At 34.7% G+C, this 71,183-nt stretch overlaps 6 protein-coding genes across 12 annotated transcripts; 5 read left to right on the forward strand and 1 right to left on the reverse strand.

Moving 5' to 3' along the window:
- The first annotated feature begins 2,007 nt into the window (after positions 1-2,007).
- On the forward strand, positions 2,008-4,019 carry LOC112295034 (uncharacterized). Its single transcript, XM_024546140.2, has 3 exons — positions 2,008-2,096; positions 2,420-2,625; positions 3,254-4,019. The coding sequence occupies exons 2-3, from the start codon at positions 2,433-2,435 to the stop codon at positions 3,946-3,948; spliced, it is 888 nt and encodes a 295-aa protein (XP_024401908.1). The 5' UTR covers positions 2,008-2,096; positions 2,420-2,432; the 3' UTR covers positions 3,949-4,019.
- Positions 4,020-5,150: 1,131 nt separating this feature from the next.
- LOC112295026 (DExH-box ATP-dependent RNA helicase DExH3) lies at positions 5,151-11,905 on the forward strand. Its single transcript, XM_024546129.3, has 7 exons — positions 5,151-5,290; positions 5,953-6,027; positions 6,147-7,072; positions 7,493-7,828; positions 8,074-9,935; positions 10,091-10,274; positions 10,484-11,905. The coding sequence occupies exons 3-7, from the start codon at positions 6,245-6,247 to the stop codon at positions 10,988-10,990; spliced, it is 3,717 nt and encodes a 1,238-aa protein (XP_024401897.1). The 5' UTR covers positions 5,151-5,290; positions 5,953-6,027; positions 6,147-6,244; the 3' UTR covers positions 10,991-11,905.
- Positions 11,906-12,899: 994 nt separating this feature from the next.
- LOC112277657 (glutamine--fructose-6-phosphate aminotransferase [isomerizing] 1) lies at positions 12,900-19,289 on the forward strand. Of its 4 annotated transcripts, none has more exons than XM_024510272.3 (14): positions 12,900-13,039; positions 13,540-13,660; positions 13,835-13,922; positions 14,079-14,251; positions 14,595-14,764; positions 14,944-15,089; positions 15,221-15,388; positions 15,620-15,772; positions 16,035-16,245; positions 16,606-16,856; positions 17,161-17,275; positions 17,532-17,787; positions 17,973-18,141; positions 18,386-19,289. In XM_024510272.3, exons 4-14 carry the CDS (start codon positions 14,229-14,231, stop codon positions 18,467-18,469), a joined length of 1,746 nt encoding a protein of 581 aa, XP_024366040.1. In that variant the 5' UTR covers positions 12,900-13,039; positions 13,540-13,660; positions 13,835-13,922; positions 14,079-14,228; the 3' UTR covers positions 18,470-19,289. The 4 variants fall into 4 exon arrangements, with proteins under 4 accessions (XP_024366040.1, XP_024366049.1, XP_090104462.1 ...); XM_024510281.3 differs by having other exon boundaries at positions 14,638-14,764; XM_090248336.1 differs by lacking the exon at positions 12,900-13,039 and adding an exon at positions 13,203-13,404 and having other exon boundaries at positions 14,638-14,764.
- A 76-nt stretch (positions 19,290-19,365) lies between these two features.
- On the reverse strand, positions 19,366-21,775 carry LOC112277680 (glycerol-3-phosphate dehydrogenase [NAD(+)] 2, chloroplastic). The gene is made up of 2 exons (XM_024510294.3): positions 21,547-21,775; positions 19,366-21,388 (listed from the first exon to the last, which is right to left on the reverse strand). The coding sequence occupies exon 2, from the start codon at positions 21,131-21,133 to the stop codon at positions 19,562-19,564; it is 1,572 nt and encodes a 523-aa protein (XP_024366062.3). The 5' UTR covers positions 21,134-21,388; positions 21,547-21,775; the 3' UTR covers positions 19,366-19,561.
- A 17,471-nt stretch (positions 21,776-39,246) lies between these two features.
- On the forward strand, positions 39,247-40,845 carry LOC112278744 (F-box only protein 6). 2 transcript variants are annotated; one of them, XM_024512455.3, is made up of 2 exons: positions 39,247-39,655; positions 39,747-40,845. In XM_024512455.3, exons 1-2 carry the CDS (start codon positions 39,581-39,583, stop codon positions 40,656-40,658), a joined length of 987 nt encoding a protein of 328 aa, XP_024368223.1. In that variant the 5' UTR covers positions 39,247-39,580; the 3' UTR covers positions 40,659-40,845. The 2 variants fall into 2 exon arrangements, with proteins under 2 accessions (XP_024368223.1, XP_024368224.1); XM_024512456.3 differs by having other exon boundaries at positions 39,806-40,845.
- Positions 40,846-66,822: 25,977 nt separating this feature from the next.
- LOC112294801 (putative glucan 1,3-beta-glucosidase A) lies at positions 66,823-71,108 on the forward strand. Of its 3 annotated transcripts, none has more exons than XM_024545651.3 (10): positions 66,823-66,957; positions 67,077-67,268; positions 67,384-67,590; positions 67,948-68,067; positions 68,251-68,445; positions 68,671-68,826; positions 69,031-69,200; positions 69,395-69,556; positions 69,827-70,176; positions 70,374-71,108. In XM_024545651.3, exons 1-10 carry the CDS (start codon positions 66,898-66,900, stop codon positions 70,568-70,570), a joined length of 1,809 nt encoding a protein of 602 aa, XP_024401419.1. In that variant the 5' UTR covers positions 66,823-66,897; the 3' UTR covers positions 70,571-71,108. The 3 variants fall into 3 exon arrangements, with proteins under 3 accessions (XP_024401419.1, XP_024401431.1, XP_024401447.1); XM_024545663.3 differs by having other exon boundaries at positions 66,835-66,918; XM_024545679.3 differs by having other exon boundaries at positions 66,839-66,941.
- The last annotated feature ends 75 nt before the right edge of the window (positions 71,109-71,183 follow it).

Raw genomic sequence — 71,183 nt, forward strand, 5'->3', positions numbered from 1 at the left:
GATGGCGTCTAGTTTGGATTCCAAACTTTCAGCCATTTTAACGTCTTAACCTTCGGCTAACCTTCAGAAAGAAGAAAAAAGAGTTTTGACAAGAGGACAATATTGGTTCAGAGGAGAGTACTCCGCAACCTCTAAAACGCCTTAAGACTCCAAGATGAGGGGTAATCCACTCTCTCCAAGAAGAATAAGGCTCCAATATTGAGAAAGAAGAGATATCAGTTTAGAGGAGGGTAATCCGCAACCTCTAAAACACTAGCACACCTTCAAGAAGAGGGGTAATCCACTCTCTAACAAGAAGGAACTAGCTCTGATACCAATGAAAATGCAGTCTCGACAAACTGTCACGGACTTAAAATACAGACTTGAAATCTAACAAGAAGTTCAAGAAGAAGTGGCAGAACTAGATTAAACAGATGAGTACAAGAACAACACCAGAAAGGTGAGCTAGAACTCCAAGAGATGTATTGTCGAGACTGAAGAACCCTTCAGCCTCGACTCCTATATATACTACTGAATAGGAAGCTTCTCGAGCTACTTCCGCTAACTAGGACGCTTCTCCAACAACTTCTACTAATTAGGAAACTTCTCGAGCAACTTCCTAGAATCTATCAGAATATTCTAGAACCTTCTAAGAGAATCTTTAAGGAATATTCTAAGAATCTTCTAGACCCTTCTAAAGGAATCTTTAGAGAATCTTTAGAGAATATTCTAAAAGAATATTCGAAGAATCTTCCAATGTATGTCCATGACAGTAATCCACTCTTAATCAAAAAAAGACAAGGCTCTAATATTATAAGTATATTCTTGTTAATTTGTCAATGACAAGAGCTTGATGAAAGTAAATGAACAAGTATAACAAAAATGGAAGTATGTATATTAAAAGGAAACTGGAATAGCTATTACTAAAAGACAACAAAATTATAGACTCTTGAATCTAGACTAGAAGCAAGAAAGGAATTGATAAGAGTGAAGAAGGCTTCACACTTGCATCTGTATATACTATCTAACTAAGAGTTAGGTGGTGATATTCTATAGGACCTCTAATATGTGTTGACTTTGGAGGACACATATCTTAGCTTACAAGACAAGTTTTCTATGTATATGCCACATAATTAGCTTGTTCTTCAAGCTACTAACATGTGTGGTACATGTCTAACTTGTTGACCATGTTTCTAATCTAAAAAGTCAATTATAAAGACCTACAAAGTCAAAATAGCATTTATGAAGCTTTTAAGAAGCTTTTATAGAAGATATTATGGAATTAATCTACTTTTACCTACTTTTATCTAATTATTGGTTTACATGTGTATGTCCATGGCACTATGATAATACAATATGTTATACATTTTTATTGGTGTTTAACATAGTGGTTTTAATGAAAAAAAATTAATGGTAAAAGATCAAAATATAAGTGTGTTTTTTAATGATTATAGCAAAAGATAAGATGCATGATATCTCATAAATACCATTATTTTTTAAAATTAAAATAAATATATGTCAATAATATGATAAAATCTAATAATACAAAACACACAACTTTTAAATGTAAAGAAGTAAAATATTCATAATTGCGTTTTTGATATTTTAATAAAAACAATATCTCAATGCATTCATGCAAATATTAATACTTGTGGGTTGTTTATATTTTGTTTTAAGACATTAGATTTCAATCTAAAATCATGCTTTTCCAATACAGTAAATAAAACAATCAAATAAACATTAACCTGGATGTAAAATGAAGGAAAATTAACATAAAATATGATCAATGAAGGGGTGATAATTAAGATCATATTCAACCCCTCCAAAAAATAAAAAAATAAAGAATAAAAAATATAAAAATGTATTAATAAAAAGAAAAACAAACATGAAAAATATTAATTAAGAAGCCCTTTGCGCACCGATTATTTCATCTCAGAAAGGCCAAAGGGACACGGCGATAGGCAAGAAACGCGGAAGTACGTATAACCGTGTCCAGTTCCATCGACTTCTCCAAGTTTTTTAACCTCCGCATGATTGTGAAGCATTGTTGCGAATTCACGCCGCAGAATTTCTCCGTGTGATTCATTTACAAGCTACGTTGCTGCATTTTTCTTCAAGTATGGACAGGAGAAGGAGTAAACTCTGTTGATGTAGAAGTTTTAGTTCTTACCTTTAGATGCTGCTGCAGTAATGTTTGTGGGTTTTCCGATAAGCTTTGGCAGATGCTCACACTCAGTCTCACTTCCAGCGAAGCTTTCGACCCCGGTCCAATCCCTTGGGTTCTATTCTCCATCGTGGTCACAACGATGTGCAAAGCCTGGGTTTAGAGATCCGAGTCGCTGTTTTTCTGTGCGATGGACATTTTTTCTTTGCAGTGAAGCTTTCCAATAGTTAGCAGTGGACTGAAGTTGGGTTTTGTTGATTGGGGTTTGAGTTGAAGCGAGAAAGCCACGATGAGCAGCGTCAAGGATCTGCGCGAGGCGCGTCGTCGGAAGATTCTGGAGCGGGGGAATGATCGCCTTGCATTCATCACTGGACAGGTCAAGGCTCTGTCGCCTGCCGAACCCAGTTCTGTTGTTGGTGTGCGGGGGGAATCCGGCCTCAAGTCGCTCTCCATTGCTGGCGAGCTTCCGTCTTCCAGCGAAGGTGTGTGTTGTGTGTACTTGCGTTCGATGTTTGGTTTTTTGTGTATGGTAATTGGTTGAAGTTTATGAGGTTGTGTTTAGAGTTCCATGGTGTCCCCCTTTGTGTGAAGTAGGTCTTGGTGTTGAGATGTTTGATTGGAGGTGCTTGGGTTAGCTGCTACTCGCTCAGTGGCATGGGACAGTCACTTTATTCATCGCTCCGAGATGTTATGAGTGGATCTGAAAGAGAAGGTAGTGTTACTCTGTGAAGTAAATTTAGGGTTTTGGGAAATTTGGTATAAGTTGTTACCTAGTTTTATGCTGTCTGTGGTAGAGGGGCGGTGATACGTCTATCTTGCTTCGCATTGGTCATCTGCATAGTGAGTTAGAGCTAACTATGATTTGCTCGTATTTATGCCGAGTTTGTGTATCGTCTTCTTTCTCAGATAATGCGTCCCATGACAATGCTCTCCTTTTAACTTTAATGGATTGGCGCTCTGTGTTGAATATAGCAGCCAGCCAATCTGTCGTCGCCGTGCTATCAGTTGACTGACATTATTGAGCTCCGTAGAAACTGCAATCATCTTGTACTCTATGGATTTCAGTAGCTATGGTGTGTCTAATGATGAGTTTCTTTTCTTTTGCTGCAGATCCTCTGCCTACGAGTAGCCCCTTGAATGTCCCGAACGCTATCCCTGAAGAGAGCACAAGTGTTGAAACTGAACTGCACTCACCTGATCCTGCTCCAGCAGAGGAGACTCCGTTACTGTCACCTTTGATTTCTGCACCTGCATCTTCTACCCTCCAGCAGAAAGACATTGCCCCTGCCACTAAGAGTAGGGTTGTCTCCTCTCCGAAGAGCAGGTCGAATTTTGATTACGCCACCTTAGGCAAATCAATTGACCACAGTATAGCGATTCGAGCAATTCTTTCATTTTTCATCGGGATTTCTCTAGTGTTTCAATGGGCATATTCAAAATGTCAGCGTACAGGAGCGTTTGGAAGCCAGCGTTACATCTTAAGCTGGCCAGTATTCTTGGTAATTATCTCTGATCTCACTATAGTGGTTGCTGCTCCTCTCCTGGGTTTTATTAAAGTGCCCCCTGCTTCTGTCAAAGGGAATCCTGCCGACAGGGGAGGTTTGGAAGCTCTTCGAGATCCAAAGATTGAACAGATGCTGGCGTTTACCTCGAACCTAGAAGGTGCGCTAGACCTGGGTTTATTGGTGACCAAAGCCGCTAGAGGGGTTATGTCTGACATTTCTCTCTATCTCGTCACAATGATTTGTGCAGTATCCATTGCACAGCACTATCAACCAGCTCTTTGTACATACATAAGTAGATGACTACATGTATCATGAACAACTGTTAATTGTAACACTATATAACCTTACATTCGAAGTATTTTTCATTTTTAGTGTTTTCGCCCGTCCGGCCATGACGATTAGTGTATATTCATGATTCTAAATAGGACTCTCTGGTTCAACTGTCTTTCTGGATATATATATATATATATATATATATATATTCCTTCTTCTTGGTGACTCTTGTAGTTGTTGTTCATCATTTTTTTTTTTACATTTTTGAATGGCTGTACAGCTCGTCAGGACAATCTAAGCGGTTACAGCCTTTCATTTCGAGCATGTCTGTGGTTGGGGTTTACTCCACCGCTCTTCGTGCACTGAACAAGTACCTTGTACTTAAGTCACTATCTTTCATAACGATGGTTGTTGCACCATCGGTGCACACCACTGCAAATCTCCAAAATGAACTGTAGCTTCATTGCTATAACTCAACTTGTAGTCGCAAATGTGGTCTGTCAAATCAGCCAAAGAAGACATATTTCTTCATCTCCGATGACATCGAACAGAGACGAACTCTTATGACTCACTCTAATGGCAGAAGCTGCACCCCCATTTTGCAATTCTCGCAGCAGCTCTCAGTAAAGCTCATAAAAGTCGTATGTCAATGTACTAGTTAATCTCATGAGCGTATTCTGTCAGAGGTGCGTGACCGCAACGAGGGGAGTAGAGTGTATGTCTCTACAGTTCGTGAGGCAGACAAATCCTTCTGGTGGAGCTGCTGAGTTCGTCGCACGCTTCTATCATGCCAAATCTTCACAGTACCATTCTCACAGTATTTAATGCTCGTTGTCGTGAAACCGAAAGTCCAAACTTCCGAGGAATACAAATACATCTGCACCCACACCTAGCAATGTCATCAGGGCTGGTTTAAGCGGTTGGCTCTACCAGAACCCAACTTTAGTAAATGACTGAGGGGGTTCTTCATTCGAAGACGTTGGAATCATTTGTTGATGGTCCCTTAGAGGCTCAAAAGTTTTGTCACGAGCAAGGATCAACTACCAATCGGCCGGATGGATGAATATCAGCTTCGTTTTGCCGGATTCTAGTAAAATCATCTCGATCACTCATTCGTCGTCCTACTTGAGGTGCAAGTGCGTTATTCTAAAAGGAAATGAGAAAGGCAGTTTGAGCGGCGCGCTGGCTGCCTCAAGAGCATTCCTTTGAGGGGATGCTTTAGGGTTTAGGGAGCTCGCTAGCTCCACCCCCCTTCTTCCCTACTGCAGGTCGTCATTCAATCCGTCAGCGTCACCGTGTAGTTGCCAATTGCCTTGGTGCTAGAAGTTCAACCACCCTCGAATGGCCACCCCTGAAAATTTGAATTCCTGTGAGTGGAACATTTTCTCAATTCCTACTTGTGTTGCACGGGGTTTTAGCTGTGGTAACCGATTTCTTTTAGGTAGCTCCTTTTTTGTGAGGTTTGTGAGTTTGTAAGCTGTGTTTCTGAGGCGGTGAAAGCTGGTTGAGAGTGTTAGTTTGCCTCTTGTTATTTGGGCTCTCGTCGAGAGAGGCGAATTCCGTTGGTAATGGTCGGTGTTTGGTTGTATCTTTGTTGAGTTGTGTGTGAGGTTTCAAATTCTTTTTGAAATTGGTCATCTGGTCATGCGATTCCATTTTCGATCTCAGTGAGTGTGAATTTTAAAAATTGTGGTAGCATGAGGTTCTGTAATATAGGCTTTAACCGTTTCCTTCCACTTTCATTAAGAATTCGCGCCGTTGTTTCGATCTGTGACAAGTAAGGGTAGAAGGGAGTAGCCTCGTTGTATTTTATTTTATTTTTCTCTCCCTCTCTTCTTTGCGAGCAGAAGTCTGTTAATGTGTATGGGTTTCTTGATAATATAAGTATGTCTGGCTTGACTGTACCTGAAGTCATCTGCACATCATGGTCCAGGTTTGTTCTGTGGAATTTTACCCTAATTGTCTCATGTTTGATTTTGACTGCGGTATTCCATCAATTTTCCTTGGATGCCGCAACTTCATTCAAAGCAGGAACTTTTTAGCCAATATTGGTTTTGGAGGGCTACAGGAAGAGGAATTTCGAAGGAGGTTTGGCTGGTGCACAGGGTAATTAGCCAATTTGAGTATTTCGTTTGAAGTCTTGACAGATGTTTCATGACCCATAAATGATTATTATTGTTTGAGGACAATCGATCCTTATTACCTTTTCTACTTCTTGGAAGCAGTCCACTTGGGATCCAGAGAATAGAGATACAACTTGCAAAGCTTTATTCATTTGAACGGTTGCGATCAGAAGTTGGAAACTCGGATAATTTCCCAGGACATGTTATACGCTGCCAGATCATACTCCAAAGGATCTGTAGAATCGATGTTGGGAAGCTGCATATCAACAGTAGCTACACCCTCTACTGCGCATGTTGCAGTATTATCATCTTCTTCTTATTCGGCAGTGCTGTCATCAAGTGTCAAGTTTGATAAAATGCTTCGAGTTATCCGATTTCAGGCGCATCGGCGGCTTATACGCCGGTCGGATATTCGCCATGACTTGCGTTACTGTAGGCAGCTAGAACCTTCTACCCAGCCTCATGATTATTCACCACAAGCCTTTGATTCATGCGGTTCATACGTGATAGAGGCTGGGCTCGAGACGAAGGAAAGTAAAGGACATGGATTGTATTCGTTTCGCAGTTACTTTCCTACAACGAGAGCCTCTTTAGCTGACTCACCTTTTCGAAGATTCAAAAAAGACAAGGAGATTATGGGGAGAAGAGACCTCTTAAGTCTACCGCATGTATACAACAGGAGAAACATTTTCGGCGATGTTGGTCCCATCACGCAAGTCCGAGAACTTGGATATTATTCTTACCAGGAATATTCAGATGACGAATCAGGATTTTATGAGAATGATGTCATTCCTCAATATGTTGATATAGAGAGATGGAGGTGGAGGCTGAACCAGTTTCTTCGGGATGGGAAGCAGCAAGAGATGGTTTGCACTGACAAGAAAGACAGGCGGGATCATGACCATATTGGGGATCTGATGAAGCAAATGGGTCTTCATATGAAGTTGTACTCCAAAGTGCTAGTTATTAGCAAAGCGCCGCTGCCCAATTACAGGCCTGATCTGGATGAGCGCAGGCCGCAACGATTGGTATTGTGTCTGCGTCTTTTTCTTTCTGTTTTTTCCAATCTCTGAGCCCTATTGTAGTAGATCTGTAAATGCTATTGTTGGTGTTATTGTTGAGTTGTGGATGTCTTTTGAAGTTGTATCCATGATAGCGCAGTGTTGATGACGAACTAAGGAAGAAGCTTTGAGGTCTTCGGCCCCATCATTCATAAACTAATAGGCACATTCTTCGAGAGTCGAATACGTAATAATTTTCTAGTAGCTATTTTATCAGCTCCAAATGAAAGAAATCAGGAACCAATTCAAACTAGCCGACGTGTTTCTGACATGGTGACTTCTCACACGTTTCTTATAAAGCGAGCATGCTTCGTCTAACGCAGTTCCTTTTGAATCGCATATTGAGATTCAACAGGGGAGCTTATCACCTATCCTGGTATTGCGCAGGTTTCATTTCCAAGCCAAGTTCAAAGGAAGGTTGATGCCTTGCTCAAAGAATTTGCATTTCGCAAAAAGCAGGGCTTGATGTCTGCGTCTGAAGGTGGAGACATTGATGAGGACACGTGTAGTGATGTAGTTGATGCTGGGTTGGAGACTGCCGATATGTTACCAGGCATGGCTAATGCAGTTCAAGAGCTGCAGAATAAACGCAACAGGCAAATTCGAAATAAGCAAAGAGGCTGGCAAGAGTCTGAGGAGGGACAGAGGATCCTTGAGTTTCGGAAGTCCTTACCTGCATATAAACAGAGGGACGCTTTACTGGCAGCTGTTGCAAGGAATCAGGCAATGTTTACATGATTACTTGGACTTGTGAACTATCTTAGGGTTATGAAAGGCCAATTACTAGTCCTGTTAATTAACCCTGTTTGATCTGTCTATGCTTTTATGATATCCTTGTATATTTGAGATGTCTAGGAAGTTTTGGATCATGAGGGGGTTTTGTTCTGGGAGAATGGTTATGTTCTTCACGAGCCGTCGCATGCAAGTGTAAGAATGCTTATCATTGTTTTGGTTTTGCGATGTTCCAGGTTGTTGTAGTTTCTGGTGAGACGGGCTGTGGGAAAACAACTCAGCTGCCCCAATATATTCTTGAATCAGAAATCGAAGCGGGGCGAGGAGCAACTTGTAGTGTAATATGTACACAGCCTCGTCGAATTTCAGCCGTATCAGTGGCGGAAAGAGTTGCTGCAGAAAGGGGGGAAAATATTGGTGAATCTGTTGGTTATCAAGTTCGACTGGAGGGTATGCGCAGCCGGCAAACACAGTTACTCTTTTGCACTACGGGTATTTTATTGCGAAGGTTGATGAATGATCGGGAATTGAAAGGGGTTAGCCATGTCGTTGTAGACGAGATTCACGAGCGAGGCATGAATGAAGACTTTTTATTGATTGTTTTAAAAGATCTTCTTCCTCGACGGCCTGATCTTCGCCTTGTACTGATGAGTGCAACTTTGAATGCGGATCTATTTTCATCTTATTTCAATAGAGCTCCTATGGCACACATACCAGGCTTCACCTATCCCGTGAAGTCTTATTTCCTAGAAGACATTCTGGAAACTACTGGTTACCGCCTTACTGCCACAAACCAGATTGATGATTATGGTCAGGATAAGCAGTGGAAAATTAGGAAACAGTATGTTACAACCCGGAAAAAGAACCCGTTGAACAGTTTGGCGGATGATGCACTGGCTGGCGAAGATTTTCGCCACCTTTCTCCCCGAACCCAAGCCTCCTTAGCAGCATGGAGTCCAGACAACCTGGGTTTCAATCTGATAGAAAATGTTCTTCTTCATGTTACTCAACATGAACAGGAAGGTGCAGTTCTTGTTTTTATGACAGGTTGGGAGGAAATTACTGCTTTAAAAGAACAATTACAGAGACATCCAGTTTTGGGCAATCCTGATGTCGCTCAGATCCTTGCTTGTCATGGAACTATGGCCACTGCTGAACAGAAACTCATCTTTGAGCACCCTCCTCCTGGAGTCCGAAAAATTGTGCTGGCAACCAACATGGCCGAGACCAGCATTACAATTAATGATGTCGTATTTGTGATAGATTGTGGAAAAGCCAAAGAAACCTCTTATGATGCTTTAAATAATACCCCGTGCCTTCTGCCTACGTGGATTTCTCAGGCATCGGCTAGGCAAAGACGGGGTAGGGCTGGCAGGGTGACGCCCGGAATTTCTTACCATCTATATCCCAGGGCTGTCTATGATGCTTTTGCTGAGTATCAGCAACCTGAGTTACTTCGCACTCCTCTTCATTCCCTTTGCTTGCAGATCAAGAGTCTAAAACTTGGCAGTGTTAGCCAATTTTTATCTAGGGCTTTGCAGCCTCCAGAGCCACTGGCAGTTCAAAATTCTGTGGAATTATTGAAAACCATCGGAGCTCTTGATGAGAAAGAAAATCTTACTCGTCTTGGTAAACATCTGTCTCTCCTTCCAGTGGAGCCTAACATTGGGAAGATGCTTATCATGGGATCTATTTTCGGCTGCTTGGATCCTATTCTTACTATAGCTGCAGGTCTTGCTGTCCGCGATCCCTTCATCATGCCTTCTGAGAAGAAAGAGTTGGCCGATGAATCTAGGCTAAGTTTTGCTGGAGGAGATGCAAGTGATCACATTGCATTGGTGAGAGCTTATGAAGGATGGCAAGAAGCTATGACGTATGGAACTGCATATGATTATTGCTGGAAGAATTTTTTATCTTTTCAGACTCTGCAGGGGATGACTTCGTTAAGAAAGCAATTCTCTAGCGTCCTGAGGGACGCCGGGTTCTTGGACAATGATATGGAAAAGTTCAATAAGTATAGTGGTGACCGCGACTTAGTCAGGGGTGTAATTTGCTCGGGTATGTATCCGGGAGTAATATCGGTGTATCGACGGACGAGGTGATTCCTGACTTCGAGATGTTTGTTTGTTTATTTATTTAAAAGATGGATGTTTGATTATTAAAAGTTTAGTTTTCTGATTTTTATTTTTATTTTTATTTTTATTTTTTGTGTTCTTTAAAACCTGATCCCCATTTATGAACTTCGTGGTACAGATCCACAACTTTCAAGACGATTGAAGATGGCCAGGTTATGCTGCACCAGAATTCAGTGAATAGCAAGGATGTGGATTTTCTATATCCATGGCTTGTTTTCACTGATAAAGTGAAGACCTCCAATGTCATGATTCGGGACACTACTGGTGTATCAGATTCTATGCTTCTCTTATTTGGTGGTCAGGTAAGACTGGTGTCTCCCTCTGCAGTGTGGCACGTTATCACGATGTTCCTTCTACTGCTCTCATTATACAAACGAGCGTCAACTTCCAGGTTTTTGTTGAAGAGTAGCATATTCAGATTAATATGTGATTGGGTGCAGATTGCCTGTTGGATTACTATGATCTTCATTTACTTCGGATTCGTTTAATCATACTGTGTGGAGTGGTGCAGGTAAATCAAGGCGGTGAACCGGGCCACTTGGTGATGAACAATGGGTTCATGGAGTTTTTCATGGAACCAAGTGTTGCTCTTATGTATCTGAGGTTACGAAAAGAACTGGATGATCTAATTTCGAGGAAGCTAGCAAATCCAGAAATGAGTATCTATGAAGAAGGAAAAGTTCTTATGAGAGCCGTTTTTGAGGTTTTAGACGCTGATCAGTGTGAAGGTTCCTTCACATTCGGACGTAAGGTGAAGGCTTCTAAGCCATTGACCAGATCGTCGGACTCATCAGATGTGAAGGGATTGTTACAGACGCTATTACTTCGGGCTGGAAAGAAACCTCCTGTGTACAGAACACGGATGGTGAAAGGAAATTTGTACCAGTCATCTATTGAAGTGAAAGGCAGGGGATTTACTGGGGATCCTGCTTCCAGCAAGAAGGTCGCAGAGAAGAATGTAAGTGCAATGGCTCTGGAATGGTTGACTGGCCTCTCGAAGCCAAAACGCATGGCCTGACATCCTACAATGGACCAAACTAATGCTAAAGTTCTCTAGAACTATTGCAAGAAATGGTTGTCAAGTGTGCCATCTGAAAAGCACAATTATTTTGTCAGTTGGTTATACCTCGGTTACGGCCGTAGACAAGACACTTGACGAGTTACCCATTCAGATATCTGGGTTTGTGCACTTAAATGCTTGATATCTGCACAAGCACAATTCTCTTGTTGACATGGTCATTCAGAACCATCTACGCAGTTGGGCACAACGCAGCAAGCATCACATTCAAGATGATACAGTATTCCCCAGTCCCGTGTCATTCAACCCCACTCAAGAGCTGATGCTGTTGAACCAGGCTGACTGCTAAGTTGTGGATGTCAGTCCTCCACGAAAGTGATCCTGTTGGAATCAATGCCACATCTTTCAGCTAATATTTGCTTAGCCTTCTGTGAGGGAGTTGGGAAATCAAGCAAAACCTGAACTGGGTTGGCATTCATCCATACGTGGTGCAGGTGGAATAACTAGGACCAGCAAGTTTTGTTAATTGCAGGCACACTCTACAATACCACCCTTTTAATTTTTTGATTTTAAAAATTTCAAACCATGTTGAGTGCATGGTATGGGTTCTAAAGAAGGACCCCAAGTTACATGTTTTTACGAGGCTGTAGAAAGGAAGAAACCCTGACTAGTGGGTTAATATTTCCTTGTAAGGAGATGTTCAGTACCCTTTTTGCAGAGTAGGTATTTAGAAAGGAGTTACAGAAGAATTGCATTTCTTTTTAGAGTATCCACACAATTTTTAGTTTCCAAATGATTATTTGTGTGCTTGATGAACCTGGAGACCTCATGAGGATGTTGATATCCTCTTTACTGCCAAATGTACCATTTCCACATGCGAATAAATTGTTATGAGTGCCTTGGTGCTTCAGATAACATTAATGAGTACCATTTTTGTTTTTGTTTTTTCTCTGAGTTGTCAGACTCCTGGGTGAAAAGGAGTGGGCAAAGTAACTGGCAGGGTTAGGTGTTTTTAATTACTAATTGGTATTGGAATTGAGGATGTAATGTGGCATTGTCATAAATTTAGTTTTTATTTTTGTTTTGTTTATTTGTCATTTTTTTTAGACAATTAACTGGTGGGTGTAGATATTTAGGAAAGAGAACTGGAGGGAGGAATTTTGTTTAGAGGAGTGAGAGATCAATGACGTGGAGGATACAAAATGTATACACATAGAGCAGCAACAAAGAAAGAAAGAAAGAAAAACAAACACAAGGATACACGATGTACTTGTTCATAGTTAGTACCCAATGGAACAAAATCTCCAGTAAAACCAAATGTATTTCCACAATCACTGTTTTCTTATTAATCCTAGTTAGTTTTCTGGGAATTTTACATAAAAAATTCTTTTCCTGACGCCCACAAGTGTGTTCTTAACAGCATCTCCTTTCAACTGAGCAACCACCGAGACGCTTTGTTTTCAGGCAGCGTCACAGAATCAACAGATTTATTGCCGAAGAAGGCAGAAGCTTGAACGATCCACGGGTCATTCCAACATGTACATATGTGGACATGGACAGTAGTCAGACGACAGGGGAATATGCTTAGAAACCGGATCGTGCCAGGCTGCCCTCATTCCGGGTTTGAATGGGATTCACGAACAGTGCGCATGAACGACTTTCAAGCGTCTTTTTTTCTAGATTCGGCGAGAGCTTGTTCGTCGCCAATCTCCCCTGCACCACCGATTCCACGAGCTCAAGAGAAAGCAAAGCTGTCTGAACCGTGGCGATTCGTGGCATGCACGTGAAATTCGATCGCCCATGCATGACATCCGGTAGGCTCTGCTGTCAAAGAAATAGCTTATACAATGCCAACCACGTGCCTCTTCACATAATACCTACCCGACTCAATTACTGCCTCCCCTACTGGTTGCTTTGCTGCCCTACTACACCTGAAACGCCAACCTGAAAAGCCCAATCTGAACCCATTCTCGAGTCTTAGTCTTGTTCGGCGTCAAAGGTTCGCTGCTGGAAAATTCCATTTTGCAAGATGCTGCTGGAACGAGCAAGGTAAGTCGGTTACTGCGCCTGGATCGAGTTTTTCTTTTTGGAATGCGTGTTTTTATTTTGTTTTCCTCGAATAAAATAAGAATGCAGTGGGTGGAATAGGAGTGGGTTGTGGCATTGGTTCGACCTTGTGAGGAGAGAAGGCTAGATCGGTGACTATACTCGCTGAGTGTGGCGTGGAGTCTTAGTTTGAGGTGCTCGGAGAAACCCACATTGCGGAGGGGAGGATAAACATTGGGATTGGAGCGAGCTTTGGGATTCGGGAATTGTCGGAGACGATTGATTGATTGGTTGATTGGTTGGTTGGTTATCGTTTGCCCTTCGGGTCATACGGAGTTGATTCAAGGATTTTGTGGTTACTCAACCTGGTGGGTTTTCAGCGCTACGTTTAATGAGCTTATTAGGTGGATTCCGCGGCTCATCCTTATTTGAATATCACTGCCAAGAAGGAAAATTGTGGGAGAGGGATGGTAGTGACTATCTTAACCATTTTCTCAGTGCAGGTGGAGACCATAACCTAACTCATCTGCTGAGGGGGATAGTTTTGAGTCATTGCGCCAGCTGATAACGGTCGAGTAACAAACTTGGGCACAGCTATCCTCTTTTTGAGGGCGTGGATTGCTGGTAAGTAGTGAAAGAACCATGTGTGGAATTTTTGCATATATAAATTGCAATGTTTCAAGGGAACGGCGACACATATTAGAGGTTTTGTTCAATGGGTTGAGGCGCCTGGAATATCGAGGTTATGATTCGGCTGGCATTTCGATTGACGCTGATGGGGATGTTGCCTCTGCGGAGTTACACGGCTTGGCCGCACCTGGATTCTCTCCTCTCGTTTTTCGCGAGGAGGGGAAGATTGAAAAGCTCGTTACAAGCGTGTACAAAGGTATGTTTCCAAAAAGCAAAGAGAACCAAAAGGGAAAGAGTAAGCTAAAACATTACAGAAGCAAGAAGGGGATGCTGATTAATAGAAGGGAATCTGTTTGAGCGATCATGTTGATAAATCACTCACAACATTGACGCGATTTGTTGATGGACACAGAGGTGAATGAAACCGATCTGAACCTTAATCAAGCATTCACAAATCATGCTGGAATTGCGCATACGAGGTGGGCAACACATGGTCCGCCATCTCCTAGAAATGGCCACCCTCAGTCATCTGGGAACGGAAACGAATTTCTTGTAGTGCACAATGGCATCATTACAAATTACATGGTACTATTTCTCACAACACGATACTTTCACAAAGAGTGAGTGAGTGGGTGAGTGCCTGAGTTTGTGTGTGTGTATATATATATATATACACATAAATCTGAGTTGCGCATTTTTGGGCATTTTTTTACTTATTTGTTCAGTTTTACAGAATCCTCTCCAATGACATCTATCTGATAACCTGTTACTCTTTTTAGGGTGCCGAGTAGATTTTGTTCCTTGACAGCAGCCTCTAAACATATTTTATATTTAGAAAATTATATCAAGCACCATGAATTCTGTCATCGCTCATTGTCTATTGGTATCGTCGTGCAATTGAAATCTTATATTGATAAGTGATGTCCAGCTTTACGGATTGTCTTTACGGCCTTTCTGTTTCTGGGCTGAAGGTTTTGAAGGAAACTCTTCTGCGTCATGGTTTTGGATTTGAATCGGACACGGATACGGAGGTTATACCTAAGCTTGCGAAATTTGTTCATGATTCTTTGACCGAGGAAACTAAGTCTGGGAATGGAGGTGAGTTTTTGTAGCTTTTGTGATTTGAGTTTCTGTAAACAAAGGATCGGTGAATTCTACATTGTTGCAGACATGCTAACTTCTGGTTGAATCAATTTACGATCCTTATATCGTATTTGGTTGTAGAGTTTTTCTTGTACCTTTTGATCAATGCAAGAATGGTGTCGATGACTTTGCAGGTGGTAAAGACATTCAATTCAGCCAAGTGGTTATGGAGGTGATGCGTCAGATTGAGGGTGCCTATGCTCTTATTTTTAAAAGTCCTCACTACCCAAATGAGCTCGTTGCTTGCAAGTGTGGTAGCCCTTTACTTCTTGGTGTGAAGGTGAGCTCTCAAATGTACAGCTTTTAACACGTTTGTCTTAAGTTTTTGGAATATATCTGCTAATCTAATGTTATTCGGCTACAGGCTTACTATGTAGTCTACTAACGAAGTGAATTAATTGATATGGGCAGGAGATAGGAGAATCTGAGAATAGAGGCGTGTTTGCGGAGAGCGAGCTGCGGCTAGCCGAAGACGGTGGCAAGCCGAAGGAATTTTACTTTGCCAGTGATGCAAGCGCTGTGGTGGAGCACACAAAAAGGGTCATGGTGATTGAAGACAACGAAGTTGTGCATATCCGAGTGAGTATCCATCATTTCTATCTTGATTTTCAGATACACCAATTCGTCATATGATGCGGCAAATGCATTTGTATGCATGCATTGCTGGTACTGCAATTAGTGTTGGGGCAACTTCTTCCTTACTTTGAAATTGTGCATGATTATGGGATATCTGACTATTATGAAGGCGTTTTGAATTTTAGAAGCCACTATTGATTGTTTGCTTGCTCGTCTGGGTCTTTTTATGTGCAGAATGGAACAGTGCAGATTTACAAGTTTGAAGCTGGAAAGGCAAGGACTGCATCAGGAGGCTTGCCACGACCGGCCTCAGTTGAGCGTGCCCTTTCCATTTTAGCTATGGAGGTTGAGCAGATAAAGAAGGGAAACTACGATCATTATATGCAGGTCTGTCAATAAATTTCTGAAGCAGCAAATTTGTAAGGTGTAAGTAGCAAACGTCATGTGGGTTCCTGGTTTTTGAACAGTCTCCTGAGGTAGACGAAGTCATGAGTACGTATGGTTTTCTTTTTCAAAGCACCAATCTTTCATTTTCACATTAGGTCGAATATCTCACATCCTTTTTTTTTTCCTTGACTCCCCTGTCTTTGCAATCTTTTTTTCCCTCTATCCTTGTAGTCCTTATGTTAGCGTACGTTTTGGTTTGCAGAAAGAGATACACGAGCAGCCAGATTCGTTGACCACAACTATGAGGGGCCGATTGATACAGGGGGAAAATGGCAAAGTGAAGGGTGTTCTATTGGGTGGTCTTAAAGATCACTTACGAACTATCCGACGTAGTAGGAGGATCCTCTTCATTGGGTGTGGTACGAGTTATCACGCCGGATTGGCAACACGAGCCCTTGTGGAAGAGCTGTCAGGTACTACTAGATTGGTTAAGTGCTGTAAAAATTATGTGGCTTTATTCAGCTCTTGTAATGGGTTCGTCACCTCGAGTCTTATTGGATATGAAGTCCCTTCTAATCAAACCCGAGCTTCCTCCATACTATCTAGTTCTTCTCACGAAGTGTTCCTTTGATTGTTGTGACTCAGCAATGCTTTTTTCTTTCTTTTTCTTTTTTCCTGCCTAAAACACTACCTGCAGGTAGCAGCGAGGGCTCCAACTTTTAGAGGGGTTTCAAGAGTGTAGATGTGAACTTTAGGAACCATTCTTCGGTTCTTTGCTAAGTAATATTGTGGAGAGTGGCTGGTTGTTGATTTTCTCTGGTTCTTGTCATCAGGTGGACCGGTGACGATGGAATTGGCTAGTGATTTACTGGACCGTCAAGGACCCATTTACAGAGAAGACACTTGCTTTTTCGTTAGTCAGTCAGGGGAAACAGCTGACACACTTCAGGCCCTAGAATATGCAAAAGCTTGTGGTGCTCTTTGTGTAGGAGTTACTAATACTGTTGGCAGTGCAATTGCCAGAGGCACTCACTGCGGAGTGCACATCAATGCTGGCTGTGAAATTGGTGTGGCAAGTACTAAGGTATTGATTCTGATTGCTCTGTTGTTATTCAGCCCAATCTGTGGTTTTATAAGATTAGATATCACATTTTATCTTTTGCACAAGCTTCGGTGCATACATGCTACTTTTTGTATGCTTGTGAGATTGTGGTTGATTGTGTCTTGATGTTCTTCGTTCTTACTATTCTGCTTCGACTCCTATCAAATGTTTTCATTTCTGCCTAGTGTATTATGTCACTATCCTATTTTAAGCTGTTAATAACTTTCGTTGCTTGCATCGTATGTAATCTGAGTTGGGTATGGGGTTTTATTTGTGTAAACATCAGGCTTATACGAGCCAAATTGCTGCCATGACAATGATGGCTTTAGCACTTGGAGAGGACACCCTGTCAAATCGCAGCAGGCGTGAAGAAATCATTGACGACCTTTTTAACCTTCCAGGTTCTTTCTTTTTTTCTTTTTTCTTTCTTTTTGTGTGTGTTTGTGTGTGTGTTCTCAAGGAATCTATTTCATTATTTGCTGCATAAAAATAACGTAAAATTCTCGTTAATATTTTATTATTACGCGTGCACTAAAACTAAATTTTCACGAGCAACAACTATTTTCAGTTGTGTAGTGATGTTCAAAGTATTTGGTGTATGCCTGTTTTATTAGGAAACTTACATGTGTGATTGATGCGGCACCATTAAATGTACAGACAAGGTCAAAGAAGTGTTGAAGCTGGATAATGACATGAAAATGCTAGCGCAAGAGCTCATGATGGAGCAGTCACTTCTAGTATTTGGTCGCGGTTATAATTATGCTACTGCCTTGGAGGGTGCATTGAAGGTTAAGGAGGTGGCTCTTATGCATAGCGAGGGTATATTGGCAGGGGAGATGAAGCACGGGCCTTTGGCGTTGGTTGATGAGACCCTTCCCATCATTGTCATAGCCACTCGAGACGCAACTTGCAGGTATGATGTGGCATGTTTCTGTCTAAACGTGGGAGTTAAATTATCTTATGCAAATTCGTAACTCAAGACTAAATGTGAGAAAGCGTACGGGTTGATTCTGCTTGTTGTACTTTGTTTACTTGTTTTAAGAAAGTTCATTCGTAGTGACTGATGCCAACTGGATGCTGATCTCCTTATATTTGCAGCAAGCAACAATCTGTCATACAACAGTTGCAAGCACGCAAAGGCCGCCTTATTGTGATATGCTCGAAGGGCGACGCTAATCTCATGTGCCCGAATGGTGGTTGCCGTGTTATTGAGGTTCCGCAACTTCAGGATTGCCTACAGCCCATCATCAACATTGTTCCCTTTCAGGTACATTTCAACTTTTCATGCAGGATTTAGTGCAGAAGTTGGTAATATCGAATATGTGTGGCAATTTAAATTGCGAGGCAAGTGAAAATTTTATCTGTCGGTTATGCTATACTCTTTTATTATTTACATGTGAAAATCCTTAGTTTCAGAAATGGTGTATTTAGCACAGCCATAATCGCAGAGTTATCAAGATATAACCTTGCCGATGGGCTTCCTGACTTTGTGCTCGTAAATCTCTGCACAGCTATTAGCTTATCATCTGACAGTTCTGCGCGGCTTCAACGTGGACCAACCTCGGAACTTAGCCAAGAGTGTGACGACGTCATGACCAATTGTACTCTGATTGCTGTCTCTTTGAAGGACTTTTCGTAAACTGCGCAGGAACAGGGTCCATCACAATAGGCTGCACTTTGTTAAGAAAAAGAACTGGTTTGCTATGGGCTCCAGTTCAATAATTGAAGGAATACTACATTTGGAATCTCCCATAACTTGGTCCTCGGCAACTCCATAGTGGTTCTCATTTCAACTCTTGCCAGAGGTTTGTCGAAGATGAAGAGTTGAGACACTGGAAAAAGGCCAAAGAACTAGGGCTTTGTCCTTGTGATATATCTTGACATGTTCCTTCATTAACACACGTGCAAACCAACCTCCCTTTAATGTAGGTCTCTTTTAAGGAAGGATTGAAACTTCAGGGGGTACTAAATCACAGCAATTAAAAATGGTGGGCATATCGAGAAATTAAGCCTCACTTCACGGGTGCCTTCGCTTTACAGCTTAATATAGCATGCGTTGTCAGTGCACATGTAGTTGCAAGTGGAACCCCTGTACTTTCTGTTTCCTTAGTACAAATAAGCTTAGTATGTGTCTCATCATCGAATTAGTTCTGAAGAGCTTTTTATGAACATCATGAGTATTGGTTATATTCGATGACACCAGCAGGTAGATTGTAATTGGACAATACCTATGATTGTAGCCATTACAGAAGTGAAGGATTCAATAGTAGGTAGAAGCCAGTAGGGCTTGTTAGAGTTCACTATCCTGGAAAAGAGGGTTGTAATGCAATGAACTTAGCATCCATTTTGGATGGATTTAATTTTTATAATGACAAAACACATGGTGGTCCAGCATGTTGTTTCAAATTCAGCTTATTCTTGTTATATGTTCAGGGGAGAAGAGGATATTTCGCATTTACACCGGGGTATCCCCATGCGGAAATTCAATATCTCTGGTGATCAACATTGAAAAAGTGCAGATTTATTGAGGATTTATGCTCATGCACTTTTGAGGTGGTTAAATCAGCATCGGCTAGAATCAATTTCAAAATCAAAGAGCAAAGCACGGATCTATTTGGTAAAAAACATGCATTGGATGAATGCACATCGATTGTTGTTGACTAATTCACTAAAAGGGGATTGGCCGCTCAAACCTCCTCCACTTGGGGAAGGCTCATCAACGCAAGGACGGCAGTTTTCGGTGTAAGCTCATTGTCGAGAATTCTTGCAACAGCGGTGAGAACCGGCATCTGCACGCGGTACTTCTTTGCCAGAGAGATCACAGCTCCTGCAGTTGCAACTCCTTCTGCGACCTGGCTCATGGAGGATAAGATATCTTCCAGCTTCTCCCCAGATCCCAGACGCATCCCAACGGACCGGTTGCGGGAGAGATTCACGAAACATGTGAGCATGATGTCACCAGAACCGCTAAGGCCGGAGAGAGTGTGTGATTTTGCTCCTATTTTCTCAGCTAGCCATCTGATCTCGGAGCACCCTTGAGCCACCAAAGCTGCCATGCAGTTATTGCCGAGATCCATGCCTTCAACAATTCCCGCAGCAATTGCAAGGACGTTCTTCAATGCGCCCGCTATCTCCACTCCCACGACATCGGTGGAGGTATTTACTCTAAGATAACGGGAAGCAAGTAATTGCTGACAAGCGCTAGCGAGTTCCCTGTCCCGGGAAGCGGCCACCATGGCTGTAGGGAGTTCGTCCATGAGCTCAATGGCGAAGGAAGGTCCGGAAATTACTGCAATGGGTTGTCTGGGATTGCCGAGAGCGCGGGGGATGATCTGAGACATCATCTCTAGAGTGGAAAGCTCCAAACCTTTACTAACGGAAAGGATGGGGAGAGTTGGGGGAACGTGTTCGGCAATGTTGCAGAGAAATTCCGAGCTGGATTGCACGGGGACGGCATGTACACAATAGTGGGCATCCTGAAGAGCTTCTCTCGCATCTGTGGTTGCGGTGACGTTCTTCGGGAGCTGGTGCCGGGGAAAGTACTTGAAGTTCATGTGGTCATCGTTGATGGCTTGACATGTGGTGTAGTCTCGGAGAAGGAGAGTGACGTTCATGTCGGATTTATTTCGGGCTAGAAGAACTGCCATGGCTGTGCCGAAGGACCCACCTCCCAGGACGACGACCTTCTTCGTTTTCATAAGGACATTCTTCCGCCGCTCGTTCAGGAGCTGCCATGATCGAGACCAGCGAACGAGCTTCTCCCATGCTGTTCGCACGACCTTCCGCTCCTCTTTGTTACGAGTGAATGAACCCGGAGAAGTTGAAACTGGAGCCTCATTTGAACTTGATACACTCTCAGATTGAGTGTTGTCTTTTTCTGGGTTCACAGGTTCCGTAGTAACGTTGACTTTACCGTCATCAAAAGAAATCAGAGCACAATTCTCCTCTTCGCCTCTTATAAGGATCAAAGGCGCCTTCCCTCCAGCTTCATCCTCAATGATCAATCGATGAGTAACTTGAGTTTCCAAAGCACCGTCATCTGTGTCCAACACTACTGGTTGCTCTTGCTCTTTCAATGAACAGACCAGCCCACTCCAATGTGGTTTTCGGACGTTTAGACCACCGATCCATGAGGATGAACCCAAGCAATCTCGTGCACAGACCAGAAAGTCTAGCCCTGAACTCTTCGCTACCAGCGATGGTCTCTTCGTAGCTCCCGACGCACTCACCACTTTCTTCGAGACATCATTAGGCCACATCCGCCCCACAAGTGAGGACGCACATGGTACTGAACCGCGAGTTTGAGGCTCCGGGGAGAGATGGACCTTGGAAGAACTTGGAAGGCAGGAACTAGAGGCAGCCAATTGCAAGGGGGAGGAATTCTAGTAGCTCCAAATCCCACCATCATTGGTGCCAAAATCCTACTCTATCCTCTCCATCACTCTATCCTCCTAACTGGGTGCTCTAATTTCTTCATTGAGCGCAACCTCAATCACCGGGAACCAAACCTCAATCTAAGATTGGCGAAAAGTCAGTAGAAGCAGAAAGTCACCATTAGCGCTAAGAATTCTCAAAAGCCTCAGTAACCTTCAAGCTTACTACACCAAGGACGTCGAGCCATTGGACTCAAGCACCAAAGACAGACATGTCACGAATTCGTCCTCAGACATACCTCGAATGGCAATGGAGCTCGCAATGCGCGCGCTCTAGTTTCGAGGAAAGCCACACCACAGGTATGCGTGAGTGGTCATTAGCTCGCACCTCGTGGTGATGATCTCCTTGCACCCCAACTGCTCCTTCTCTCTCATCCGCTTCTTCCACTGAACATCGCTGCAGTTGGCAACGCCCGGTTCGCATGTGGCACTGAAATTCCACACCGAAGCTGCATTGGAGTTGGGCATTGGGCTTGTGGAAGCGAAGGGGAGCATTTCGCGGGCAGGTTAAAGAATAGTGGCTATGATGCGCACTAGGAGTGTGACCGGTGGGAGTCTGGATAGTGGGATTTTGTATGAGGACGAATGAACAGCGTTTCTATTTCGGATGAGGCTCTGCCTCCACAAAGGACATCTACGCTCGACCCTGACACAGGGCTTAGGGCTTTGCACGACTTAATTTGGACTGCAGCAAAGTTAGGTAAGAGCACATTAGAGTCAAACTAACGTTTCGTTTCCCAATTGAACCACTCCGCATTTCATGTGGATGTGAAGGCTATCTATTGCGCCATCACTACACATTATAAGAGACCTTGGAAAGTATGTCTCGAAATTTTACCGTGGTATTTTATTTTTTACGTAATACTAGAGGGTGGATTTAAGAAGAGGGTGGCAGCAGCAGTGACGAGTAGCTTCTTTCCTTTTCAAGCGAATTCAGAAAATGCCTAATGAGCATCACTGTTGTGATTACAATTATAATATTGCGAATCAACCGTCCTCCATTAAATTTTTGTTGGAGAGATCTCTCAGACTTTGCACTATGGATTTCTGTGGTCTTTTCCTGACTAATGTGCACAACTCGTGCAGTTTGTTGCGTCGGGTTTAAGAGATGTCTTGCTAGTGCAAAACTACTAGCTATCAGAAATGATGCAGGTTGTCGAACGAAGGATGCAAACTGAGTAGATTTGTGTCTGCCCATGCAGCAGTGCGCTAGATTGCAGAGAAACTGAGACATCCGGGGACGATCTGCTGTATGTATCTGAGCTCTTTCGATGATTACTGTTTTCATGCTTACATTACCATCACTTTGCGTGTGTTTCTCCGTCCTGCTTCTGGACAAGTGCTCCTCACGTCCAAGCTCTCTCACTCTCTCTGCGTGTTACAAAGATCCCTCGGGCAAATTAAATGCATCCATGATTTCGTTATGAGGATCATCAGGAATGAGTGTGATGGTACCTCTCCGGGTTACTTTATTTTATTTTCGCATGGACAATTCTTCATCTGCCGATCTGTTACCAATTGATCTGTGAGCCAACAGCAAAACCTTCTATTCTTTCCAGCTCCGATCTAGATAGCAGTAAAATCCTATGCATAAGCTCTTGTCATACTTTCTTAGAATTGGGTGCCAAAACAGTAAGGGTTTTGTATTAATGGACAGAAAAGCATTAATTATATATATATATATATATATATATACATGTAAACAAATAACCAGGAAAGGACGAGGTTTAGCCTCATGGGTTATACTTAAAGAAAGCATCACCCTCTGCTTATGAAATGTAACTGGTGGAAGAGATGTGTTTGTCACTGATTTGATAAAAGCTGAGTGATTGTGTATGTGCAGAGCTATTGATTTCATTACCTAGATCATGGACACTCTGTTGCAGCTTTCTTCTTCCAACACTTTGCCTGAGGTTTTGTGTGTAGATGCTCGGTCTCCCTTGGCTCTGCTGAAAATTTGGTTGCATTATCAAGAAGAAATTGTTTAACAATCTCACTATTGGGTTTGACTAGTTCTACTCTCAAAGTGTTCCATGATGCAAATCAACAAACTAATTCTCACCAAGTCAATGCATATCAGATTCATATTCAACACACTCTACATTACTACATCTCTTGAAAGACATCTAAGTATTCAAAATTTAAGGTATAAGTATTTATATGCATGTAAGTTTTTAGGAAAAAATATTTATTTATTGTTCACCACAATTTATTTAACTAAATATATTTTTTAAAGTAGTATTGTAAAACTAATAATCTATAATCTTAATACTCTTAATTAATAAATATCAAAAGTAATCTTATTTTCAAGAGTTAAAATTTTTTTTTGAAGTTTTTTTATAAAAAAATTTATAATGATTTAATTAGTATATTAACTAATAGATAATTATTATTTTTGTAAGTTATTTAATAGTTTTATCAACTTGGTTTACAAGATTATATTTAATTATAATGCATATAGTTTCAAAATAATAAATTAGATTTATTTATTTTATTTTTATTTTTTTTGTCAAAACCATATTTTTATTATTTTCCACAATATTCTAATTGGTATTAGTTGGTAAAATTTGTAACTAGCTAGACACATTTTTTGCTAGTTGGACACATATCAAATGATATGTAGAATGCTGCTTTATAGCTCCTTAGTTAGATAGTATATATGAAAGTAAGAATAAAGCCTTCTTCACTCTTGTCAATTTCTTTAATGCTTTTAGTCTAGTTTTAAGAATTTATAGCTTTCTTATCTTTTGCAATAGTAATTTTTGTTTCTTTTTGAATCTATATACTTTCTCATTTTTTTTATGTCATCTTTCTTTAAGATACAACTTAGGTGTTTAATTATGTTCTTTTAGTTCATCTTTGTTAGATTGACAAGAATATATTCATAATATCAAAGCTTTTTCTTTTTTTAATTTAGTAAGAGTTTATTTTTTATATTTATAAAACAAGCATATTAGAATTTGTAGATTATTAACTTCTGAGCTAGTATTTTTTGAAGATTTTTTTTTTATTCTTAAGTCCTTTTTAATTTTTTTTAAAATTATATATATATATATATATATATATATATATATATATATTAATTAACTGCTTCTGGACAAGTGCTCCTTAGACTTAATGCACTGCTTCTGGACAAGTGCTCCTCAGACTTAATGCTTACAATGCATCAACTTTATTCACCACTACAAAGAGCAACTAGATTAATTAGTAGTATAGACAAAGAGATGATTGGAGATGCTTCAATATTTACATCAAATCATATTACTTCTTTTATAATTGAACATCATTTAAGGAAAAAAGAATTATGAGTTGCCTTGCTTGAGAAATTTAATGGTATATTATTAAAGTATTTGATTAACAAAATTTTGATTTGATCACTTTAAAGATTTATTAAAAAGATGAATTAAATGCAATTAGTGATTAAACTTCAATCTTTAAGTTATCCACACTCTAAGATCACAAGTTAAGTTTATTAAAATAATTCTTTTAAGTCCAATTTTATCATGGTTTTTTATTTTTTTAATAATATAATTTAGTATTAGATAATTAGAGGCCTTTTTAGTAAAATTTTGATATATATACAAAAAATATGATAAAATTTTTATTAAATAAATAAATAAGTAATATCAAAGTAATCATTTAATATCATTATATGCTTTATAATTATAGCAATCCATAAGTAATATCAAGTAGAATGATCTTACACTTATCACCTAATTTTTCTATAGATTGCAATATATAACAAAGAAATTAATATTGAACTTACCTAATCTCCAAAAATTGAATCAAGCAATTAATTTTGCCGTGAATTGCGAGAATCAACTTTTTGAATTTTAACTTGAGAATTGCACAAGCATGCCTCAACATCTTTGTAATTTAGTAATAACACCACTTCTAATGGTGAAAAGACTTCAATTAGTATTCCAAGCCAATATAAAGATTATTAAGATGTTTTTATTAAAAAAAGGTTACTATTCTTTGAGAGCATTGTTCTTGTGATTGCTTAATTGATCTTCAAGAAAGAACTCAACTACCACTTGAATCAATCTATAGCTTATCACAAAATAAGTTAGCTTCACTTAATTAATATATTGATGAATACTTGGCCAAAAACTTTATATGCCATTCAAAAATTTTAAGATAACTTTATATCTTATTTGTAAGGAAAAATAAATAGATTATTATAAATGTATATGGATTATCAAAGATTCAATAAGATTATCATTAAAAATAGATATCTTCTACATTTGATATTAAGATACTTTAATCAATTAATTAAAGCAAATATTTATATAAAAATAGATCAATAAGAAACATACAACTTAATATAAATTTAAAAATAAAATAAATAAAAGACCATATTTTAGATCAAGTATGAGAAAACTAAATGTAATATTTTTTAGACTTATAAATATCCTAATTGCTTTTCAATATCTAATAAATGATATTTTTCAAAAAAAATTAGATGATTTAGATAACATTTAAATTATTCTAAGAATACAAAAAGCATAAATTTTATATTTTTTGTGTATTACAAAAACTTAGGAATAAAAAATTATATACAAAGATGAAAAATTATATATTTTATATAATAAAATTTTATTTTTTAGAAAATATTATTTCAAATAATAGCCTTATAATAGATGATAAAAAAATCAAAACTATCATAGATTAGAAGATTCTAAAAATAATAAAAGATTTTTAATTTTTTAAAAAAAATTCCAAATAATATTATATTTTTATCAATTTTTTTTTTAAAATTGCAATTCTAATTACATATTTGGCTTACAAAGACAAACTTGAGTAGAATATAGAAGTTGAAAAACTATTTGAAGTTTTAAAGGCATCTTTTAGTATAGCACCAATTTTATGTTATATTAACTTTTTGAAGACATATTTTATGAAAACTAATAAATTGGACTTTGCTTTAAATGTGATATTATTAAAAATAGAAATATATGATAAGCTTTATGCTGTGAAGATATAATATGGAATGATGACAAAAAATCCAAATACTAAGTGCTAAAATTCTAAATTGTCTACTTTTAGAACATTGTAAGTTTAGATCACCCATTGAGAATACATACAAACACCACAAATTTAAGAAATAAATTTAATTTTAATATATTTTTTTAAAAAAATTATTTCAATTGTAGATCAAAAATAACTTAGTACTTTGCTACCAATTTTGAATCCAAAACCAATCCTAATCCAAATGCTTCTTCTTTAACTCTCTCTCTCTCTCTCTCTCTCTCTCTCTCTATTTGTTTTTTTCTTTCACACACACACTTACATATACACACACATATATACATTCTTTTTAACAAGGTTATTTTCATTTACATGCCTAGGTTTTTAGTGTTGTAATTTTGATCCTTATATTGTTCTAAAAAGATGTGGATAATACTTCCTATCTTATCAAACATCACTAGTATGCATGTATTAACTTTAAACAAGACTTATTCTTTATAGTTTAAAAAAGGTTTTACAAAAATTTTCTTTACTATCTATCTAACCTTCCTCTATATGATAATATTGTTGTTAGTAAAGAAATGACTATTTGTTCCAAATATTGTATGCTAAAGGTAGATTGTATGCATGTTTTTCTTATAAATCAAATTGAGATTGGAAAAAGTTCCTTACACAAATACTAAATCATCACTTCAACACTTTCTTTAGAAGAGATCAATATATAGGCATTATCCCTAGATGTCACCTCAATCTTTTCAAACTTGTGAAAGAAATCCTAATAAAATCTTAATGAAATTTTTAAAAAATTGTGATAAAATTCTAATTAAATTCTAATCAAATCTTAAATAAATCCTAATCAAAATCTAATCAAATCCTAATCAAATCCTAGATTCTAATCAAATCTTAATAAAATTCTAATAAAATTCTAATCAAATTTTAAATCCAAATCAAATCCTATATAAATCTTAAGTAATTTTAAATAAATCCTAAGTCAATCTTATTCAATTACTATAGTTGTTTAAAAATCTCAATAAATATTAATTAAACATTTGATTTTAACTAAAATTTTACTCACATCTCAATCAACAAGTAATTAACAAGCACATAAAATTTGAAAAAAATCAATTTGTCAATTTGAAAGAAAAAACTTCTAAATTTCTTGGATGTTAGCCGTTGTCAATCACATATATATTCAATCTAATATTTATCTATATAATTAAGTAGAAGTAAGTAAAATGTAGATTTATTTCATAATATTTTCTAAAAAAAGGTTCCTAAAAACTTCATAGATATTACTTTGAATTTATATGTATTTGTAGTTGATTAGTAGGATAGAAACTTGATCAACAAGTTTACTACATGTGGGTAGCTTATAAAACAAGCTAACTAAGTGTCATATATATAGAAAACCTGTCTTATAAGTTAAGATATGTGTCTTACAAAGTCAACAAGTTTTAGAGGTCCTATAGGACATTGCCATATATCTCTCAGTAAAGAATATATATAGAGGCAAGAGTAAAGCTTCCCTTACTCTTGTTAATGATTTTTTAGTCTTTAGTCTTGTTTCAAGATTTTTTAGTCTTCTTGACTTTGGCAATAACCATTCTAGTTTAATATCATATCATCTTTGAGTAACTTTTTAATTCTTTTGAATGACATAAGAGTGTATTAAAGATTTCTTTTTTTGAGATTCATAACCTTCATAGTTTGACAAGAGTGCTAACTTATTATTTTGTCTTTTTTAGAAGTGAGTAGATTATCCGATTTTTATTATTGTATTTTGAAGGTTGCAAATTATCCACCTTTAATAAATAATCTTATTTTTTAACATTGATTTTTTTCTTAAAGAAAGTGGATTATCCATCTTTTTTGAAATTTTCATTTAATATTAGAAGTTAGAAATTATCTTCCTCTAATTTAATTTTTTGGATTTGTTTGAGTTGTCTATAGAAGGAAAGATTATGGATGCTTTTCTTAGCGGAAGAGAGAATAGATTTGCAACTGTTGCAGATTTTCATGAGCTTGTCAACATTCTAAGAGTAAAAAAATCATGTATTTCTAATATAAATCATGGAGGTATTATTTCTAGGCCTATAGACAAAGTTCAAAGTGTGCATCAAAAATTGTGTGATTGAAGGAAACAAGTAGATCAACCTCACAACCAAATCTAGGAAGTTTTATTTCTACAAGTATGATAAGAATAAAGATTAGTATGCCTGAGAAAATTGATAGAATAAGATCAAAATTTAAAGGATTTTTGCGAGAAGCCAAGCTTTATCTAAAATGCATCCCTTTCAATATCTTGATGGATTTACTCAAGTTAAAATCATAGCTGTACTTCTATCATGAAGTGCTTTGTCTTAGTTTCTATCTTTAATTTAAAAAAGATTGTAACTCTTTTATGATTTAAATTCATTCCTAGAAGTATTTATAACTACATTCAAAATAAATAAATAAATAAAAAAGAGTAGCATAAATCAAACTCTTATCTTTACAATAAGGATCACAATCAATCACCTTATATACTATTAAATTCCAAAACCTTGCTTACAATGTGGACTGGAATCACAAAGATTTTATCAATCAATTTCAATATAAGTTGAAGGATAATTTTAAAGATTTATTATTAATAATATCAAAGATTAAATCTTTAAAACAATTTATTGCTGAAGCCATTACACACTACAAATGATTATTTAAAAGATGTCAAAAATAAAGACTTGGCTTGAGATGAACAAATCAAATAATGATGGCAACTCCTAAGTTTTTTAAACTTATTCATCAAGGCTAGAACCAATGTAAATTGATATGATACATTTTAAGTTCCTCACAAAGCATAAAAAGACTTGATGTCAACATGGCTTATGTTTATATTAAAAAAAAAAACTAAACATATTATTGAATATTATCCAAAAAAACAACACAACCACAAGATGAGAAGCATGGTTGCCAAAGAAGACAATGTATCAAAAAATAAATTTCTTCAGCTACAATAGGGACCGTACAACTGAAATCTTATGTAACTCCTAGTAAAGGTTTTATTCTCTCCTCAAACTTCTTACCTTATTTTATGATAGAAATTTATTTAGGACCAAAATGACAAAATCTTAGATTTTTTAAATTTAAGAGGCTCAGCTTGTTTAATATACAAAGATTTTATTAAAAAATAAGAAATATTATTAATCAAAAAAATTAAACTTATACATATAGAAGTTATAGATGATTATTTGCTATCTTATGGAGGTATTATGCATGAGACTATTTCTTTAGATGTAGCAATTAAAGATTATGATAGTATAGTAATATTTGATATAATAAGATTTACATTCAATTTGGTTATTTTAGGATTATCTTGCTTAAAAAAATATAATTTTTAAATAGATTGGATTTCTTATAATCTTAATTTTTTTGATAGTTTAATCCAAAACCTCATTAATCAAATAAAAATATATAAATCTAATACATCGAAACCCTTACTAGTAGATGCAAGAGCTTTCATGTATGTCACAAAAGAAGGATTATGTTTTGGTACATATGCCATGCCTATTTCTTATGATGGAAAGTTTTCAAGTAATATTTCTAATCAATATTAAGATTTCTTGGATACTTTTGAAAAGAAAAATATAAATATTCTTCAAAGCATTGTCTTCATGATTGTTCTATCAATCTTCATGAAGGAGTTTAACAACTATTAGTATCAATCTATAGCCTATCACAAAATAAGTTGATTGCACTAAAAGAATATATTGATGAAAACTTCCATAAGAATTTCATATGCCATTTTAAATCTCCAACCAAGGCTCCTATCTTATTTATGAAGAAATAATATGGATCTTTGTAGATGTGTGTGGACTATCGAGGACTCAACTAGATCACTATCAAGAATAAGTATCTTCTATGTTTAATTTCAAGACTTCTTCTTCAACTCAATCAAGCAAAGTTCTATACAAAAATAGATCTATAATAAGCATATAATTTAATATGCATTAAAAAAAGAGATGAATGGAAAGCTGCATGTTGAACTAGGTATAGGGATTTTGAATATAATATCATGTCTTTTGAACTCACAAATGCACCAGTTGCTTTTCAACATCTAACGAATGATGTTTTATGTGAATTTTTTGATGATTTTGTGACTTATTATTTAGACAACATCTTAATCTACTCTAAGAATAGAAAAAAGCATGAAGTTTATATTTTTTATGTCTTACAAAAACTTACAAATGTAGGATTGTACACTAAGTTAAAAAAGTATGTATTTTATACTATTCAAATTGACTTCTTAAGATACTTCATTTCTAAAAAAAAGGCTAATGATAGATCCAAAGAAGGTCTAAATTATGATAGATTGAAAGATTCTAAAAATGGTAAGAGATGTGCAATATTTTTTGGACTTTGCTAAGTACTATTAGATCTTCATCAAAAAAAAATTTAAGTTATAGCTCTACTTACACGTTTGACTTGAAAAAAAAAACCCTGAATGGAATAAAGAAATTAAAGTATTATTTGATGTTTTAAAAAAAGAATTTACTTTTGTACCAATCTTATATTACATTCACTTCTCCAAGATATTTTTTACAGAAACAAATATATCAAATTTTGCCTTGAGTGCAATATTGTCACAAATAGAAGCAAATAACAAACTCTATCTAGAAGCTTTCTATTCATAAAAAATTTTAGCAGCTAAGATTAATTATAAAATCCACAACAAAAGGTTCTTTACAATTGTGGATTTATTTCAAGAATAGCGTCATTAACTAGAATGTATATTGATTCTAATTATCATGTATATATATCATAAGAATCTCAAATACTTTATATCAACATATATTTTGAATTGTTGCCAAATTCATTGAAGCATGTCTTTATCAAAATTTTATTTCAAAATCACTTATCAATTCAAAAAACAACAAGGTTTATTGGATGCCTTTTTTAGGCATTCTTATTTTATATCAAAAGAAAGAGATGTAGCTTTTGATCAACAAAGGATAATCTTTTTGAAGCTAGAGCATTTTCACCTTTGAGTAATAAAATCAACATTGATTACTGATTCAACTTTTATTCAATAAATTCAATAAAGTATGTCCTCTAATTACCTTGTCTATGATATCAAGAATAATTTTTTCAAATCTCATGATACTTCTAAGTTTGAATTTAAGAATAACCTATTCTATTTTAAAAGATGATTATACATTCTAAAAGGCAAAACACAATTATAAGTTTTTGAAGCTCATCATGACTTTTTAACACCTAGATATTTTAGATGCAACAAGACTTTAGAGCTAATATTGAGAAAGTTTTGGTGACCTCAAACGTAGAAGGTAATTCAATACTTTGTATAATCATGTGATATTTGTTAAAAATCCAAAACTTCTCGCCATCAACCTTATGGACTTCTTCAGCCATTATCTATTCCAAAATAACTATGGTCTTTTGTTTCTATAGATTTTAACACAAATCTTCTAATCTCAAATTCCTATGATTCTATATTTGTGGTAGTAGATTGTTTTACCAAGATAGTACATTTTATATTATGTATAAAATCCATCACAAATGAAGAAATGGCTAAGTTTTTTCTTAACAATATCTATTGCTATCACAAATTAATTAAAGATATTATATCAAATAAGGAGACTCAATTTGTATGAAGATTTTAGAGAATCATTTTCAAGTTTTTAAAGATAGATATAATGCTCTCTTTGGCTTTTTATCCTCAAATTGATGGGCAAATGAAATAGTTGAATAAAGTTTTGGAGCAGTATTTGAGATATACCATCAACTATCATCAAGATGATTTGAAAACTCTTTTGTCATTGGCAGAGTTTATATAAATTAATTTTAATATATTCTTCTATTTAAAAAATATTTTTTTTTGCTATTATATTTATCATTTATAAGTTGATACTTTTGACTTTTCATAAGATAATAATCTTGAGACAAAATATTTTGAATTTTTTTTGTTAGAGCTACATGCAACAATGATGGTGGAATTAAAAAAAAGTTAAGAATAACAAAAATTTAATGCAAATGACTATTACAAGGAACAACCTCAATTCAATGTGGGTGATAAGATATAGTTACTTTGTTGCAATATCAAGACTACTCGTCCTTATGACAAGTTGGACTATTGTGGATTTTGACCTTTTTTTATTTATAAAAATTTTATTATATTTCTTATCAATTACATCTATCAAAATCTATGAAGATCCATTCTGTATTCTTTCTTAAGCCATATAAGACAATGAATATTTTGGAAAGAAGAAAAATACCACCTCCTTCTATAGAAATGGATAACAATTAAGAATTTAAGGTAGAAAAAGTTTTAAATTTAAGGTAGCACTACAATAGATTAAAATATTTTATTAATTGGCATGGATATGATATTAGTAAATGCACATGAGACTAGCAAAGAATCTTACAAATGCAACAAAGAAAATTAAAGCTTTTCATTGATGACATCCATCAAAATCAAGATAAAGAATAAAAAAACTTTGCTATAAAAGAAATAAGATCTAAGAAAGAAATCATTCTACTTTCTATCTATGTTCATAATATTTTTGTATTTTTGACCCTAAAAAGATAGAGAATCAACAATCAACAGATTCAACTCAAGAACTATTACTTATTGACTTACCGAATGAAACATTACAATTTTCACAACTTTTAAGACTATGTAATTGAGAATGATATATCCTACCTCAAATAGATGGTAAAATATAATATAGTTGGTATCATGATCTTAGAAGAAACTTCCAATATTTGGTAATTTTATTAGAGGTAGAAACAATTTTTGATTGTGTTTCAAATATTTTATTTAAAGAAAGTTAGAAAGGCCTCAATAACAATAAAATAATAGGATAGTCTTTCTACCCTAATATGGAATATTATTGATGGTTGAGAAGACCTATTAACCATCTTCAAAGAAAACAAAGATTAAAGTATGTGGCAAAGACAATTTTTTACATCTTAGATTTTTTCAAAATATGAGGACCACTTCTTGTAAAACTTGTCTCTAGAAAGAGGAGTAATGTCACAGACATACATATTTATTATAATATTTAGCTATATAATTAAATAGAAGTAGATAAAAGTAAATTTATTTTATAATATTTTTTAGAAAAATTTTGTGGAAGCTTCATAGATGCTACTTTGACTTTACATGTGTTTGTAGTTAATTGGTAGGATAGAAACTTGATCAAAAAAATTATCATATATTGATAGTTTATAGAACAAGCTAATTATGTGGCATACATATAGAAAACTTATCTTGCAAGTTAAGATACATGTTTTGCAAAGTTAATATGTTTTGGAGGTCTATATGACATTGCCACATAGCTTCTACTTAGGAGTATATATGGAGGCAAGAGTGAAGCCTTCTTCACTCTTATCAATGCCTTTTTAATCTTTAGTCTTGTTTCAAGACTTTTTATTCTTCTTGTCTTTGGCAAAAGTCATTCTAGTTTAATACCATATCATCTTTAAGTGACTTTCTAGTTCTTTTGAGTGACATAAGAGTGTATTAAAGATTTCTTTCTTCGAGATTCATGTCCTTAATAGCTACCGTCCTTCTCTAATTCAAATATTGATATGTCTATAATGAATTCAATTCTTGTTAAATTATTTAATTACTTCAAAAATTGATAAAATTGTTCTTAAATTTTTTTTCTTCAATCAAATTGGAAAATATTGAGAGATTGCAAAAATCCTCAATTATCCTAGATTTCAATTATCTAAGACCATAATCCACAAAAACTTTTATAATAGTCAATTTAATAGTTTGATTAATATAAAATTTATTAAAATACATGTAAGACAAATATATCTAAAGATTGATAAAATTTTACCCATAAATATTCTACGATATTTAAAAAATTGTCAAATTTGTGAACTCCTTTTTATTTCTTCACCATTTACGTCCTTAGAATACATCTCTCTCTTTAAAAAGCCCTCAAAACCTTAATAAGCTTTTAAATCACATAAAATTAACTCTCAAAAATCTTATCTTAAGTCTATTCTTAAATCCTACTCTTTAATGAACCAAAGAATCTTTGAATTAGTATAGATGCAAAATTTTATACCTCAGAGTCTAATTTCAACTTTATTTCATAATTAGTCCTCTTTAGGTATCAATTCTTAATATTTTGAAGTAATTTTTACTAAATTTTATTTTTAATTTCTTCTTAAACATGATTATATTAATTATTTATTTTATTTATTTTTATTTGGTTCATTTATATTCCTATAAAATATGTAGAAGTCTCTTCTATAAGAAGATAGTATTAGAACTTGTTAGTTTTTATTACCTCCTTGTCTATTATCTTTATTTTAAAGAAAATTTGCTAAAATAATTTCATTTAAGCTCCTTCATAATTAAATATTTCCTTTCTTCTTTCATCTAATAGTCATATTACTATATGACACCAATATTTCTAATATATGCTACTTTGTTCCATTTTCCTTTCTAATTTTGCCATTAATACTTTATTAAACTTTTTATTTAAAATATGTTATACTATTTCAAAATCCTTAGTTTTATCCTTTTAGCTTGCCACCTCAATACCTCAAATGCCAAATATCTCAACTATTGCTACTAACTTAATTATTTCTTGATGGTGCATTAGATTTTTGTTGATAATTTTGGTGCATGCTTGTAATTGTCTCTCCATGAAATTTAATTTTTTGTTGGCTTGGTTCTTTGCAATAAAACCTCTATTTTTTTTGATAATTTCTTAAAAGCTTTTTGAAAAAAATATACATGATATCTTGTATAGTCTATTAACTTATCAAATCCAAATCCTTCAATAGTTTTTTATTTGTTTCTTGATTCTTCTTAAGTGTCTATTTGTAAAGTTGAATTAGTCTATAAAGATTGTGATAATAAAATATGCCATAATAAAAGTTTAGACATAAAAAATCTAATGATTAAAGAAAAATCTAATGATTAAAAAATAAAAAGAAGAAAGCCATAAGAAGGCTCTATTGGAGTTTGCATTCTATAACTGTCAAGGACATGAATCTCAAAGAAAGAGAATCCTCAATACACTCTTTTATCACTAAAGAGAACTAGAAAGTTACTCAAAAGGTGATATAATATTAACTAGAATGGCTATTGCCAAAAACAAGAAGACTAAAAAGTCTTGAAACAAGACTAAGACTAGAAAGGCATTGACAAGAGTGAAGAAGGCTTCATTCTTGCCTCCATATATACTATCTAACTAAGAGCCATGTGGTGATGTCCTATAGGACCTCCAATATGTATTGACTTTGCTAGCCACATGTCTTATCTTGCAAGGCAAGTTATCTATGTATACGCCATTTAGTTGGCTTGTTCCACAAGCTACTACATGGAGATAACTTATTCCACAAGCTATCAATACATGGTTAGTTTTTTGGCCAAGTTTCTAACCTACAAACACATCTAAAGTCAAAACCGCATCTATAAAGCTTCTAGGAAGCTTTTCTAGAAGACTTTATGAAATTATTCTATTTTATCTACTTCTACTTAATCATATAAGTAACTATTGAGGTAAATATATATGTCCGTGACAATAACAACCTTATAGACTTCTTTATTTTCTTAAATTGCTTCTTTCTTTTGCTTATTTTCTCATAAATTCTTTATGCAAGGTTTTTTTTTTTTTAACATCTTTTTGATAGAAGACATTATCTAAATCATTTTTTAAACTAATTTTAACTCATAAAGCCATGCTAGCCTATAAGTTTGGTCTAGATAGAGCCTTGAAATAAAACTTATTTTATCTTAGTCTATTTAGATGGCAGTAAGGTATACCTTGGATTTAAATCATTTAATTGCTCTTTAAATTAGAAAATGTGTAAAGATACAAGCCTACTATGTCTTCACAAAATTTTGCTTCAATTAATCTAGTAGATTTTTTAGAATCATTGAAAATCTCTTTGATCCTAAAATTTAAAAATTCAAGATTCTAATCCAATTAAACTTTCATATCTTTCAATCTAACCATTTAATTGACTCAAGAGTATAAAAATATATTTAAGATATACACATTTAAAATTCTAAAAAAAATCAACTATATATTTAATATAATACTTATAAATTATTTATATATATAAGTTAATTTTATTTTTTAAAATCGAAAATCACTAAAAACATCTTTCACTTTAAAAAATTGTCAAAAATTGAGTGTGCATTAAAATCACTTGAAACTATTACCACAACATCTTTTCTAAAGTTTCTCTCTATTGTTGTTTATCAATTAGCAAAACAACCTTAGAATTGTCGTACGTGTGCAATTTTGTGTATTGGAATTTGATTTCAATCTTGGTTTACAACTGGTCTAAGTATCAATTTATAAATTTAAAAGATAATTTTTGCTAAAAAATAATCTTAAATTTCTCTTTGAGATGTTTTATTATTAATTTTTCTAATCTATTTTATTTTGCCTTAATTATGGCCATTCAAGGTAAGTAGAAGCCCATTTTACAAAAGAAAACACTATCACTTATTAATTTTTCCTTTCCTTGATTATTACATTTATTTCTAAAGTAATTTATTACATTATTTTTAATTAAGCTTGTTTATAATATACCTTTTTTCTTTCACTTGATAGCTGCATTATAACATAGCATTGCGCATATTGAAAACTTGCTTTGCAAGCTAGATACATGTAATGCAAGTTGGACATGTATTAAATGACATGTAAAATATTGTTGCATAGCTCTTTGGTTAGATAGTATATATGAAGGCAAGAATAAGGCCTTCCTAACACTTGTCAATTCCTTATATACTTTTAGGCTAGTTTCAAGAATTTGTAGATTTTTTTTTTTTTTTTTTTTTTTTTTTGCCATCTTATTTTAAAACACATCTGATATTTTTAATTATTTTTTTTGCACAAAACTTTTACCTTTTCAAGTTGTAATATATTGTTATATGAACTTAATAAAATTTTATGATTTTCAAAAATAAAATTTATAAAAATCATTAAAACATATTATAGAAAAGACAAGAAAAGAAAAGAAATATATATATATATATATATATATATATATATATATATATTTATTTATTTATTTAAACCTATGTATATTATGGTAACATTCATAATTTTATACAAAATTTATTTTAAATATTTCTATATTTTTTATTCTTTTTGATGTAGTTAATTGAAAGATTTTGTGGGTTTATGTATCCTTATGATATATGATTATTAAATTGAAACATGAAATAAATATTTCAAAGGATTTTTTTTGTGCAATTTAAAATAAAAATATTAAGATAAATTATAATCTAAAAAAATCAAAAACTTATCATTAAGACTAAGTTTAGTAGGAAATTTATGTAGTAAAATTTTAATTCGAACTAAATCAATTAGTTTTTTCTTTAATATCTTAAAGAATGTAGCAAACTTCAACTTATAGCAAACTTACTCATGCTATACATATGTCTTATTAGAAACATTATTTATTTATTTATTTATTTATTTATTTTATAGTTAGAATCTTTTATTATTTAATTCTATAAAATCATTCATTATTATCTTCTTCATTTTTCCTTTTGCAAGCATAGATTATGGTCTTTTGCAAGTTTCTTCAGATTTATTACACTTATATCAAATTTGTCAAAAATCTTTTATATCATTTCTTGGGCATGCAGTCATTGACATAAAAAGTATCATTGAAGTAACCATTGTAATATCAACATTAATATATCACATAGATGTCAACCAAATCTCTTATTTTTTTTACTGTTATTTTAAGGAACTTACATTGTTGTAATAATTTAGTATCTTCAAATATACAATAAACTTAACATGGTAAAGAATATTTTACATATCAAGCATATTGTAATATTTTCTTGGTCCCTGTTTAATTTTAAATTTATTATTTATAAATGAGAAAAATGCACTTCTTGTTGCAAATTTTGTATTCCAATTTTTTATAGAGCATCGAGCAATATATTAAGAGTTATATTCCTCTACTTCTGACCTAATAATAATTCCATTCAGTACTTTGTTGGTACCATTGGAATAGGAAATAGTTACCACAGAAGATTTGTTATTATTAGAAGTACCCATAATTGATTAGTAAATAATAATCAGCAAAAACAATCGAACAACAAAAACACATCTCGTGGTACGAACCAAACATTATCAGATGGAGTTTGATTGACAATATAACTGGCTCGTTTTATTTAGCTTTAAAGCGTAAGGAGCGTGAAAAAGACAAAACAAGTATAACAATGATGAAACATCTGAGCGAACCAACTCTCATTTAAATCCAACGGTTTCAATGCGCTTCCCGCCAAATCCGAGCGGACTGATGGATGATAACGGAGATCGACGAGAAGATTTTCTGAACCACATGCATCCATCGGGGGGTGCTGTCCACCTTCCTGAGATCCACTCCGGCTACGGGTACCTGCCCGCATTAACTGGTGAATGAGTCATGTTGTTTTTAGGCGTCATTCGAACAGATTGCCGGTGCTGATGAAGCCCAGAGCGGAGTTCGCAGCGATGGAATAGGGATGGCCACCCTGAATCAATCGTCGGTTGGATTCGGTTGCTTTCACAGCCTTTTTAGATCTTACGGTATACACCCGTCGTCAACAGTGGTACAGCGTGGAGCATGGGGCATGGGCTCGGAATCCCACGCAACTCGATTCCACCAGTTGAACACTCGTTTTTATCGTCTCTGCCAGGGCCATAGGAAGATGAGGAATGATTTTACTGCTTCGGTGATTTGATGAAGAATGACGAGGGCCGAAAGACTGGACAGAGAAGAAGTGTTGATAGAACGACAAAAATTGCCAGCCCAAGTCAATGACAGGGAATCTTGTGCGACATATGTCACCCCCCTGCTTCTCTCCGAACCACAGCTCATCGATGTGATGCGATTGATGTGAACGAACAGCAGTCACACTGTCTTGTGAAAATTGTGTTCCTGTGCAGTATAAATTGGGACGAGATTTGAGTGTAGGGAAGGTTAGATGTGTGTGGAGCCTTCTGTAGTGTGCTCGCAACGGGATCCAGAGTTGTGAGAGCCGGAGCGCTAACGTAGGTGCGAGAATTGCTTCTTGAGTGTGATGAAGGAGAATTCTTGAGGGGTTGCGCGCTATGACGGTCGATTGGAAGGCTGGGACAAGGAGGATGGGGGAGTTCGAGGCTATGAGGAGGATGGACTCTGGGTGAAGGGGGCGGTTCGTTGGTAGAGAACTAAGCGGTAGGATTACGAAGTTCAAGGTTGTGACGATCGATCTATCTTGAAGGTGAACTCTTCTGGCTGTGATCGATTGCTTGCTCCAAACTCTGGTATGGACCCCGCGCTATGGGAAAAGTTGCCGGATCACATCCTCGATCACGTTCTTGTACAGTTGCCATTACCGGTTCTCACCCGTTTCAGGTGCGTCTGCAAAAGATTCTACTCCCTCTCCGCATGTCGGAGTTTCGTTAAGGGCTTTGTTCTGAGTTTAAGTCCGATCTCTTTCCCGCAGCCATGGTTGGTGCACACACACTCCGGCATCTCCAATGCATATAACCCCGCCGCCAACAGGTGGTTCGAGCTGTCGCCCTACTTCATTCCTGACCCATGGTTCTCCGATGTCTTAACCTCTGCGAGCGGACTCGTGGTAAGCTCTCCTGTGGCGAATGAAGCGGGCCGCCCTGTTAGGATGCTGGTATCCAATCCCTTCACGGGATTTGAGAGGCGTCTGTCGCCTATCGGGCATCCATCTGCGGCGCAAATGCTTGTGGACCCAAGCGGAGAGAGCTACCAAGTGTTCGCGCTCTGTGAGGAGCCCGGCTCGGAGCTCGAAGACCGTAACAGGTGGTCGCTGCATCGGTACTCTTCATTGAGTAACACTTGGGAGTTTCTCTCTTCCCAACTTCCGCTCGCAATTATTCCTGGTAGTGCCACAATTGACGTCTGCAATGGTATTGTCTACTGCACCGCTGGCTACCGAACTCCACAATTCGGAATATGGGCCTTCAACATGGAATCCAAGAGCTGGTCTCGTGTACAACTCCCGTTCTTGCCTTCATATGCCCGCTGTCAGCTCATCTCGTGCGGCAGGCGTCTTATTCTCATCACTAGAATGAAAGCTGAGGCTTCCACGAACGCAGCAGCGGTCCTCCATATCTGGCAGTTCGACCACACTCGTAAGGATTGGATGACGACTTTGGAGCTTCCCGATGAGATGGCCGGCCAGAACGACAATTGCCATGGCAGCTTCTCATGTGAGGCGCAGGGCGATCTTCTCTACATCATCTCTGGTGTAATCCGTGAACTCAAGGTCACCGTCTTCAATTTGGCTACCCAGGAGATACAATATGCCCCGTCACTGGTTGCAGCCGTGAGCCACGGCAAGAGCTTCCCCTTCTACCCCAGGCTCTCGACTCTTGTGTGATGAAGGTCTGGTTTCTGTGGCTCGGTATTGAAGCTTGATGGAGCTGGTTGCGAAGAAACTCTGTTATCACGATGAGCGTAACTCCACATCCTTAATTTTCCTTTCGAAGAGTACGGGAAATTTGCACTCGTGGTTGTTTTTGCGAAGTCATGAACGCTTCGACAGAATAAAGAGTATTTTACAACTACATTGATATCCAATTGCAGCTTGTTATGACGATGATGCAATTGTTGCGTTGTGCCCTAGAAATCCTATCCTTAACAATAACTGCGATGGTACGGTAGTTAATAAATGACTGAAGCTCCTGAGACGCCGTCATTTCACTTCTTCGGTGGATACGTTCAAACACAACATCCTTGCGCAACTTTAGGTTCTTGAGAAGTGAAACATTTGGCCCTCGGAAAGCCTCCAAGGTCACATGGTATAATTCTTTACTGAGCTGATAGTTCCAACTGTATCTTAAAGAGAATGGTGAAAAGGTCGACGAAACTGAACATGAGATACTCTCGGAAAAGTCTCCATGTTTGACATCTTGGCAGTAAAATGTAGTCAGCCGTAGAGTACCCAGTATTTGTACATTTTCTACACATGTCTGTCTGAACTCTTTTATAGTAGCAAAGAACAGAAGATGGAAAATGTTCATAATTTAGAGAAAAAATTGCATGGAATACGTGTGACCTCTAATCCGCTTGCGGGAGTGATGGCACGCAATTGAATTTGTCATCGCAATGAGAATATACTTAACAGCAGAACCCATTGTCACGTCTTAGCAGCGTTGAATTGGGATATGATAGTTTTATACTGTGAGCTGACGTCGTATCAATGTATGTTAAAGTCACCTTTTGAAATTAAGTTTGTGAATCTACAAAACTTGTTAGCACATCCACTTATAGTGGAAAGGTCGCACAAACTTCTTAGAACTCCAGCAAAAGTTCCAACACTGTGCTGATTCCACGCAAACTTTGTGGATAAGGGTGACCCACTTAGTCATCGCATAGGCCCAACTTCAAGAGATCGGAGACAGAAAGATGAATATTTGAGTCTTTCTCCGGGGATGAACTTCAGAGTTTTCTAGAAAACCACTAAAACCATAACGTCAGCTGAGGATATGCGTGTCGACGAAAGCTGTCAGACACTTGCCTGCATCAAACGAATGATGGTCCCCGCAAGAATCATACTATCACATACCTTAAAATTTACAACGCAAGAAACAATTCATAGAAGTAGAATACAAGATTGAGGGCTGACATTTGCTTCGACACCACAACAGGTGCTATGTCTCGGCGTGTTGGCTTCCCAATATACTCAAACAAAAAATCACAACCTACCCGAAACTACAACCTCGCAATTTCAAGTGCGGAGATACTCATCATGTGCGGCTCTTTCAGATGATTCACATAGCATTGTGCGACGAAAATTCACAGGAGATGGCGACAGTGATTTAGTCGTTGAGTCATGGATTTCGTTGCATCTCCATCATCGAGTCAGCAACGAGGATATATCACCCTGATATACAAGCGAATGCTCGTCGCTGACAGACACGACCAGCTTTCCAACAGGTGCTTGCTCATGTCACATACACTTAATGAAATACTCCACTGAAATTACCACTTACCAACAAGATGCACTTACCAGTTTGTAATACATTCGACAAACCTCAGTTTCCAAGCCTCCTTAGAAATAAACGGCAAAATTCAAAGACCACAAGTACAAACCCTAAACCCATGGTTGTTGCGAATGACTCGGGAGAAGTGTCGCATCAGCAACTATCAGCTTGAGTCTCTTGGCGGAAAAATTTGAAAAACTAGTCCATGGCCAATAATTTGTAAAAATAAACGGTTTAAGTTGAAATTTTTACATCTTTATATCTTACAGCTTGAGCTTTTATTCTGATTGTGCAGTGTTATAAAACAAACAGTATTAGATGCTTTCTTATTCTTTTTCTCTTTGTCTTTCTAAGCATTCAAACTTTATACTGGTTAGAATAAACATTTTTTTGTAGATTGGATGTGTGATGAGCAAGCCTCTTTAAACTAGGGCTTTTCCTACACTATCTAATTTAGCTTGTTTTCTGGTTGCAACCAAGTTTTATTTTAGGTAAGTTAAGAATGGATGAAATTCATTTATAAAATTGTCCAAAAACATCCATCCTTATCAAATTTGACAAACTTTGTTGAATTGTTTAGAGTGCAAGATACTCTCGAGTAAGAAGTTTGTGAGGCATTGCCAATACTTCTCCTTCTCTTATCCAATCATAGAAAAGTCAGATTTGATAGTGCTTGTATTAAAAAAAATAGAAGCCAACTTACTACAAAAAATTTGAAGTTGTGGAAATAAGCTATTGTAATTGGCCCATTTGACATGAAATTCTGTTTGCAATCAAAGCACTTGTCAATAGCATCCTTGAAGGTTATTTCCTTGTGATAGGCATGGAATATGGCTTGTTGGTCATTTTTAGTATTTTTGATCGATTGAGAGTCCTACCTAGCCAATTCTAATTGTAGTTTGTATTGATGGATGGAAATGCACAACAAAGATGTGTGTAGTGCATACAAATCATGTACCAATCTGTTTGGAATGTCTTTATTGCTAACATCATTGTTGTGATCATATTTGGTAATAATAAATGAAATGCCATCAACGAGTATAATAAATAAGGTTGCTATATTATAAACCATGGCCTCGACCTTGATTCATCATGAAGATGCTTTAATTTTGAATAAAAGCCTTCACACTCATGAGAGCCACACACCAAGATCCATAGATGACTAGATTTGGAGCTTCGTAAGCCATAGCCAAAGTCTTTGTACTACGTAGACCTTATACTTTGCTCAAATCTACTAATAAATAAATCAAGCCTTAGAGCTAGGCTTTTTGTTGATTCAAAAGGGTACTTAGTCTTTGTAAACATGTCACAATGGTAAAGATTACTTCTACAACGCTGTTGAGTATAAGATAATTGCAGATCACTGCATACCTTTGCCACAAAAATCCGTTTAATTTTTTCATAGACGACTACTATATGTCCATGAATTTTAGGCATGTATAATTCATCTTCCAAATGTGATGGATATATATCTACTGTAAATATTACCTCAATAATATGAATAATTAGAAATAAATAAAAGTAGATTAATTTTATAATACCTTTAGAGAAGCTTCCTAGAAGCTTTTTAAATGATGTTTTGACTTTACATGTATTTATAATTGATTGATAGGCTAAAAACTTGGTCAACAAGCTAACTATGAAGTATCTATTTAAATAATTTTTTTTACAAATTAAGATACATATTATACAAAGTCAACACGTTTTTGGAGGTTCTATGGAACGCCAATATCAAAACTCCACTAAAAAAGCTTCCAGATTATCGAATATTAAATCTTTTATATGTCTATGAATTTTGAATCGTTTTTTTAAAAAAGATAAAAACCATGATAATGCTGAACCTAAAAGTATTATATCAATGAATCTAACTTGCGATCTTCGAGTTGGATAGCTTTGGAGTTGAAGTTCAATCATAAATTATATTTAATTAACAAATCCTCAAATTTGGATGTGGTGCCATTAAACTTCTCAGGTATTGTAATCCTTGATTCTCTTGTATTAAAAGAATATTCTACCACATGAGAAGGAACATGATTTGGTGCAGATGTTAAAGTAGCTCCAATCATCTTTATATCTTTGCTCCCTGCCATTTTTATTCTTCCTCATAGCGATAAATTAAGTTGATGCATTGCAAGCATTAATTCTCTCAAAGATTCTTGCATTTATACCATTGCACTCTTCATTTCTAGAAGCTTTGTTCCAATGTCTCATTTGATAAGTCAAAAAATAATGGCTCTTGATTTAAATCCATTGATTGTTACTTAATACCACAATTACAAAAACTACAAACAAGAATAGAAAGTAGAATACAATCTTTCGTGAATTGTATTTTTTTTATAGGAAAGGTTTGCTATCCTTCATCTTGATTTTGATGAATGTTGTTAATGAAAAGCCTCCATTGTCTTTCTTATATTTGCAAGTTTTTTTTTGCTGGCTCCTATGTGCGTTCACTAATAGCATATTTGCACCAATAGACAAGTTATTCCAACTTATTTTGGCACTGCATTGACTCTAAAACTCTTCTATTTTAAATTCTTTATTATTATCTACTTCTATAAGAAGAGGTGGGACTTATTTTCTTCTTGGTATATTTATAGTCTTGTATGATTCAAGAAGAGACATATGGTATACAAGATGGATTTTTATTGAGTCTAGTAGATATAATCAATAAGCAACTAGATTGATTTGTCTACAAATAAAAAAAGGTCAAAGCTTGCAGTAGTTTAACTTGTCTTAAGAACCAATAGTCTTGATATTATAATGAAGTAACTATACCTTGTCATCGACATTGAATTGTGGTTGTTCCTTTTAATAGACATTCGAGTTGATCTTTTGTCATTTTTGAGCTTCTTTTAATTGCACCTTCATTATAACATGTAGCTCTAATAAACGATTTACAAAATCTTTCATCACAAGATTATCAACTTTTAAAAAGTCAAAAGTATTAAGTCATAGATGGTAATTATAATTGATAAAAAAAAATATTTTTTGTATAGAAGAATGCATTGTATTATTATAAGCAAACTTTGCCAATGGCAATCAGGTTCTTCAATTGTCTTATTGATAATTAATGGTACATCTTAAGTATTATTCCAAAACTTTATTTACACACTTTATTTGTCCATTAGTTTGAGGATGAAAGGCCAAAGAAAGATTTATTTCTATCTTTAAAATCTTAAAAAGATTCTCTAAAAACTTGATACAAATTAAGTCCTCCTATCTAATATAATATCTTTTGGCAATCTATGATACCAATAGATATTGTCAAAAAAAAACTTAGTAATTTCTTCACATTTGATAGATTTTGTACATGGTAAAAAATGTGCCATTTTGATAAAAAAATCTACTATTAGAAATATAAAATTACACTAACTCGATATTAGATAATCCATAATAAAATCCATAGAAATAGAAGATCATGTTTGTTTTGAAATAGATAATGGCTGAAGAAGTCCATAAGGTCCATGACAAGGAGTTTTTAATCTTAAATAAATATCAGATAATTAAACAAAGTCTTTTATAGCCTTCCACATTTGTAGCTATTAAAAATCTTTGGATATTAGCCTCAAAGTCTTATTGAGTCCAAAATGTCTTCTTGCTAGAAAGTCATGACGTGCTTAAATAACACATAAATATGCTTCTTTTTCTGGAACATATAGGCACCTTTCAAAATAAAGTAGGTTGTTTTTGAACTCAAATTTGAAAGTATTACAAGACTTAGAAGAAGTATTCTTGATATCATGAACAAGAGAATCAAAGGACATATTTGATTGAATTTGCTTGAAAAAAGTTGAAATAACAATCAATGTTGATTTGACTACTTGAAGATGAAATTATTTTGGCTTCAATAAAATTATCTTTTATTGATTAAAAGCTACATTTCTTTCTTTTGGTGCAAGATAAGAATATCTAGAAAAGGCATTGAATAAACTTTATTATTATTTTAGCCAATAAGTGATATTGAATTCAAATCTTGACAAAGACATGTTCCAACGAGCCTGGCGATAATTTAAAATATGTATTGATATGAAATACTCAAGGTTCTTATGATCCATTGTCGTACTATAATTGCTTATAGTATGTAAAAAATAATTAGAACATATAATATATTCATAAGACTTAGTGTATGTTAGAATGGTTAATAGATTAATTTAAAGAGAGTGGATATAAAAAACTTTATTTTAAATTTTATCTATTTTGATTATAGAATTTTAAAAAATTATAGGACGTAAATATTTAGTATAAATCCTTGAGAGAAGATTAGAGCCTAAAGATAAAAATCTTAATTAGTAGGAGGCTTATTAGGAGGGATGAAAGGAAGACATGGATGGATGAAGGCAAGGAATGGAGATCTTCATTCCTATTGGTCAAAGGCCATGCCCAATGGACTTCAAGGAAGCTGCCCAAGGCTTTATTAGGAATTAAGGTTTTTTTTTTGAGGTCATTTGAGCTTTGAAAGCTAGGTTCAGCAAGTTTAGGCTTTTGGATACAGATTGGGTGCAAAATTTGTATGATTTGGAGTTCTTATGAAGGAATTATTGGCACTCAAAGTTAAGGTGTTAATTTCATACCTACTATCACTTTTTAATGCATAACATATAGAGAGCAACAAAAGATTGGTGACTAGGATTGGAGAGAATACTTTTTTGACTACATTTTTTATATATTATTTGATGAATTTAGAGTTTAGATAAAGAAGTTATAGAGGGTTGAAGTCATCACATCCAAATCAAAAGTAGTAAATAAGTGATTTTATTTATAGTAATGGTTAGAGCCATATCTTAAATTTTTGGATGAATGTTTGACTCAAACCTTTTGAAAAAGGTAGTTTATTGTGTTAAAAAGCTATACATATAATTTTTGTGGCATTTGAATGCTTAATTTGTGAGATATGAAGAAATTCTTATGCAGGTGTATAAAAACTAGGGTTTGAAGCTACTATTAGGATTTTGATGATATCTTAAGATTTGCAATAAATTTATAATTGAAATTTGGTGTGGTAGTTGTTAAAAGTACATCAGTACTTTATATAAAATTTGAGTGTGTTTGAATAGTTCGATTGAAAGATATGAATTTTTAATATTGGGAATAATATCCCATAAGGATATATAAGGATTTAGAATTTTTTTATCATATTTTGGGTGTTTTTGGAAACTTAAGACTTATATATTTGATATAATTGCTCCTAAAAATGTTATATATATATATATATATATATATATATATATATATATATAAACTTGAACTTTATATCTCAAGACTTGATTGAGCAATTAATGGTAGTTTGGAGCCCAGTGCTTTCTTGAGGCAAATTTTCTCTACTCCGACACTATATATACAGTGGCTAGAGTAGAAGCGCCTTCTAAATAATGACGTCATTCTTAAAAAAAATCCACACTTGTAAGAAGTTCTTTGTTGTGGATCTCATAGTTAATTTTGGCTATCAAAAATTTCTTGAAATAGAAAGCTACAAGGTAGAGCTTATCATCTTTTCATACTTGTGACAAAACAACATCAATAGCAAAATTTGATGCATCTATTTCTATAAAAAAATGTCATGAAAAAGTTGACGTTGTCATTATATAACAAAAGTAATAGGTGAAAGAGTGTAGAAATTATTATATTATAGAAGATCTTAATTCAAAATATTATAGCAAATTATCTTAGAAATATAGATAATAGTAAAAAATTTAGTAAAATCAAAAAGTATTAATATTTTTTTTTACAAAATGGGCTTCTATTTACTTTGTAGGACCATAAATAAGAAAAAAATAAAATTAGAAAATTAAATAATATAGGCATGTATAAGAAAAAATTAAAAGTAGATTTTACAAAATTTACCTGAAGAAGCTAAGAATTGAAATCTAGAGAGGACCAATTGTTAACTTGGATTGAAATTATACATGAGGTATAAAATTGCACACCTAAGGTGACTCCAAGGATCTTTTGTAAATCAAAAAAAGAAATTTGAAAGCAGACTTGATAAGATTTTTATGAGCTTTAATTTTGTGTGATTTGGATTTGTAATGACTTTGTAAGAGCTTTACAAAGTTAAGATTGTTTTTTGATGACTTGGGTTTTTGTGAAATAAAAAAAGATTGACGTTTTAAGCAATTTTAGGAGTTTTGTAGCAGATCTATAGGTGAAATTTTGTGGATTAATGGTTATATTTGTACTTAATATGTATTGTAAATTTTAGCTTGATTTAAAGGTTGAATTGAGAATTATTAAGATTTAAGTGGATCAAGGTCTCTAAAAGTAGAATTTTAGGATGTGATTTAGGATTTAAGATTTGATTAGGATTTGGTTAGGATTTGATTCATGATTTAGAATTTGATTAAGATTTAATTTAGAATTTAGGATTTAATTAGAGTTTAGTTTAGAATTTAGGATTTAATTAGGATTTAATTAGAATTTGATTTATGATTTAAGATTTATATCATTTGATTTATGATTTATCTAGGATTTGATATAAGATTTAGGATTTAATTAGGCTTTGGTTTAAGGTTTAGGGATTTAGTTAGGATTTGGTTAGGATTTGATTTAAGATCTAGGATTTTTCTAAGGTTTGATTTAGGATTTAGAGTTTAATTAGGATTTGATTTAAGGTTTAGGATTTAGAATTTAGTTAGGATACGGTTATGATTTGAGATTTGTCTAAGATTTTATTAGGAATTGATTTAGAGTTTAGGATTTATATAGGATTTGATTTAGAATTAAGAATTTAGTTGGGATTTGGCATAAGATTTGATTAAAGTCCATTAAGATTTTATATAGGATTAAAATAGGATTTAATTGAGATTTATTTAAGATATATTTGTGATTATTCTAATATTTCTTTAAAATTTCTTAAATATGATTTTAAGATTTATTGTGGATTTCTTTTGAACTCATTTAAGATTTCTTATTTTTTTATTTGTAATTTTTTTAAGGTTCTTTTGAATTTGATTTAAGCTTGATTAATATTATTATAATTTAATTAGACTTTATTTAGTATTCTATTAGAGTTAAGATTTTATTGTTATAATTTCTATTCTACCTTTTATAATAAGGTGCCCAATGCATTTTCAAGTAAGACTTCTCTTATTACAACAATGCAATATAATATTGATGCAAAAATAAATGCCAATTTTAAGGCTTTAAAAGATGCTTTAGCTTCTTTGCTCCAATCAAGTATGTCTTTTTATATAAGATGTGTAAGTGGAGTTGCAACTTGAAAAAAATTACTAATAAAGATCTAATAATAAATTAAAAAGTCCAAAATGTATTATACATCTCTTATTGTATACAGAATCTTTCAATCTATAATAGTTTGAATTTTCTTTGGATATATCATAAGTCATTTTTTAGAAATAATATATCCTAAGAAGAAATTATTGAGTAGTATGGAATACACATTTTTCTAACTTGACATAAAATTCTTCATTTCTAATTTTTTGTAACACATGACAAACATGAATTTCATACTCTTTTATATTCTTAAAATAGATGAAAATGTCATCTAAATAATTGGTGATAAAATCATTAGGAAAATTACAAAAAAATATCATTTATAAGATGTTAAAAAGTAGTTGGTACATTTGTGAGTCTAAAAGGCATGATATTATATTCAAAGTGCCCATACCTTATTCAAAATAAAGTCTTCTATTCATCTTGTTCTTTAATACATACCATGTTGTATGCTCCTCATAGATCTATTTTTGTATAGATCTTAGCTTGATTTAGTTGATTAAGAAGTCTAGATATCAAAGATAAAGGGTACTTATTTTTATTGGTAATCTTATTGAGTCCTTGATAATCTACACACATATGCAATGATCCATCTTTTTTCTTCATAAATAAGAAACTTTTCTAGCCATAATAAACTTGAAATGACTAGTGTCGTAATATGAGGTGTTTGACTTGAGAATGCATCGGGCACTTGGCTATGAAAGATTAAAGAAAAAGTGCAATAATAAGTTTTAAAAACTCTAATAGATTCTTAAACAAATTACAATTGAAGATTAGCAAGTATAATCAAACATTAATAAAATTCAATCAAAATTGCAAAAGAATTATGTAAGAAATTTAAAGTATTCCTAAATACCTTTTAAAGAAATCATAAAGAAATAACATAGAAATTCAAAAATATACTAAAATAAAAATCTTATTAAAATTTTAAAATAAAAACCTTAATTAAATCCTAATCAAATCCTAATCAAATCCTAAATAAATCATAATCAAATCTTAACAAATCCTAATGAAATCCTAATGAAATCCTAAACAAACCTTAACCAAATCTTTGTCAAATCCTAAACAAATCTTAACCAAATCCTAGTCAAATCCTAACAAATCTTAACCAAATCCTAATTAAATCCTAAATAAATTCTAGTCAAATCCTAAACAAATCCTTATCATACCTCAATCAAATCCTAAATAATCTTAAGTAATATCTATAGCAAATTTAAATCTCAATTATTAATGAATGAACTATTGATTTTAACTCAAATTTTTCATACCTCTTTAAAATTAAGTTGAAAACAAACAAAAGTTTTTTGAAGAAGATTGAACTCACAAAAAAGAAGATCAACCAAAAGATTTGTATGGATGTTAGCCTGCTTCCTTTTCCAATCTGAATATTGAATTTCTAGTGCCAATATCTCCTCATCAAGTGATTTGGATTTGGATGACTTCATCAAGTGAATACAAATCCAAATCACCTAAAACTAATGCTCATTGAAACTTTATCAAGTTTGCTTTCCTATTCCACTCTTTTATTTGCTAAAGAACTCTAGAATCGTCATCAATGCTTAGTTTTGTGCCTTGGGATATGATTTCAATCCTAATTCATAACTGGCCCTCTCTAGATATGAATATGTAGTTTTTCTAGATATTTTTTGCTAAAAACTATTCTTAAATTCTTTTCAAAGGTTTCTATATTATTTATTTTTTTCTATTTGTGGTCCTACAAAGTGAGTAGAAGCCTATTTTGTAAAAAGGTAGTATTAGCACCTTTAATTTTTGTATCACTTCACTATTATTTATTTTTCTAATATAATTTTTTACAATATAATTGAAATTACATCTTCAAAAATATGATATTATCTTCACCTTTTCACCTATTAGCCGTTTTACATCACAACATTGGATTAAAAAAATACTTAATAATATTAAAAATTATACAACTATTATAACCATTTATTGCTACATCTATAAGAAGTGTTTTTATGAATAATAGCTCTACAAGATAATGGACAACCATCTATGACTTCTATATGTACATGTTTAATTTTTTGTATTAACAATATTCTATGGCTTTTAACAAACTCTTTATCTAAAAAACAAGGTGAAGTTCTTGAATCTATCAAAGTAGAGGCTTTGTGATTATTAGGTCCTAAATATATATCTATAATAAAATAAAGAGAAGATTCTAAAGAAAAGATAGGACCTTCATTTGTATAAGATTTCAGTTGTTTGGTCTCTATTGTAGCTATATAAATTTGTTTTTTGACATTTTTTCATCTTTGATAGTTGTGCTCCTCATTATGTAGTTGCATCATTTCTTTGAATAATATTGAGCAATGTACTTAATTTTTCTATAATATAAACACAATCTTTTTTTATTAAGAATGAGTCTTTTCTTGTTTAGTAAGATATTTAAAGTGTACCGCATCAATTTATATATTTAAATTAAAAGGTTGTCAGTATTATCATTGAATTATATTAACATTGAGGTTTTCTTATACGATTCTTAAATTGAAACTCAAAAAGTTGATTGTCATATTTTACAATAAAGTCAATTGCTCAATTCAATGTTTGAGAATCAAGTAAGTTGACCATTAATTTCTTTAACTCATATTATAATCTATAGAAAAATTGGCTAATAAAGGTAGCAGTATTCTACTTGACATTAATCACTAGTTATCAAAATTGTAAGTTTATCAAAAATTAAAAAAAATAATAATTTAGAAGAAGGTAATTTGTAATTTCTAATATACTTATATTTTATTAAGAAAAAGAAATAATCCACTCTTAATCAAGAGAAGACAATGCTTTAATATTGTGAGTACATTTTTATCAATTTATCAAGGACAAGATCTTGATGAGAGCAAATAAAGAAGTGAGACTCTCTCGAAGAAATAGAAATATAAAAATATCTGTATCAAAAAGAAAACTAAAATGGCTATTGTGAAAAGACAAGGAAATTAGAGACTCTTGAATCTAAACCAAAAGCAAGAAAAGAATTGATAAGAATGAAGAAGGCTTCACTCTTGCTTCTACATATATCATCTACCTAAGATGATATGTGTAGCAACATTTTGTAGGACCTTCAAAAATATTTTAACTTTATATGACATGTGTCTTGACTTATAAGGTAAGTTTTTTATATGGACACCATATAGTTAGCTTGTTTCACAAGCTATCAATACATATAACATATGAAAAGCTTATTGAGTAAGTTTCTATCCTATCAATTAATTACAAATATATGTAAAGTCAACACAACATCTAAAAAGCTTTTAGAAAGCTTTTAGAAAGCTTATCTATAAGGTATTATGAAACTAATCTAATTTTACTTAATTCTATCTATTCATATCATTTAGATAATAATTATAATAGATATATATTTGTGACAATTATTTGGTTCATAATTTTGACAACTTATAATTAATATTAAGTAAGATGATGTTGTACTTGTTAGCCAATTTTTTTTTGGATTATAATATGAAGTAAAAAAAAATTCATGTTCAACTTACTTGATCCTCAAACATTTCATAGCAATTGAATTTGCTATGAAATGTAACAATCAACTTTTTGAATTTCAATTTGAGCATCATATAAGAATACCTCAACATTATTAAAATTCAATGACAATGCCAACGTTTTCTCAATAAATATATTTAAAAGTAGAAAATATGCAAGTTGATGTAGTAAGTTTCAAATTTCTTATTGAATAAAAAATGATTCATTGTTGTCAAGAAGGATTGTGCTTGTATTATAAAAAATCTAATGTCACGGCCATAATCAAATAAGCTAATAATTACATATAGAAATAGGTAGAAGTAAGTAAAAGTAGATAAAAGTAAGTTAATTCTATAATATTTAATATAGAAGCTTCCTAGAAACTTTCTAGACGTTGCTTTGACTTCATAGGTGTCTTTAATTGACTTTTTGGATTAGAAACGTGGTCAACAAGTTGGCCATGTGCCACACATGTTGTTAGCTTGAAGATCAAGTTAACTATGTGGCCCACACGTAGAAAAACTTGCCTTGTAAGTCAAGGCATGTGTCCTACAAAGTCAACACATATTGGAGGTCTTATAGAACGTCGCCACGTAGCCCCTAGTTAGATAGTATATATAGAGACAAGAGTGAAGGCTTCTTCACTCTTGTCAACTCCTTTCTTGCTTCTAGTCTAGTTTCAAGGGTCTCTAGTTTTCTTGTCTTTTGGAAATAGCCATTCTAGTTTCTCTTTCAATATATATTCTTATTTATATATATTTTGTTACTTCTTTTTGAGTGAAGGCTCACTTGTCTAAATTGTTTTTTCATTGAGTTCTTGTCCTTGACAGATTGACAAGAGTACATTTACAATATCAGAGCTTTGTTTTCTATTGAGTAAGAGTGGATTACCCCTTTCTCTTAACAAGACATAAGCGTATTGGAAGTTTGCGGATTACCCACTTCTAAACTGATATTGTTCTTAGTATCTTCTTTGTTATCAAGTCTTTCTTTTCTTTTGTCTTAAGCAGTATCAAAAATTTTTTCTTCTTAGTGTCATTATGGCAGAGCTTGTTGAAATGAAGAGTGCAATGGCACAAATGCAAGAGCAAATGAGGGAGTTAATGCTTGCGATGCATCAACTCAATTCACCAACACAGGAAAGAACAAGAATAGCAGAAAGTGGGGATATAGAGATGATCGGAGCTGCTTCAACATCTACAACAAATCACGTTCCTTCTCCAATTATACAACACCCTGTAAGCACTAGAGAACCAAGAATTGCCTTATCCGAGAAATTTGATGGTACGAGATCAAAGTTTTGAGGGTTCATCAATCAAGTACAATTGGCAATTGAACTTCAACCGCAAAGCTATCCAACTCCAGGATCACAAGTCAGGTTTATTGGCACTCTACTTTCTCGTTCAGCATTATCGTAGTTTTCGTCTTTTCTTGAACAACGAAATCCAATATTGGACAATTTGGAAGCTTTTTTGGTGGAGTTTCGATCTATGTATGGTGAACACGATGCAACTCGTGTTGCAACAAATAAGATCCAAATTCTGTGATAAGAAAATCGCTCAGTAACAGTATATGCTTCACAATTTTGACAACTTGCAATTGACATCAAGTGGGATGATGCTGCACTCATCAATCAATTTCTTTATGGATTGCAATACGAAGTAAAGAAATTGATGCTCAACTTACCTGATCCTCAAACTTTGAGTCAAGCAATCGATTTTGCGGTAAAATGTGATAATCGACTTTTTGAATTTTGATCTGAGAATCATTCACGGGAACCTCAACACTATTACTCAATGGCAACATCAACATCTTTGCCAAAGGTACATTCGGAAGTAGAAGACATGCAAATTGACGCGGTACGTTTTAAACCCCTAACTGAGCAAGAAAAAGATTCGTCGTCGTCAAGAAGGATTATGTTTATATTGCGGAGAACCTAAGCACACTGCTCAACATTGTCCAAAGAAACGACGCAACTATAAAATGAAGGGTACGACGGTCAAAGAAGACAACATGTCAAAAAACGGATTCGTCCAGCTACAATAGGGACCGTGCAGCTGGAACCTTGTACAATTCCTAATGAAGGTCCTATCCTCTCCTCAGAACCCTCTCCTTATTTTATAATAGACTTATATTTAGGACCTAAGAATTACAAAGCCTCTATTTTATTAGATTCGGGAGCCTCAGCATGTTTTTTAGATGAACAATTTGTTAAAAGTCGTAAAATACCCTTTGTACAGAAACCTAAACCAATACATGTACAAGTCATAGATGGTCGTCCCTTGTCTTCTGGAGATGTCACTCATGAAACTCATCCTATAAAAGTAAGAATAGACGGTCATGATAGCTACATAGCTTTTAACATAATTAAATCCCCGTCCAATCCAGTTATTTTAGGTTTATCCTGGCTAGAAAAATATAACCCTCGAATAGATTGGAATTCGCGTAAACTTCACTTTTCCCAAAGCGTTATTAATAGTTCTACCAACCAAGTAAAAAATTATAAGTCTAGTACAGTAAAACCCGTACTGATAGGTACAAAAGCATTTATACACGCAGCAAAAGAAGGATCAACTTTTGCTATTTATGCTGCACCTATTTCTGAAAACGTAAAGACTTCAAGTGGCATTCCAAGTCAATATCAGGATTATCAAGACATTTTTGAGAAAAAGAATGCAGATATTCTTCCTAAGCATCGCCCATATGATTGTTCAATCGACCTCAAGGAAGGAACTCAGCCACCATTTGGACCAATTTACAGTTTATCGCAAGATGAGATGGCTGAATTCAAGACATATATTGACGAGAATTTAGCGAAGAATTTCATACGCCATTCAAAATCTCCAGCAAGAGCTCCAATTCTATTCGTAAAGAAAAAAGATGGATCTTTACGAATGTGTGTTGATTATCGAGGACTCAACAAGATCACAATCAAGAATAGGTATCCATTACCTTTGATATCAGGACTCCTTGACCAGTTGAATCAAGCTAAGATCGATACAAAAATAGATCTAAGAAGAGCATATAATCTAGTACGGATCAAAGAAGGAGATGAATGGAAGACTGCGTTTCGAACCAGGTATGGACATTTCGAATATAATGTCATGCCCTTTGGACTCACGAATGCACCAACTGCTTTTCAACATCTCATGAATGATGTATTTCGTGAATTCTTAGACAATTTTGTCGTCTGCTATCTAGACGATATCCTGATCTATTCTAAGAACGTCGAAGAACATGAAATACATGTTCGTCAAGTATTACAAAAACTTAGAGATGCAGGATTGTACGCCAAGATGGAAAAGTGTGTATTTCACACTACTCAAGTTGACTTTTTAGGATACATCATTTCAAATGATGGTCTCATGATGGATTCTAAGAAAGTCCAAACAATCATGGATTGGAAGATTCCAAGGATAGTAAGAGATGTCCAATGTTTCTTGGGATTTGCCAATTACTATCGGATCTTCATCAAAGATTTCTCATGAGTTGCAGCTCCACTTACACGCTTGACTAGTAAAGATAAATTCCAATGGAATCAAGAAGCGGAAGCAGCATTTGAAGCCTTGAAGACATCGTTTGTCTCTGCACCAGTCTTATATCGTGTTGATTTTTCCAAGGCATTTTTTATGGAAACAGATGCATAAGATTTTGCCTTGGATGTAGTTTTATCACAAATGGGAACAGATGACAAACTTCATCCGATAGCTTTTCATTCAAGAAAATTCTCAGCAGCCGAGATCAATTATGAGATCCACGATAAAGAACTTCTTGCGATCATGGATTCCTTTCAAGAATGGCGTCATTATCTAGAAGGCGCTTCTAGTCCAGTCACTATGTATACAGATCACAAGAACCTCGAGTATTTCATGTCAGCACGCGTGTTGAATCGTCGTCAAGCTCGTTGGAGTATGTCTTTGTCAAGATTCAAGTTCATTATCACTTATCGGCCAGGAAAACAACAAGGTTTGTTTGATGCCCTATCTAGACGTTCTTATTTTGTACCAAAAGAAGGAGATGCAGCTTTTGAGCAACAAAGAACGGTCCTCTTGAAACCGGAGCAATTTCATCTCCGAGCAATGAAATCAACATTGACTGTTGATTCAACTTTTTTCAAGCAAATCCAGTCCAGTATGTCCTCAGACCCTCTTGTTCATGATATCGAGAATAATTCTTCCAAGTCTCAATATTCTTCTAAGTTCGAGTTCAAGAATAATCTATTATATTTTGAAGGATGCCTATATGTTCCAGAAGGAGAAGCACGTTTACGTGTTCTTCAAGCACGTCATGACTTTCCAACAGCAGGGCACTTTGGATATAATAAGACTTTGGAACTCATATCAAGAGATTTTTGGTGGCCACAAATGTGGAAGTCAGTCAAAGACTTTGTACAATCATGTGATATTTGTTCAAGATCAAAAATTCCTCGTCATCGACCTTACGGACTTCTTCAGCCTTTACCTATACCAGAACAACCATGGTCTTCTGTTTCTATGGATTTCATCACAGATCTTCCAAGCTCAAGATCTTATGATTCTATATTTGTGATAGTAGATCGTTTCAGCAAGATGGCACATTTTGTGCCATGTACAAAATCTATCACAGGTGAAGAAACAGCTAAGCTTTTCATTGATAATATCTATCGCTATCATGGATTACCTAAAGATATCATATCGGATAGGGGAACTCAATTTGTGTCAAGGTTTTGGAGGACCTTTTTTAAGATTTTAAAAGTGGACATAAAGCTATCTTCGGCTTTCCATCCTGAAACTGATGGGCAAACAGAGCACATAAACCAAGTCTTGGAGCAATATTTAAGATGTACTATCAACTACCAACAAGATGATTGGACAACCCTTCTGCCATTGGCAGAGTTTGCTTATAATAATACGGTACATTCTTCCACGCAACAAACACCTTTCTTTGCCAATTATGGCTATCATCCATGACTTGATACTTTTGATTTTTCAAAAGTTGATAATCCTGCAGCAGAAGATATGGCAAATCGGTTGTCAGAGTTACATGTAATAATGAAGACGCAATTGAAGGAAGCTCAAGAACGACAAAAGTTAAACGCAGATCTATATCGTAAGGAGCAACCACAAATCAACGTGGGTGATAAGGTATGGCTACTTCGTCGCAATATCAAGAGTACTCGACCTTGTGACAAGTTGGACTATCGTAGGCTTGGCCCCTTTTCTGTTTCTGAACAGATCAACCCAGTTGCATATCGGTTACATCTACCGGAGTCAATGAAGATCCATCCTGTATTCCACGTGTCTCTTCTTGAACCATATAAGACAGTGGATATACAAGGAAGAAGACAAATGCCACCGCCTCCTATAGAAGTAGATAATAATGAAGAATTTGAGGTGGAAGAGATATTAGACTCAAGGCGGCGTCGAAATAAGCTGGAATATCTTGTTCATTGGCGCGGATATGATATTAGTGAACGCACATGGGAGCCATCCAGGAATCTAGTAAATGCATCAGCTAAAGTCAAAGTTTTTCATCAACGACATCCATCAAAACCAAGATGAAAATCTCTCTTATAAAAGAGACAAGATTGAGGCAAGATAACATTCAATTTCCTATCCTTGTTTGTAACTTCTTTGTATTTGTGACGCTAATTAGATGGAGAGCTAACAACCAGCAGATTCAACTCAAGAACCTTCGTTTGTAGACCTGCCGGACGAGACATTACGATTGTCACAACCTTCAAGATGACGCAATCGAGATGAAGATCTTCAAGAACGACATGTTCTTCCTCAAATAGATAGTGAGATACAACGCATTTGGTATCACGATTTGGGAACGGACTCTTGATGTTGGTGATTTTGCTAGAGGTAGGAACAACCCCTGATGGTATTCCAAATATTCTATTCGAAGGAAGTTACGAAGGCCTTAACAATGATCAAATAACTGGGTGGTCTTCTCACCCTGGTATGGGACACTGCAGCTGGTTGAGAGGCCCTATCAATCATTTTCGAAGAGAACAGAGATCAGAGTATGTGGCGAATATAATTCATCGCATCATAGATTTCCTCAACATATGATGACCGCTCCTCGTGGAACTCGTCTCTAGAAGGGAAGGTAATGTCACGGCCATAATCATGTAAGCTTATAATTACATATAAAAATAGGTAGAAGTAAGTAAAAGTAGATAAAAGTAAGTTAATTCTATAATATTTAATATAAAAGCTTCCTAGAAACTTCTTAGACGCTGCTTTGACTTCATAGGTGTCTGTCAAGGACAAAGACTCGATGAGGAAAAATATACTCCAAAAGGCTATCTCGATATAATAAGTCAAAATATAAACAAGTAGGTATATTAAAAGGAAACTGGAATGGCTATTGCCGCAAGACAAGAAACTAAAGACTCTTGAACCTGGACTAGAAGCAAGAAAGGAGTTGACAAGAGTGAAGAAGCCTTCACTCTTGTCTCTATATATACTATCTAACTAGGAGCTACGTGGCGACGTTCTATAGGGTCTCCAATATGTGTTGACTTTGTAGGATACATGCCTTGACTTACAAGGCAAGTTTTTCTACGTGTGGGCCACATAGTTAGCTTGATCTTCAAGCTAACAACATGTGTGGCACATGGCCAACTTGTTGACCACGTTTCTAATCCAAAAAGTCAATTAAAGACACCTATGAAGTCAAAGCAGCGTCTAGGAAGTTTCTAGGAAGCTTCTATATTAAATATTATACAATTAACTTACTTTTATCTACTTTTACTTACTTCTACCTATTTCTATATGTAATTATTAGCTTACATGATTATGGCCGTGACAATGTCTTTAATTGACTTTTTGGATTAGAAACGTGGTCAACGAGTTGGCCATGTGCCACACATGTTGTTAGCTTGAAGATCAAGTTAACTATGTGGCCCACACGTAGAAAAACTTACCTTGTAAGTCAAGGCATGTGTCCTACAAAGTCAACACATATTGGAGGTCTTATAGAACGTCGCCATGTAGCCCCTAGTTAGATAGTATATATAGAGACAAGAGTAAAGGCTTCTTCACTCTTGTCAACTCCTTTCTTGCTTCTAGTCTAGTTTCAAGGGTTTCTAGTTTTCTTGTCTTTTGGAAATAGCCATTCTAGTTTCTCTTTCAATATATATTCTTATTTATATATATTTTGTTACTTCTTTTTGAGTGAAGGCTCACTTGTCTAAATTGTTTTTTCATTGAGTTCTTGTCCTTGACACCTAAGCACATTACTTAACATTGTCTAAAAAAGCCACGTAATCACAAAATGAGGAGTACTGCATTAAAGAACATAGTATGTTGAAAAATAACTTTGTTTAGATATAGTAGGGATTGTGCAATTGAAACCTTGTACAATACCTACTGAAGGTCCTATTCACTCATTTGAACCCTCTTTTTTTTTTATAATAAATATTATTTTAGGACATAACATCACAAAGCTTTTATCTTATTAGATTTAAGAGCCTCAATGTATTTATTAAATAAAGAGCTTGCTAAAAGACATATACCTTTAGTAAAAAAATTAAACATGTTCATGTAGAAGTCATAGATAATTGTCTATTATCTTCATGAAATGTCATTTATGAAATCTTTCATATAAAAGTAACAAGTAATGGCCATAGTAGCTTTGTAATATTTGATATTACTAGATGTCCCTCTAATCCAATCATTTTAGATGTATCATGGCTAAAAAAATATAAGCCAAAAATAGATTAGATTTCTTGTAGTTTTGATTTTTTTTAAAGTATAACTAAGAATATAGTTGATCAAGTAGAAAGTGATAAATGTAGTGCAATTAAACTTATATTTGTAAGTATAAGAACTTTCTTGCATCTTACAAAAGAAGAATTACCTTATGTCATTTATGCTGTAATTATTTCTAATGGTGAAAAGACTTCAAATGACATTTGATGTCAATATCAAGATTTTTAAGATATATTTTAGAAGATAAATGTGGATATTCTATTAGAAGATCATCCCTATGACTTCTCAATTGACCTTCAAGAAGGAGCTCAACCATTATTTGGACCAATTTATAGTTTATCACAAAATGAGTTAATTAAACTCAAAGTGTATATTGAAAAAAATTTGGCCAAGAACTTCATACACCATTCCAAATCTCCATCAAGAGCTCTAATTTTCTTTGTGAAGAAAAAAGATAGATCATTGTAAATGTATGTCAATTATTGAAGACTCAACATAATCACCATCAAGAATATGTACTTACTACCTTTGATGTTTAAACTTTTTGATCTATTGAATCAAGCTAAGATCTATATAAAAATAGATCTATGAGGAGCATACAATCTAGTATGCATTAAAAAAAGAGATAAATAAAAGACTACATTTTGAATAAGGTATGGACATTTTGAATACAATATCATGCCTTTTAAACTTATAAATGCACCAATAGCTTATCAACATCTAATGAATGATGTTTTTTAAGAGTTTTTAGATGATTTTGTTATCTAATATCTAGACGACATTTTAATCTGTTGTAAGAATATAAAAGAATATGAACTTCATGTTTGTTATGTGTTACAAAAATTAAGACATACAAGACTTTATGTCAAGATAGAAAAATATGTATTCTATACTACTCAGGTCAATTTTTTAGAATACATCATTTCAAATGATGTCCTTGAAATGGATCTTAAAAAGGTTCAAACTATTATGGATTGGAAGATCTCAAAAATAATAAAAGATATCTAATATTTTTTGGAATTTGTCAGCTACTGCCAAATCTTCATTAAGAATTTTTCTCAAGTTATAGTTCTATTTATATATTTGACTTATAAATATAAACTTCAATAGAATGAAGAAGCAAAAGCAACATTTGAAGCATTGAAGATAACTTCTATTTTTGTACTAATATTATTTTGCATTGACTTTTTAAAGCTATTTTTTATAGAAACAAATACATTAGAATTTTGTTTATAATAATGTATTATAAAAAATAGAAACAAATGATTAACTTTACCAAATAGCTTTTTATTCAAGAAAAGTTTTTGTAGCTAAGATCAACTATAAGATTCATGACAAAGAACTTCTTGTAATTATGGATTTGTTTTAAGAATGGTACCATTATCTAAAAGGTGCTTCTAATCTAGTGACTATTTATACTAACTATAAGAATCTTGAATACTTTATGTCAGCATATGTTTTAAATTGTTGCCAAGCTTGTTGAAATATATCTTTGTGAATATTTGATTTTAAGATGACTTATCAACAGGGAAAATAATAAGGTTTGTTAGACGTTCTTTTTAGACATCAAAGAATGATTCTCTTAAAATCAGAATATTTTCATCTTCGAGTAATAAAATCAATATTGATTTTTGATTCAAACTTTGTCAAACAAATTCAATCAAATATGTCTTTTAATCATCTTATTTATGATATCAAGTTTTCTTCTTTTAAGTCTCATGATCTTTTAAGTTCACATTAAAAAACAACCTACTTTATTTCAAAGGATGCCTATGCATTCTAAAAGAAGAAGCACATTTATGTATTTTTCAAGCATGTGATGATTTTCTAGCAACTGGACATTTTAGATATAACAAGACTTTAAACTTATATCTAAAGATTTTTGGTGGCTACAAATGTGGAAGGCAATGAAAGACTTTGTTTAGTCATGTGACATTTGTTTAAGGTCAAAAACTTCTCGTCATTGATCCTAAGAACTTTTCTAATCATTATTCATTCTAGAACATATATGGTCTTTTGTTTCTATAGATTTTATCATGAATCTTTTAATCTCAGGACTTTATGATTCTATATTCATAATAGTAGATTATTTCACCAAAATAATACATTTTATACTATGCACAAAAGCTATCACAAGTAAAGAAATAGCCAAGCTTTTCTTTGATAATATCTATTGCTATCATAGATTACTTAAGAATATTATATTGAATAAAGAAATTCAATTTGTATGAAGATTTTAGAAAATAATTTTTAAGATTCTAAAAGTTGATATAAAACTATTTTTGGCTTTCTATCTCCAAACTAATAGACAAACACAGTATATAAATTAATTTTTGGAGCAATATTTGAGGTATATAATCAATTACTAATAGGATGATTGGACAACTCTTTTGCCATTGGCAGATTTTACTTATAATAATATAGTACATTCTTCTACATAATAAACATCTTTCTTTATTAATTATAGTTATCATCTATAACTTGATGCTTTTGACTTTCTAAAAGTTGATAATCTTGCAGCAAAAGATAGCAAATTATTTATTTGAGCTACATACAATAATGAATGTATGACTAAAAGAGATTCAAGAACAATAAAATGACAATACATATGCTAATTACAAAAAACAACCTCTTTCTACTTTGGTGATTAGATATGATTACTTTGTTGTAATATTAAAACTATTCACCTTTGTGACAAGTTGGATTATCATAGACTTGGACTATTTCTTATTTGTGAACAAATTAATCTAGTTGCTTATCAATTATATCTATTGGAGTCTATGAAAATTCATCTCGTATTTCACATGTCTCTTTTAGAGCCATATAAGATATTAAATATCTTGAAAAAAAGACAAATACCATCGCCTCTAATAGAAGTAGATAATATTAAGAATTTAAGATAGAAGAAGTTTTAGACTCAAGGCCTTATTGACATAGGTTAGAATATCTTATTCATTGGTATAGATACAATATTAACAAACATACATATGAGCTAGTAAAAAATCTTACAAATGTAGCAAAAAAGATCAAAGCTTTTGATTAATAACATCCATCAAAATCAAGATGAAGGATAGCAAATCTTTACTATAAAAGAAAAACAATTTAGAAAAGATTATATACTATCTTTTATCCTTGTTTTTAATTTTTATATAATTATAGCATTAAAGAGATAGAGAATCAAAAGTCAACAAATTCAATTTGAGAGCCATTATTTGCTGACTTACTAGATGAGACATTATAATTATCACAACCTTCAAAATGACATAATAGAGATAAAGATCTTTAAGAACAACATATTCTTCTTTGAATAGATGGCAAGATACAACGTATTTGGTACCACAACCTAAAAAGAAACTCTTGATGTTTGGTGATTTTATTGGAGGTAGGAACAATTCTTGATGGTATTATAAACATTTTATTTGAAGGAAGTTACGAAGGTTTGAACAATGATCAAATCTCAAGGTGGTCTTTCCACCTTAGAATGAGAAATTAATAATGGCTGAGAGGATATATTAAGTATATTTGAGCCTTTGTATGCTCTTGTCAGTCATATCAACGTAACAAAGCATACAACATAGTATCTTTTAGACAATTGCAATCAATTTCACTACCTATAGTATGCTAAGAGCAAGTGACTATGGATCTCATTACATATTTGCCAGAGATGGTTCATAAACATATTGCGGTTGTCGTCTTTGTGGATCAACTCTTGAAACAACTTCATTTGGTTGAGATGCGCTCAGATATTGATGCCCCAATGCTTGCACAAGTCTTCTTTGATACAATCTTTTGACACCATGGAATACCTCATGTCATCATTTTAGATTGAGATTCATGCTTCACGAATAGTTTTTGGCAAGCCTTGTTCAAGCTACTAGGCATACGACTTGCCATGTCTAAAGCCTTCTATTTTCAAATATTTGGACAAATAGAATATATAAATTGAATCATGAAAGATATGCTATGAATATTTATAGCAGTTAATTGTAATGATTGGAATGAATACTTGACATCTTTGAAATTTGCTTATAATGGTAGTATTCAAGCAAGTACCAAACATTCACCATTTTTTTTTTAATATTGATCAGCATCTAATTATACTAGCAACTTTTTATCATTCCATTTATACTAACAACCCACAATGGAAGAATTTATACAATGGCTTACAAGAGGCATGGTATTGCCTCTTTATTGCACAGAATTGACAAAAGCAGTATGCAGATAACTACTGGCAATACAAGACTTTTCAAAAGGATGATCAAGTGTTACTCTCTAACGCCAACTTGCTACTTGCTACATCAATCCAAAATCGTAAACTAACACCTCAATGGCTTTGATCTTTTCACATTTTTGCAGTAATATCTGCTGTCGCATATTGCCTCAAGCTTTCGCTTTATATTTGGGTCTATCCAGTTTTCTATGTTTTGTAAGTGAACCAAGCCAAAGTACTTTCCGGATCGATACCAACCACCACCACCATTAGTTGTGGTTGATGACCAAAAATAATATGAAGTAGAGAGTATTTTGGAGCATTGCTACCTTTGTCACGGTAGTAGACGTCGACAACTTTAGTACAAAGTTCTTGCAAAGGTTATTCCATTCACGATGCAATCTAGAAACCTGCACAAAATCCCACCTATTGCTAAGAGACAATTTGGAGATACCATCGAGAGTGAAACGAAGATATTTTATATTAATGGAAAAAAATTAATTATAACAGGGTATAGATAAGATAATTATATAGATAATTAGAACCATGGAAGTTTCTAGAATTGAGGTTACATTAATAGACCAAGTAGGAACCATCATGGAATATTTTAGAAAAGATTTAGGGCAGTTATTTAGATGGAGCCCACTAACTAAGAATATTCTAGAAAGTCTAGGGTAGTAGGACAAGGTATAATTAGGACTAGCCAAGGCCTTTAGGGGCATCTAAACAAGTATGGCTTTGGATCCTTTGTCTTAATGAAGTTTAGTTCTCCATCTTTCAATTCAGATTTGTTTTGTTATGTTTCTATTTGCTCGGTTTTGCCTTTCAAGTCCTATTCTATTTAGCTCCATTTAGTTTTGTTTTGGTTTGTTTTGTCCTATTTTGTGATGAGGCTTTAAGTTGCTGTGGATTAAAAGGATCTTGGATTTTTGAGATATTCTAGTCTTGTTTCAATACTTGTCATAAATATCTTATATTTAAGATATGCATATGAATTTAAATAAATTAAATATTTGTGTTAAATATCACTTTATCAAATAAAGAAATATTGTAGATCTTATTCTTGCATCTTATATTTATGATTGAAATTATTGCTAAATAAATAAATAAATATTCTCATATTATTATATAAAAATAAATAAATAAAAACTACACATACGTACATACATTCATTATTATATTAATTTGGATAAATTACAAATTTGATTGTACTGATAATTTGAAATCAAATTCTATTGTTTGCAATATTAACCTTGTATTATCTTTAATTCTCATGATTAATTAGATACTTCCACATACAGTTCCAGCTATAAATAAATAAAAACAACCATACAATTTATTTGACATTGGAATCCAAAAAGATATCACAAGAAAAATTGTATCTCAAGTATTTGTTCACAAAAAAAAATTTGACTCAAAAAAAGATCTAACAGAGTTAAAAACAACAATTAACAAACTTCCTAACTATTATCTTGATTCGATTAAAATATGATGATTCAAATTATTTTCCTTCATCACCAAAATAGTAACAACCCTCCAACAAGTTGGACTATCAGTTTTAGTATCCCAAACAATATTGTTTGCACAGCAGTTTTGCACAATGTGAAGTTGAGCTGCAGAATGGATGTTGCTTCAGGTAGTGATGTCAGACACTGAGAAGTGGTGTCGATCCTGATGATTTTGTCACCTCGAGATCGGCGAACCCATTGCAGGATTTGACGTTGCGGCACTGCCATGTCTCTTTCCCCCGTGAGTAAGTTATGCGTATGATGTGTACATAATCCATGCTCACACTCCTTTGCGAGATTTGAAATTTGATTTATTTACCAGCCTTGTCACGTTTTAACTTTCCATGTACTTTTTCTGTCCGACCGACGCCGTCTTCAATTATGATGGCAAAGCGTGTTGTATTTTAAGTTGCTGCCAGCCACAGATCCTGTGACTGATCAGATTCAGAGGTATTCATCGTTGCCGGCGGATACCATCCCCTAGCTTGCATTCATGGTGGTCGCAAGGCACTTGGTGCGAGGTTACTTGATTCTCGGGTTGATTATTTCTATCGTGAGCCCATCCTAATCTACTTTCTCTTGCAGTCTAGAATCTGATCTGATTGAGTTTGGCGCTCGGTAAATAAGACGGTTCTCTTGTTCTGAAAATTTTGTATACTTTGTTGAGTGCAGGTTCACGCCCTTAGCCTGTTGCCAGGCTGCTTCACAAATGACGCCCATCCGAGGGCATGTGTTCCTGGAGGAGTGGTAGCTCTTCAGTCAGAGTGGTCTCTCCTTGATGCTACCGAAGCAGGCGTTGCAGTCATGGTGGTCGCAAGGCTCTTGGTTCGGGGTTACTTAGTACTCGGGTTGATGATTTTAATCGTAAGTCGATCCTATTCTGTTTTTCTCCTGCAGTGAAGGACCTGCGGACGAGTTTTGGGTCTGTAAATGAAGTGGTTCTCTTGTTGAGAACTCTTGTATGCTTTGTTGCGTGCAGGTTCATCACCAAAGCCTGTTGCCAGGCTGCTTCACAAATGACGCCCATCCGAGGGCATGTGTTCCTGGAGGAGTGGTAGCTCTTCAGCCAGAGAGGTCTCTCTTTGATGCTTCCAAAGTGCGCGCTGTGAGCCTCGGAGGATGGCTTGTCATTGAGAAATGGATGAAGACTTCGTTGTTTGATGGCATACCAGATGGCGACCTTCTTGTGAGGATTGAAAACTCGTGGATCTGTAGCGTTTGTTTAAAGAATGACACTCTCTGTTAATTTGAAGAGTGTCGGAAGGTTCTAAACATTCTACAATGTTTCTATGGTCGAGAATTCTCTCGAAGTCTGCTCCAGTAGCTTGTTTTGTGAGAATTCTTCACATGAATGAGGCAATGACGGGGAGGGATTATAAAATTAGAGTCACCAGATCATCATGACATTTTGTGCGTCGAGTAGCTGTGTTTCCATGCTACAACTAGAATTTAGGACCTTGGGCAAGTATTCTATGATAGCATATATTGAGTTACATTTTAATAGATTTTCTAATGCTAGATGAACATTGTGATGACGATCTAGGATGGAGCGCAAATTTCACTCCAGTCCATTTCCAGAGGGACTTACCTATCAGCAGAAAGAGGTGGAGGAGATCGAATGGTCGTCAATAGGACTGCTATATCTACGTGGGAAACATTCAAGGTCGTAGAAACTAATCCTTGCCCCTCGTTCGTTTCAATCGTGGCCAAGTTTGCGGTCAAAACTTCGGTTCCGAATCTACACCTACTGGAAACTTGAGTGGAGGGTGACCTGTCTTCAGAACCATCTCTCTTTATGTGCTATTTCCTTGTGATCACCTGCGGCGTGGCCCTACTTGATAAACAGGTATGGCGAGTATCTGCTGGAGTATATCAGTTGCGAGTCTTCAACAAAATGTTTGTGTCAGCAATGAACGGGGGTGGAGGAGCCGTACTTGCATCTGCAGCAAGTCCAGCTCAATGGGAGTCATTTAAGATACACCGCAATCCATCACAGTCGTCTATGGTTCACATTCAAGCTTATAACGGCATGTATCTTCAGGTTTGCCTACATTCGTCAAAGTTCAGCGCAATCTTAATTACATGCTGTAGACAGCTACAAATTGTTTCAGAGTTTGGTGTGTTCGAGTTGTCGATGTATACTTAAATTCTTTTAGCTCATTGAAACTGTTCTAGTTTAACTACTTTGGAAATTTTGCAAGGGTTGTAATGGACACCGAAAAAGTGCGTGCGTACTCCAGGTGATTTGGTTTTCGTCACTTTGCAGGCCAGAGATAGAAACCTGCTGACTGCGGACTTGAAAGATGTCCCAGGATGGAATAAGAACGATGCTACGTTTATTATGGTAGTTAACACCCCTCTAGGAGGCGAGTATCAGCTCGCTAATGGATGGGGTGCTGAAGCGGCAGTGAATGTTTTTCAAGTAAGTAAGAATTTTCTCTTTCATGCTCGAGGCATCTGCCGTTTCTAGGGTGTTTTCCATGAGTTCATGTCAAAGCAGTTCTTGCATTGTTTCTGGACCTCAAGAGCACTGATCAAGACATGCACTCATTCCAGCAAAATTTTCACTCCATGTTAAGACGTCTTACAAGGGAAGGAAAATTAATTGGCATTAGTAATTTTGCAGAAACATAGGGAGTCTTTCGTTCAAGAGAGTGACTTTAGGTTCCTCGCTTCGAAAGGAATAAATGCAGTACGCATCCCAGTTGGATATTGGATAGCATCAGACCCAAACCCTCCAGCGCCGTATGTCTCAGGGTCCCTTCAGGCCCTGGACAACGGATTTCAATGGGCCAAGTATGAGCAAGCAGCTTTTGGTTTCATACTTCAGGATGTCGGTGTTTCTTCTCCTTGCATCTGAGTGACATAATCTTCTATAAGTTTAGTACCAGATTGACTTGAAAGTAGCACTGTGTACATCCTGCTTTGCTTTATAAGCCATGACGAAGCTTGCCTGTCTGAATTCTCTTATAAGTTGCGTGGACTTGCAGTAATCATGGCATAAAGATTATCATTGACCTACACGCCGCCCCAGGCTCCCAGAATGGACAGGAGCACAGCTCTTCACGTGATGGTATTGCGGAGTGGGCTGTACAAGTAGGAATAGACTACATTGGCGAGTCCATCAAGACTATTGACTTCCTAGCAAGCAGGTGATTGAGTCACTGATCTACTTTTCATGAACTCGAGTGACATTGAATAACTTAGATAATCAGTTCACTAATTTCCCTACTAGCACGACAGTTTAGGAGCCCTAAGAAAGGAACCTTCCATTCCTAATCCTTCCCAAACCTTATTTGTCGTACGCTTTAGAAAACCATATTCCCCTACCTTTTCGGTAGAGGAATGGTTGTCTTGTTGTTGCCTTTTTTGTTGAGTTCTAAAAGAGTTTGATTCCTTACATCATCTTCTCGTGTTTAAAGGTATGGCAACAACCAAGCGCTATTGGGGATCGAGCTTCTGAATGAGCCGGGTGCAGCTGTAGTCCCCTTGGATGTCCTAAAGGATTACTACGCAAGGGGATATAGTACAGTGCGAAAGTACACATCTTCCGCCTACGTTATCATGTGCCAGCGGATAGGAGGAGATTTTACAGAGCTTGCGAACGTCTTACCTGCAGACAAAGTCGTCCTTGATGTTCATTTCTACAACCTTTTCAATCATGAACTCTTCGATAAAAAAACTCCTGAGTGGAATATTGATTTCGTGTATAATGATCGCCTCAGTCTGGTAAAGAGACTCAACACTGCTGGAAATGCTCTAATCTTCGTGGGTGAGTACAATCCCATGAGCTTGAACTCCAGTGCCAATATTTGAAATTTCAACTTATGGCATTTTCTTTTGCATTTTCAAAAACAATCTACCTCTTAGCATATAAAATTCGAGGAGTTGAACCATGTAGTCTTTATAAACTTTAGAAACCGTTTTTACTTAGATTGGTGTCGTAATTAATCTTTGTCTGACCAACAGGTGAGTGGACGAATGAGTGGATGGTTGAGAATGCGTCTCAATCAGATTACCTGAGGTTTGGGGCTGCTCAACTTCAAGTCTTCGGCCAAGCCACATTTGGTTGGGCTTATTGGTCTTACCAACACCAGCTCTATCGTTGGTCATTCAAGCAATCTGTGCAACAAGGCTACCTAAATGCCCCCACGAGTGGATGGTAGAAGGAGAACCGTATCAAAATCCAAATGAATACGCATAACGGAAATTTCTTAATCTTTTTTTAACATCTTGCTCACTTAAGCAAAGATTTGTCGGTCAGCTAAGTTTTTGGACTCACCTTGCTGAACCATGCCAAGAGAAAGTGGCAATTTTCTCGCAAAGCTTTAAAGTACAGCTGTACGCTATCTTCACTTTTGACCTGATGTTTTCCAGGCTATATAGGTTCTCTGAACAGCACACCGCGACCTTCTCTCTTAAAATGTCTGTCTTCTTGTGCTTGGAGCCTGGCAATTGAACTGCCATTTGCAGCCGCCTCTGCACTACATGTCGAGGCTGAAGATTATAAACATATTTCTTTAAACCGGTTATCGTCGCTCGGTCAGAGGGCGAGAAATCAGTGATTTTATCGTAATCAATTTGTTAGAAGCCGGACTTTAACCTGTAAGTTATGAGGAAAGTTATGTCATGTGTAGTTGCTCAAGTCATTGATACATTATATCAAACATTATTATAATATATTCATTGGAGTAATTACAAGCAGATGCATCAAGTGGTTCGCAGTCCTTGAACGTTGGATCCAGCAACTTATGTATGACTGTGTGCAATTAAAGTGCT

The sequence above is a fragment of the Physcomitrium patens genome, chromosome 2, assembly GCF_059467195.1.
Source record: "Physcomitrium patens ecotype Gransden chromosome 2, ASM5946719v1, whole genome shotgun sequence".
Classification (NCBI taxonomy): Eukaryota; Viridiplantae; Streptophyta; class Bryopsida; order Funariales; family Funariaceae; genus Physcomitrium; species Physcomitrium patens.

Excerpts from the sequence above, each read along its gene's own strand:
- LOC112294801 (XM_024545651.3), top strand. The coding sequence starts at position 66,898 with ATGGTGGTCGCAAGGCACTTGGTGCGAGGTTACTTGATTCTCGGGTTG. Across the intron at positions 69,201-69,394 it reads AACGGATTTCAATGGGCCAA|TAATCATGGCATAAAGATTA; the intron begins GTATGAGCAAGC and ends GTGGACTTGCAG. Across the intron at positions 69,557-69,826 it reads ATTGACTTCCTAGCAAGCAG|GTATGGCAACAACCAAGCGC; the intron begins GTGATTGAGTCA and ends TCGTGTTTAAAG.
- LOC112295034 (XM_024546140.2), top strand. The coding sequence starts at position 2,433 with ATGAGCAGCGTCAAGGATCTGCGCGAGGCGCGTCGTCGGAAGATTCTG. Across the intron at positions 2,626-3,253 it reads GCTTCCGTCTTCCAGCGAAG|ATCCTCTGCCTACGAGTAGC; the intron begins GTGTGTGTTGTG and ends CTTTTGCTGCAG.
- LOC112295026 (XM_024546129.3), top strand. The coding sequence starts at position 6,245 with ATGTTATACGCTGCCAGATCATACTCCAAAGGATCTGTAGAATCGATG. Across the intron at positions 7,073-7,492 it reads AGCGCAGGCCGCAACGATTG|GTTTCATTTCCAAGCCAAGT; the intron begins GTATTGTGTCTG and ends GGTATTGCGCAG. Across the intron at positions 7,829-8,073 it reads CAGCTGTTGCAAGGAATCAG|GTTGTTGTAGTTTCTGGTGA; the intron begins GCAATGTTTACA and ends GCGATGTTCCAG.
- LOC112278744 (XM_024512455.3), top strand. The coding sequence starts at position 39,581 with ATGGGAAAAGTTGCCGGATCACATCCTCGATCACGTTCTTGTACAGTT. Across the intron at positions 39,656-39,746 it reads CCGGTTCTCACCCGTTTCAG|CCATGGTTGGTGCACACACA; the intron begins GTGCGTCTGCAA and ends TCTTTCCCGCAG.
- LOC112277680 (XM_024510294.3), bottom strand. The coding sequence starts at position 21,133 with ATGTGGCCTAATGATGTCTCGAAGAAAGTGGTGAGTGCGTCGGGAGCT.
- LOC112277657 (XM_073530615.2), top strand. The coding sequence starts at position 13,679 with ATGTGTGGAATTTTTGCATATATAAATTGCAATGTTTCAAGGGAACGG. Across the intron at positions 17,276-17,531 it reads CGACCTTTTTAACCTTCCAG|ACAAGGTCAAAGAAGTGTTG; the intron begins GTTCTTTCTTTT and ends TTAAATGTACAG. Across the intron at positions 18,142-18,385 it reads TCAACATTGTTCCCTTTCAG|CTATTAGCTTATCATCTGAC; the intron begins GTACATTTCAAC and ends ATCTCTGCACAG.